Source organism: Arvicola amphibius, chromosome 1 (genome assembly GCF_903992535.2).
Source record: "Arvicola amphibius chromosome 1, mArvAmp1.2, whole genome shotgun sequence".
Taxonomy (NCBI): domain Eukaryota; kingdom Metazoa; phylum Chordata; class Mammalia; order Rodentia; family Cricetidae; genus Arvicola; species Arvicola amphibius.
This window is the reverse complement of record NC_052047.1, coordinates 13,658,434-13,730,522: the sequence shown is the minus strand read 5'-3', so window position 1 is coordinate 13,730,522 and position 72,089 is coordinate 13,658,434. Positions and strand designations below refer to the sequence as shown.

At 41.5% G+C, this 72,089-nt stretch overlaps 2 protein-coding genes across 5 annotated transcripts; one reads left to right on the top strand and one right to left on the bottom strand.

Moving 5' to 3' along the window:
• Positions 1 to 36,538: 36,538 nt before the first annotated feature.
• Positions 36,539 to 57,352, bottom strand: Rchy1 (ring finger and CHY zinc finger domain containing 1). Of its 2 annotated transcripts, XM_038327622.2 has the most exons (9): positions 56,919 to 57,352; positions 48,643 to 48,762; positions 47,750 to 47,865; positions 43,367 to 43,445; positions 40,954 to 40,998; positions 40,794 to 40,852; positions 40,680 to 40,706; positions 39,769 to 39,889; positions 36,539 to 37,701 (listed from the first exon to the last, which is right to left on the bottom strand). In XM_038327622.2, exons 1-9 carry the CDS (start codon positions 57,006 to 57,008, stop codon positions 37,573 to 37,575), a joined length of 786 nt encoding a protein of 261 aa, XP_038183550.1. In that variant the 5' UTR covers positions 57,009 to 57,352; the 3' UTR covers positions 36,539 to 37,572. The 2 variants fall into 2 exon arrangements, with proteins under 2 accessions (XP_038183550.1, XP_038183559.1); XM_038327631.2 differs by lacking the exons at positions 47,750 to 47,865; positions 48,643 to 48,762 and having other exon boundaries at positions 56,919 to 57,125.
• On the top strand, positions 57,146 to 66,272 carry Thap6 (THAP domain containing 6). 3 transcript variants are annotated; one of them, XM_038327592.1, is made up of 5 exons: positions 57,146 to 57,220; positions 57,932 to 58,034; positions 59,287 to 59,494; positions 60,538 to 60,660; positions 63,874 to 66,272. In XM_038327592.1, exons 2-5 carry the CDS (start codon positions 57,955 to 57,957, stop codon positions 64,108 to 64,110), a joined length of 648 nt encoding a protein of 215 aa, XP_038183520.1. In that variant the 5' UTR covers positions 57,146 to 57,220; positions 57,932 to 57,954; the 3' UTR covers positions 64,111 to 66,272. The 3 variants fall into 3 exon arrangements, with proteins under 3 accessions (XP_038183520.1, XP_038183537.1, XP_038183529.1); XM_038327609.1 differs by lacking the exon at positions 57,146 to 57,220 and adding an exon at positions 57,426 to 57,492; XM_038327601.1 differs by lacking the exon at positions 57,146 to 57,220 and adding an exon at positions 57,595 to 57,618.
• The last annotated feature ends 5,817 nt before the right edge of the window (positions 66,273 to 72,089 follow it).

Here is a 72,089-nt window from a genome sequence, read left to right as displayed (position 1 = left end):
TTTTGAGCCCCTCTATAGGGCTGAGCTCTGCCAAGAAGACCCCTTTCCAAAGAAAAGACACTTGACCATCTGTCAAGTCTCATGACTTACATGAGTGAGTTCTGAGTATAAAGACCATCCTAAAATTAGAAAATAACCCAAAGCATATGCTACTTAAAAAGAAATAATTAACATCTGAAGAAATAGCATAATGGGCATGAGCCGTGCTCTGCTCTTAGAGAGACCCCACGTTCAGTTCCCAGCATCCACATGGTGGCTCACAACCATCTGTAAATCCAGTTCCAAATGATCCAACATTCTCTTCTGGTCTCCTTCAGCACCAGGCACATATGTGATGTGCGTGCATGTGTGTGTGTGTGTGTGTGTGTGTGTGTGTGTGTATACCTGTGCAAACAAAGCACTATACACATAAAATAAAATAAGCAATTTCTTTTTGAGAAAAGGCAATGCTGGTGAACTGGGGAGGAAATGACAGGATGATTGTAAAATACGAGACCATTCCTTTTGCTCTTTCTTCAAACACATATATGGCAAGTGCGTCATACATGAACTTTAGGAATAAAAAGGAAGAGGGTCCTTACCCTCCAGGACCTCAGCGTCTATTGCTATCTAAATACGAACTGATTAAAAAAAAAACTACAAAACTATCTGCAAATGAGAGCAGAATTCAAGAATACTGCAGAGAGAACAAAACTACCCAGCAACCTTAAGTGATCGTTAGACCCAAAAATGTACGTTCCTGGCGTACAACATGATGTTTTGACATGTGCATATGACGGAAGCATCGAAAGCAGGCTAACTAGCATGTGCATTACTTCATATATGTGTGGTGAGCCATTTCCAAGTAAACAATGTGCTATTATTAACTATAGTCACCATGAAGTATGATAATCTATTGAATATATACCTCCTGTCTAGCTGAAACTCACATCCTTGGCCCACCATCTCCCCGTCTCCTTAATGCAGGAAAATCAGCATTTTATTGTTTCTGCAGTTCAGCTTTTGAAAGTTCCACACCTAAGTGAGATCACACAGCATTTGCCTTTCTGTATCAGGCGTGTTTCACCTCACACGATGTCCTCCAGGCCTCTGTTGCTGCATCCTGATTCATTTGACACATACAATGCTGAAATGACAAGAGGCACATGTAGCGGGGGAGACAGGCACAGGCCTACAGTCCCGGCTACAGGGAAGGCTGGGGAAAAAGGCTCACAAGCTGGATGTTAATCTCAAAATGAAAAGACAAAAACTCAATGATAAGGTGCTTGTCTACCATGCAGTAGGCTCTAGTGACCCAACCCCATGTTCTACGGAGGCAGAGAGGGGTGCTTACATAAGCAAAACCCAAGATGGCTTTCTTGGAACAACAGAATCTGGGGCAATGTTAAACAAAACCATCAATGTATTGCTTGATAGACTGTGGTGTGATTGTAGAGTCAGAATTTCTGTAATTACAAGAGAGGGAAAAAAGCCGAGCAAAGTATCCAGTTATTTCTATTGCGGTCATCTTACTCAATTTACATAAACCAACTTCTCAGTTGGGTGCAAGGAGAATATTTAAGCAGAACCTTGCTAATCATGTTTTACATCCACAGAACTCTGAATGGGAACCAGCCGCTACATCAGCCAACGGTCTGTTCTGTGGAGTCGTTTTCTTTGATGCTCTTGGAGAAGCACTTCAGGTAACCAGTTTGAAAAAAAGAAACTGGGTTTCTAGACTAGGAAGCCCCGGGAAAGTAGAAAGCGTGGCCTCCAGGTTTGGAAACCCTGGTCACCTCCCACCTGACTCCACCATACCCTCTCCCTGGCTAACAAGAGACAGCCTCACACCATCCATCCCCTTCCAGGGTGGATGGCTTGCAATTAATCATTCCTGACTATACCACAGCCACCTGGCAAGACTGCTCTGCTACTCACCCACAAATGCCACTGGCATTTCTAAGAAAGTCCAGAATGTTTTCAGAGCCCCAACCTTCACAGGCCACACCAGCCCCGACCCATCCTCCTTGCCCACAGCATCGTCTTTTTGAATTTTCTGAAGTCAACATCACTTGACAACATTAAGATGGAGACGGAGGCTGGAAAGGGTTTTAGAGTTATACCACAGAAGAACATCTCCCAGTGCACAGCACATGAAAACCCGGTGTGCATTTTATTCCCGCAGTCCACGGTAAATCAGACTGCTCATACTTCAAGTGCACGGTTACGACATTTGGCTAGAAGCGACTGAATTGGCCAGTCTGGCTCTGCTGCTGCACCCTATGTGACACTGGATAGATTAACCTCCCTTTGCTTCATAAAGTAGTATATGACACGTGATCCGCAAATCCTTTAATGTAGTACCTAGCACCTACAAATGCATCCGTAAACATCTACCATGGACTTCATCTCAAAACACAGGGGTAAACAGAAGAGAGCGCCAGGGAATGCTTGCCCACTGGTAGCCCTCGATAAAATACTTGCAGGAAACCCACAATATAAAAATAGTGAGAATAAAAATCTCACTACAACTGCTTAGGATTTCCAGGTTTTGTAGTCGTTAAGAGCTGGTATGGGACTCACCCTCGGTTCTGCTATGTACCAGCTGTATGATATTAGAACGTTGATTTCATCGCCGATGCATCAGTGCCGTCCCCTGGAAAGTAAGAGTGTACTGGTGCTGATCTTATGTGACGAGGATGAGGATCTGATGATTCCTGGATGACAAGCACTTACAAGAGGAACCGAGAGTGGGGACAAGCAGTGGTCACCATCCTTTGACATCATTGCTGCTGTCCCGGGAACTGCGATGGTTACTGTTCTTCCAGCTGTGTAGTTCACAGTACCCTCACCATGGCACTGAATACCTGCTGAGATTTAGTGGACCCAGATCCATCTGTGGGGCATCCAATTATAAATGTCTCTATTCAAATTATAAAGCGAGGGCAAAAACAATTACAACACACCGGTTAAAAACATCCAGTTGGCACACATCACAATCCGGGTCACAATTCTAAGTACTGAGAAGCCACACCAGGTGACTGGTGCGCCTGAACAATAAATAAACGAATAACCAGATATTACCTGTCAGTCCTGCACTCCCGCCTGCCCTCTTCTTTGTTCTCCTTGATAACTCAACAGCTAGAAGGCAGGAATTAAAAGCCACATACACATTGCTGGCATGCTACCGGACCTGGTTTGTAACCATGAGGTACTATCGCTGTTGTCAAGTCATTCAAGTCCTAGAAGGCAGAAAGGAGGTGGAATTAATCTTCCTCTGCTCGCCTAGCAAATACATGGGTTTCAGAAGTGGAGAACATTAATAAAAGCTTCCAGCTTCCCTTGACATATGCCCTCTGAAAGCCTCAAAAAAGTTAGGGGACCCGCAGTGGTGGCTTCTTACCCCAAAGTGGCATCAGCAGCTCTCTGGCTCCCTGGAAGACCACAGGTGTGATTATCCCTTTCATATTTGCTATTGGCCTCCTCAGCGACTGAGGAGACACCTAGAATAATTTCCATCTTCCTAACTCATCCACTGCTTTCCTCTGAAATTTGATCTTGACTCCTTAGCTCTCTGATGCTTCCAAGAGCTGTGGGGAGCTAAATGCCAGGGAAGACTTTAAAATTCTGTTTAATTTCAACATAGTAACAACTATGAAAGCTGTAAGTCATCACCCAGTCTCAGTGACAAACCAGGAACCTTTTTATATGACGACAACTTGTTTTCAATACCTAAAATACCTTAGAACAAAAGCCCAACCCCTTTTTAATAATAAAATTGCCTCTACCTAGTGTACCATAATCAAGAAACTGTGGGGGCTACTGGGGTATGGGGAGGCTGGGGCCACATCCACATTTACACTCAGTTCAACATCAGTGCCACCGCCAGCAAGACCTGTCACATCTTAGCTGTGGGTGTGCATGACCATTGTCCTTCACGGGAGCACAGGCTGGCTCTGAAAGAGTCTACAGGGTCAAGATAAGACCACGCCTGAGGCGGGTCCTTTTGATTTCAGAGTGAAATGAACATGTGACAGAGAAATTCCCAGCAGTGGCTTTGAAAATCCTGTGTCACAGGAAAAGAGTTTGTTTCTACCTAATTTAGCAAACCTCATTGACAAATCGCCCGGGATTCCCTCTCCCCTTGGAAAAAGCCTGGGATTGGGGCCCTTCTCTAGAGAGCTGGGTCGAATGCTGATCCCATGGATGTCTGCTCTCACACTGGGCCGCTTTTGCTAATGAGACATAAACAGGTGGCTAAAGTAGCTGAGATCAGAAACGGGTGTTTGTCGAGGCTTTGGGCTCTGTGTTTCCACAGCAACATCATACCTGGAGAAAAGCAGCATTGTGATAAAGCCCAGCATGTCTGTCTCCATAACAACAGGCTCATGGCAAGTTGGCTGAGATTTCTCCCCAATCTTCCTCAGCAGCAGTGACCATGGTAACAATGCCACACACCTTCACTTTCCAAATAGATAAATGTCCACCTTCTGGCTCCTATGATAAATGTCTTAGGGCAGGCTCCCAAGGGAAACCAGATAGGAGAAGGCAATAGGACACAAAATGAGAAAGCCATACAGTGGGGCCATCCTACACGGTCCTGCAAGGACAGCTTCAGCTTAGTGTAGTGGAAGAAATGACATGTCTAAGCTGCTGCTACCCAGCTGCAGCCCATCACGTCACAGAAGAACAAAGTTCCACATACTTTTACTTGGGTTGTTTTTTCTTTAACCTTTGGTGGTATTGAAATTCCAGGAGCCAGAAAAATTAGAGAAAGGCTGCAAAGTAAAAATTAAAATCAGAGAGTGCGCAGACACAGTGAGAGGGTGTCCAAGGCGGGATGGTAGTAAAAGGGTGGCACCACCATCCACTGTGTCAGAAGCTAGAGGGCTATGCAGAGACGGATGCTGTGGGCTTTAAATGCCAGGATCAGCTGATGGCTGCTGATCATCCACATTTGTTTAGCACATGAATGGGAGTCACAGAGGCATAAGGCAGCACAGCACATTAACTATGTACAGTGGGCTAAGACTTGGGTGACCCAGCAAGGGATGCATATCTGTGCAATAAAAAGGGAACTAGGAGCTATATGACATCCCTAAACAAACTCGTGAGGATCATGTGATATGACATTGTCTTGGCTACTTTTCTATTGCACAACATGTCTAAAGGGATTTTCTTCCAAATTCACAAGATAAATTTGACACTTCAAAGTCAATGCAATCTCCATATTAATGAACTAAAACAATGGAAAAATACATGATTATATCAATTAATGTATATGCTAGCTATTTTTGTCATTTCCGTGACAAACTAGTCAGCAAAAGCAGTTTAAGGGAGGAAGGACTTTTCTTGACCCATGGTTTGAGTTTACCATCTATGGTGGAGAAGGGAAGAAAGCAAAATCATGGTCATATTGTGTGCATAGTCAGGAAGCAGAGACACGAATGCTGGTGCCCGGCTAACATTCTCCTTTTTATCCAGTACAAGACTATAGCCCATAGAATGGTACCATTCAGGATAGGTTGTCCCATCTCAATCTAGAAACTATCTCACAGACATGCCAAAGTGTGTCTCCTAGGTGATTCCAAATCCTGCCAAGGTAGCAATCAAAATTAACCATCACAATGCACAAAAATCATTTGACAAAATTCAACATGTACTCATTATTTAAGAGAGAGAGAGAGAGAGAGAGAGAGAGAGAAACCCCTCTCTATTTAACAAAGATCATTTGTAAATGTCCCTACAGCTTACTTTGTACTTGATGGTGACAGGTGTAGCATGAATAATAAAAACAGAGACAGATATTGCAGTTCAAGCTGAAAATCAGAAAAGCTACTGGCTCTTACCACTACCTCAGACCGAAATGGATGCTATTTGCCTACACAAACCTCAAACTTAGACTGAGACTGAGCTGAGACCTGTCTGTCTCCTCCCATTTTATAATCCTCTCTAGTGCTGGGATTAAAGGTATATATCACCACCACCCAGCCTCTATGGCTAACTAGTGTGGCTGCTGGGATTAAAGGTGTTTGCCACCACTGCCTGGCCTATATGGCTGACTTGTGTGGTGGCTTTGCATTCTGATCTTTAGGCAAGCTTTATTTATTAAAACACAAATACTATTGATGTGGGGTTCCCCTCTGTATGCTGTGAATATGTTTTATTACCATTTTGTTAATAAGGAAGCTGTTTTCCCTACAGTGAGGAAGAATAGAACAAGGTGGGAATTCCAAGCAGAGATAGAGGAGAAGTAGGCAGAGTCAAGGAGATGCCATGTAGCCATGAAGGAGACAGATGCCCAGGTGTTGACAGAGGTTTCTGTCCCACCATGTCCCACCTCTATTTAGTCCCAAAAAAACACACAGAGACCTACATTAATTATAAACCAATTACCCTATTAGCTCAAGCTTATTAACTCTTATAACTTATATTAGCCCATAATTCTTGTCTGTATTAGCCATGAGGCTTGGTACCTTTTTCGGCAAGGCAGTCACATCTTGCTTCCTCTGTGTCTGGATGACTGCAGACTGACTCTTTTCTCTTCCTAGAATTCTCCTGTTATCATTGCCCCGCCTATGCTTCCTGCCTGATCTCCCTGCCTATACTTCCTGCCTGGCTACTGACCAATCAGCATTTTATTAAACAAGTACAAGAAACAAATCTTTACAGGGTAAAGCCATTATCCCACAGCACCTGGGAACCTTACCAGTAAACCATGAGCCTCATGGTAAAATATAAAATAGTAGAAATAGGTTCATTTAAGATGTAAGAGTTAGTTAATTAGAAGCCTGAGCTAATAGACCAAGCAGTGTTTTAATTAATATAGTTTTGTGTGATTATTTCGGGTTTGGGTGACCAGGAATGAACAAGCAGCCTCTACCTACATACTATAGATAGTCTGAATGCATTCATGAAAAGTCAAGAATAAGACTGGCATGTCCATTCATCATTTCATTCAACATGTTATTTACTTATGCAGAAATTTCAAGGAATCCAAAACAAATAAAAAGCAGAATTCAGTTACCATTAGTAGTTTGTCAAGGTCATAGAATACAAGATAAATACACAAAATAAATTGCATTTCTACAGATGATCAATGAACAATCACTCAAAAAATAAATATTTAGGTATAACTCAAACAAAAATGTTTATATATCCTTAAATTCACATATTAAATCCCTAACCCACAATGCTTTTGGGAGGCAATTAGGTTTTTATGAGATCATTATGGAGCATTAGTAATGCAATTAGTGTACTCATAAGGACTGAAGAAGATACCAGAGTTCTGTCCTTCCTGTGTCAGGATGTAAAAAGAAGACAGCTGTCAGCAAATCAGGTACCAAATTGTCTAGTACTTTCATCTTGGACATCACAGTCACCAAGCTATAGGATTAAATGTTTGTCACTTACACCAAATGATCTGTGTTATTTTGTTGTTATATGACAAAGATAGACTTAAATGTTAAAAACAGTGCAACAGAGAAAGAGAGAGTAAGTGTAGAGCTATATCATGTTACGGAGTTGGAAGAGCTCAAGACAAAAATGTGAACTCTTTCCAAATTAATACATAATTCCTGTTGAAATCCTTGCAAGATTTTTATAGGTGTAAACAAGATGACTGTTAATTTTATATGTGGACAGGGAAAGTGAGTGCAGCAATACAGCTTTGAAAAATAAGGAAGTGGGAAGAACCACCCTACAGAATTTTCGGAGTTAGTAGGTCATTACCATCACCAACACTGTGTTGTCCCGTCAAGGGGCAGAGTTAGTAGATCATTACCATCATCAACACTATGTTGTCCTGTCAAGGGGCAGACACACAAATGGACAGATTAGAGCACAGAGCCAGCAGACATTTCTAGATATTCTTATAAATGTCCAAAGCAGTTTTACAGAGGAAAGGCAGCCTTGCCACAAATGATACTGGAAGAATTGAACACTTAGAATCCAAGTCTTCTATTTTCTATTTAAAAAAAAAAGCCATAGCCTTAAGTGCAAACCATAAAACCTAAAAAGTTTTTAGGTAAAATGTAAGAGAAAAGCCTTGGAAATCTAGGGGAAAAGTTAATGCTTTCAGCCAAAAACACAACTCATAAAAAGAAGCCTTAAGACATAAATTGGGAGCTAGAGTGATGGCTCCTTGGTTAAGAGCACTGTTTGCTCTTCTAGAAGACCCAGGTTCATTTCCCAGTACCCACATGGTGGCTCACAACTGCCAGTAAGTATAGTCGCAAGGGATCGTACACCTTCTTTTACCCTCCACAGGCACTGCTCACACATGTGCACAGACAAAACCATACATATAAAATATGTATTTTTTTTCTTTTTCTTTCTTTATTTTTTTTGGTTTTTCAAGACAGGGTTTCTCTATATAACAGCCCTACCTGTCCTGGAACTAACTCTGTAGACCAGGCTGGCCTCGAACTTAAAGAGATCTGCCTCTCAAGTGCTGAAATTAAAGGCATGTGCCACTACCTCCGGGCTAAAATACATTTTCTTAAGAATTTTAGAGAAAATGACAAATTGAGAGAAATTATTTACAAATAACAGACCTGAAAAAGGACTATATACTTAGCACTCATAACTTATGAATAAACAGCTCAATTATGACATGGACAAAAGATGTAACCACATTTCAACAGATAATGTACAGACATAAATAAATAAATATAATGAAGTCTGAGATCTAGCCATAAGGAAAATACAAAGACCTATCAGAATGGCTAAAATAGCAAAGCCAAGTATGATGGTGTACACCTTCAACCCCAGCACTTAAGAGACGCCTTGATCTACATAGCCAAGTCCAGCATAGCCAGGACTATAGGAAGAGACCTTGTCAAAAAAAAAAGTTAAAACATGAAATAAACTGTCAAAAACAGTAATTACAACAAACTTTATTTAAACCCTTAGTTTGGAGATTACTAAGCTATGTTTAAAAGGAAGACTTCTAAAATGAAATACATGAGCTTTTCCTCACACCAACCAGTTCTCTCACCCTCTCTGTATGTCAGCTGGGAAACCCCACAAGCTATTTCCATTTTAAAGTCATTACCAGGTGTTAGCAATGAACCCACAGTTCGAAATGTGCACCCATCACTTCCTTCACTTCACGTGCTGGGAACAAGTATTGGGTCTCGGGTTATTCACACTTAGTTCAGCTTAGATGAGCATGGGGGTCCAGCTGGGTGTGGTAGCAAATGCCAGCACCTGGGAGGCTAAAGCAGGGGTGTCATAGGCCAGGCTGGAAATCAGGAAGATCCTGTTTCAAAAAGGAAACAAAAGAAGGGAGGGAAGGACATAGGGAGGGCAGGGAGGGAGAGATGGAGGTGCGGAGGAAGGAGAATCAGGAATTCCTGCACTCCCCTCCCTGCCATTTCATCCACTACCACCACCAGCAGCCTCCCCACAGTCCCAGTGGTATCAGAAATCTATAGACAGCTTACAGACAGCGAGAACAGAGAAGGACAGAGTTGACCTGCTACGTATTTGTTATAAAGGCCACAGAAAGAGCAGCCAAATGGAAGCCACACTGGGCAAACTGTGGGAAAGAGGTAGTGGAGCATCAATCTGTACAGTCCCCAGTATATCCCAACCCTCCCAACACCTTGACATTCAACCAGCATGCCCTCCTAGCATTGCCATTTGGAAGTTTTTATGGAAATTTCATTACTTAACTATGCTTGATTAAATCATCAGCATTGGTTATTAATTCAATATCCAGCTCATTTTCCTTTACAATTGTTTATAATCTTTTGTAAGAAACAAAGATAAGTAGAAGATAGAAAGATGATAGATAGATAGATAGATAGATAGATAGATAGATAGATAGATGATAGATAGATAGATAGATAGATGATAGATAGATAGATAGATAGATAGATAGATAGATAGATAGATAGATGATAGATATGATAGATAGATAGATAGATGATAGATAGATAGATGATAGATAGATAGATAGATGATAGATAGATAGATAGATAGATAGATAGATAGATAGATAGATAGATAGATGATAGATTGATGATAGAAAGTAGATGATAGTAGATATATAGATTGATAGATGATAGATAGATAGATAGATAGATAGATAGATGATAGATAGATAGATGAATAGACACACAGAGAATAAACGTTCAGCATTTACATAGAACGCACCTCCACAATCCCACTCCTAAGTACACACATTGACATCAAGCTGGCTCTGCTCTGGGTTATCCAGCTTTGTGTAGAACAGCAGCTTTCAAGCTGTGCCTAGCCTGAAGTTATTTCATTTTATAAAGCAACAGTTTTGACTTGAGTTACTCCATTCTGACTATAAGTGACAAGAACGAAGGACTCCTTAACTACCCCATCAGCACACCAGGAGACACAAACTCATGGTTTATTCATAAGCATAATTGATGACACCTGTGAATGCATCAAATCATAAAAAAAATCCACCAGACACAGAACTTATCAATCACACGGATACAACCCCCTCTCCTGGGAGATGTGACAAGCACAGCTACCTGACACCCAGCCACTCATCACGAGCCTTGGATGGGAACACCGCCAGTGAGGGACCGCTGCCTCTGTCCCCAAGCTTCAGGTCAAACACGGATCCTCCTGCCCTGACAGTCAGCTTCAAACTGACACCCGAAATGCCTGTCTGCCTGCCCTGCAGTGAACACCTTTGTGTTTGGGCAGTGCTGAGTCTCCGTGTAATACTTCTTAGCTGTCCTCCAGACTTTCCCTCGTGCCGTGATTCCACAACATACATACATGTGTATAATGAGTGATCTGAGAGCTACCATTAGCAATTAGAATAAAACATCCAAAGGCCAATTGTATTAGCAGAAATGGAGGCATTTGATAAACGACTACTAACTAAACTGACTTATGAATCTATTATGTTAATCAATAGATTCTGACATTATGGAAAGACAAAAACCTGCCATTTGTTTCTGACATTGCATCCACACATGTATGATAGAAACCCTTGCTGGGACCACTATCTTGACATGCACACATATTCATGACAGCCCTGTTTGGAAGAGCAAAAAATCCTAACAGTTGGGAAAGAATGATGTCTTCAGACTGCATAGCAGTTTGTCTCAGGGAAAAGAAATAGTTACCATGGCATGAATGACTCTGTCAAATGTTAGTAAGAAAAACAAGTCCTAGAATTTTATTCTTTGTAAAGTTTAAAAACAGATAATACTGTATTCTTCTGCCATATACGTACATAAATATGTATGTATATGTACATGCAGCATCCATATTTACCAAATGTTCTTACTGTGTGTTTATATGGATATAGTGTATGGATACATACACAATATCTATTTGATATATACATATGTCAGATATACTTAGTACAAAATATATAGATATATTCGGCAAAATCACTTTTAAAGCATGACAATGAAAAACACAAAAATTAGGCAAACGTTTTCCCAAGCAGGGAAGCAGGTGATGGGGGAGCCCACAGAGACACCGCTGTCACCATCTTAGTTCTCAAGCTGAGCCAGGAGTTAAAACGCAAAAGAAAACCTGTGGTGGTTGAGAAAGAGATAAACTTGCTAGAAATGAGCCAGAAGCAACCAAATATATCTAATTTGATACTCAAGTTTCTAAAAGATCGCATAAGTTGTTAAAAAAAATAGTGGTTCTGTATACTGACTGAGGGACAACAGGCCAAGAAGATTCACGATCATGAACGATGTGCATTTAATAACAGATTTAAAATACGTAAAATAACTGACAGAATAACAGAAGGAAATGCTCCTTGGAAATTGTCAAACTCATATTTTTATCCCTGTCCTTCCATGAGGCGCCATATACCAGGCATGAGTCCTGTTAGCAACAACAATTTATCTCTCACACGTCTGGAGCCCAGGGACCCAAGACCAAGGTGGTGGTCCATTTGGTGTCTGGTGAGACTCCACAGCTCCTCATAAACCGCACTGGCTCATGACCTCATTTCATAGAAGAGCCTCTTTTAAAAGAACACGAATGCCATTGATGGAGGCCCCACGCCATGATGTAATCACCCTGAAAAAGCCTCACACCTTACTACAGTCATATTGGGAATTAGATCTCAATATAAGAATTGGGGAGAAGGAGACACAAACACTCATACCAACTGATAGCCTAAGAAAGAAGGGAAAGAAACAGAATATTTAATCTCCAATCAAGAGGTACATAAACTCAACCCAATAATATACACACCCATCCTCTAAGGGGAAAGAGACAGGAAGGAGAGGGAAGAGGAAGGAAAAGAAGAGATAGAGAAAGAGAGAAGATCACTCATACTATGTGATATCCTTGATTCTACAAAGGTAGTAGCCAACATGCTATAAAGCCAGGAGAAACTAAGACTCACGCTATTAAACACAGAGGCACAAACTACATAACACAACCCGAACTGTGAGTTCGGGCTTTCTCGGGGATGATTTCTTCTTCTCAGATGTTTTATCTTCCAGCTTTGAGAAACAAGAGGTATTGGCGGGTTCTGGGAATAGACTCGGTAGTGTGAAAGGCAAATTCCCACTTCCTCTGAAGCTTCCAGAAAAGCACAACTTCTCTGTGGGATCAAACTGGCCTGACAGCATTAATCTGGTAAAGCTGTAAGACACTTAGACTTCAGAGACCTTGTTACATCCTAGGGCAATAGTTCCTCACCCCTAAGAAGCTTATAATGCTGATTGGTCTCCATTAATGTGTTACCCTGGAGATGTTTATATGCATCTTAAAAATACAAACATTTGTTGGCTTTGTCATGCCAGAAAAAAATTGTTGGCACTTAACAAGACTAGCAAAATCAAGTAAAATTGTGTTGGATAGAAAGCTTTGTCTTATTTAAATAAATGAATAACGCCTGGGCTAAGTAGACAATCCTGACAAAACACCTATCTCCTGGGCACTGAACAGTGGAAGCCCTCTATGTTAAAATTTGTTTTAATTAGCACTTAGAGGGAAAGCTCTATATCTGAATATACTGAAGCATGACAAAAAATAAATTATTTCTCCTCTTCATCATTCTTCCATTCTTTGTCCCTCCTCCTTCTTTCCCCAAACAAAACTCAGTCCTAAGTATATTGGATGAACTCAAGCAAAGCAGGCATCCTAGCCCCAGGAGAGACTAGGCCAGATGGTCCACAGTATATGTGGAGTCCATGAAAGCAAAGGAGGCAACCATGCAAGAGAGGAGCCCAGCTCAGCAAGCAGAACGACAGGAAGTCTGCCACCACCATCGTGTGGAAGGGAGTCAGGTGGGAGCAAGGGAGAAAGGCACCTCATGGACCAGGAGCCTGGCAGGGAGGTCAGAGCACAAGTACCAGAAGGCTATCCACCCCCTGAGAGGGCGTGGAGGCCAGGAATCAGAAATCACCTACACACGGGGGATGAAACAAAGAGCGCCCAGGAAGTCTTAAAATTTCTACCAACTCATAAAAGAGCAGAAATGTTTAAGGACTCGTTTATTTGTGTACTCACTCATTTATTTATTTTGTGTGCAGGGAAGCACACCCGGAGCCTTGCACATGAACAAACTTCTCGCTTGTAAATATTGCCTTTCTTGCCCTTTGTTCTGATCATCTTTTATGTCCCATAATAAAATTTTATTATTTTCTTCAAATAATTCTTGTGCTTTTCTTTCAAAACATATTTCTAAGTATTGTGTGCATGCTCCCATTGATATAAATGCTATGGTTTTTACTCATTACTTATTACTTATGTTTAAAAGTTACTCTTAGATAGGGACTCACACTGTAGCCCAGACTGGCCTTAAACTTACGGCAGTTCCCCTGCCTCAGCATCCTGAATCCTAGGACTTATATACATGTTAAACAAATCTTCTCATTAATTTTCATATTTTATTTACTAATGCCTATTCGTTCAGAGGCCAGAGGTGTCAGATTCTCCTGCACCTGGAAGTATGGGTGGTTGGGAGCCCCAAGACATGAGTGCTAAGAACTTAACTCAGGTCCTCTAGTGGAGAAGGAAGGCACTTAACCACTAAGCCATCTCTTCAGCCCCCAGTTATTATATTTATGGTCTCTGTACCGGGAATTTCCAAAAATTGATAAAATGATAACACAGCTTTGAATAGTTTTCCATTTTAATGGGAAAATATTTCCCAGCTTGATTTTAGGTAATGTTTGCTGTTGGGTGCTGGCGAATGGCTGCGGGATGCTTTAATTTGGCAATGGAAGGTGAAGCAGCAAGCTGTACGAGCTGACGACGACGTGGGTTGTCGGGAAATGTCAGTCATCAGGTGCTGAGTTAATGAACTTGCCCTTCGGTTTGGACATTACATAGTGCTCTGCCAGCTCAGCAACTAGAATCGTAAATCTTCCCATCACAAGATCTAGGGGGATCCTTGGAACACTTTGTACTGCACAAGAATTCACTTGTTTTAAAAAACTTGGGCTAGGCCTGGAGCAATGGCTCAGCTGCTAAAGGCTAGGCTCATAACGAAAAATAAAAAACTTGGGCTAGGTAGGCAGTTTGCTCTTCAAGCTGTGTAGAACATTGAGAGTATCGGTATCCACCACAGAGATGAGAGTCATAGACCCTTCCAACTGTGAGTACCGCGAGATGAGTCACTTACAAACAATGGGAATATATACTCCATACAACTTTAGATGGTTAGAAGGCCACATTAGGGTGCTGACCTTTGACCTAGAAAGGACCCACTTCCTGGTTCTCAGACAACTTAAAACCTTACTGTGTCTTCTCATCCAGAAGGAATATGGGAGCTCTTTAGGGTCTTTTTTATAAGGGCACTGATGCTGTTCATGAGTACTGCTCTCATGATTATCTAAGTCACCTCAAAAAGCTCTCCTGCTCCCTAATACCTTGGACATTAGGAGTGTAACATATGAACTCAGTAGGATATAAATATTCAATCTATAACAATAAAAAATGAAAATTTAATGTAACAGGACAAATAGTAGTTGTGAACAATGAACAATATAGAACTCTGTCCTGTTCCTAGCTTATTTATGCTTGAATTGGGCACCAGTACTGACTTTCATCAAATACTCTTCTATACCTATTAAAATGATATGATTTGCTAATACAATAAAGTATTTGTGGATTTCTTGCCACTAGTTCATTTTCATGTGTCTAAAATAAAAATATATTTGATAAAGTATGACTATTGATTTAGTGCAAAATTATTTTTTTACTAATACTTTTTAAGTTTTTTTTCTCCTATATTGACGAATAAGGCTTGTTTAAAATCCTTGTCTTCCTCAAATCTGGGTAACAGCAGAGGTGGCATTGCAGGCATGGACAAATCATCCAGGACATCCCTGAAACGCTAGGATTTTCTATAGATTCCCCCAAAGCCAGATCTCAAGGAGTCCTCCAGCACGGTGACAACTCTCCCCTCCGTGCATTTGTCTCCTCCCTCCTGGAGGAAGGGAGCTGCTGCCTTCACTGACCCTGCACTACTATAAATACTCTCACGTCTGTACCATTGTTGGAAGTATTTCTGTAAGTCACCAGCCCAGATATGGAACCGTGGCACTGAGGTGCGTCTCCCTCTGTAGGTGACACTCATGCACCCGACTCTTCCTCCTGTCATTGTGAGATGTTTTGCCTGTTTTGCTTCGTTTATGGCAGGGTTTCACTCGTTAGTCCAGGCTAGCCTAGAACTCCTGATTATCCTGCCTCAGCCTCCTGAGTGCTGATTACAAGCCTGTGCCACTAGCATTGTGAAACCTTTTTTAAAGATTTTTACTTTATGTGTGTGAGGTTTTTGACTATATGTTTAAATGTGCACCACATGTTTACAGTGCTCACAGAGGTCAGAAGAGGGCATTGGATCACTTAGAACTAGTGTCGCAGATGGCTGTGAACTGCTGTGTGGGTCCTCTTCACAGGCAGCCAGTACTTTTAACTTCTGAGCCATCTCACCAGCCACAGAGACATAAAACTGTTCATTATACGTTTCAACTTTATTATTTTTCTAGTGTTGCAATTGTTTTTTTTTTCCTAAAATGAGCTCTGAGTTCTTTCAGTAACCTGCCTTTCATAGTGCTAATAAAAATACTTAAGGCTATTGTCTTAGGGTTTCTACAGCTATGAAGAGACACTGTGGCCATGGCAACCCTTATAAAGAAAAATATTTATTTGAGGTGGCAGCTTATAGTTTCAGAGGTTTAGCCCATTATCATCATGGCAGGGAGCACCGTAGCTGGGAGTGTGACAGCATGCAGGCAGACATGGGGTTGGAAAAGGAGCTGAGAATTTAGCATCTTGATCCAAAGGCAACAGGAAGTGGTCTGAGATACTGGTCCTGGCTTGAGCATATATGAGACCTCAAAGCCCACCTCCACAGTGACATACTTCCTCCAACAAGGCCATACCTACTCCAAGAAAGCCATACCCCCACGAGTGCCATTCCCTATGAGTTTATGGAGGCCCATTACATTCACACTGCCACAGTTATACACTTTTATTTGGGCATGAATAGCTTTTGCAAAATACATTGATTTTTTGGCATAAATCATTCTTTTATTGCTTCCTAGAGATTATCCAGGCATATAGCATATATTATAAAGTGATAAAGAAATTTCAGGTCACTGTCCTATCTTTCTATTCTTATTAAATTTTAATCCTAGAATATGACCTGCAGTATCTCTAGCATTTAAATCTTAAGATTTTCTTTGAGATCAAGAACATCAGGTTTTACAAATTATCCAAGTATAAATGAAAAAGAATACTTCCAATTCAAAATGTGTATGTTTCTGCAAATGCCAATTACATTGACAGCATTTAAAGCAGCGTTTGGCTCTCCTGGTGCTCACTTAATTTGCTCACTACATCTGTTTAGTTAAATGAAACAGTGAAGTCTCCCACTGCTGTGTATCTTGATCAAGTTTCCCTTGGCTGGAAGAGGAATTACAGTTTTCAACAGTGGCTAAAGGGAGGTCAATTATGCAGTTATTTTGGAAAAGAGCAGGCATGCTGAGTAACTATAGACTATCCAGAATATTCCAGAAACCAGGAGGAGGCCAAGGTAGATGGGGGGCTAAGAGAGAAATGGGCCATTCGAGCAGGACCTCGTGGTGAGCCAGTGAGGAACCAGCTTAACTCTCAGATGTGGTCCCTCTGATAGCCAGCATCCTGGAGCCACATCAGCCTCTCGGGGAGGAGGGGAGGTCTCTGAAAGCTCATCAGACCTTTCGACTTGAGACAAAGATGCAAACGTTCCTGCCACTCACCTTTGAGTAACATTGGAATTCAAAATACGGCTCTCTCCTCAAAATGTCTCCACTCTGGACCCTCTCGATACTAATCGTAAATGAGTTATCAAGGCACTGAACCTGTAAGTCCTGATCTACACCTCACATGCTACGCCCACGGCTGTCACGCCTGTGTAGCAGAAAAATGCCGCTAAGGTGGAACGACGCTGAAGGGTTGGGGTCTGCGCTCCCAGGAGCTGAGCCCCAGGCGGTTCCCTGGCAATCAGCCACAGTCATGATTCTGGATCAGCAAACTCACCTTCGCTAGCCCTGGCGCTGTATCGAGCTTTCTGGTCTTTGTTTCTGTATTCTGTGTAGTTCTTTTATCTTGCCAGCAGATCAAGATGTTTTAAAACATTACCGATAATAACCAAACTACTGAGGACATACTGGACTGTGGCTCGCTCTCTGGGGGAACTTATGGATACCCTAGAACAGAAAGAGCTCATGATAGGAGGAGATGAGTAAATGATGAAGGAAAACGTGTGGAGTGACATGAGTTACCATCTATGGAGAGGCTAGCCAGAATGAGAAACCCCTGGTGCATTTTAGATAGGACACACAATTTCTTTCATAATAATAATAGTCTTTATATATACAAGACAAGGATTGTTCTCTTCAGGAACAGCTTTGAGACAGGGAAGCACAGTATGGGAACAGATGGATTAATGGACAAAGACTGTTGTGTTTTATTTGAACTCTATGAACAGGCTTGCTAGATCCCAACCCCCATGGTGTCTCCTGCATAAGGAGGTACTAAAAGGTACATCTCCACAGGTGCAGAGAGCTGATTAGGCATATTTGGTCACTAGATGATATGAAGAAAGGGTTAGAGAGAAAGAAGGCCATGATAGTGATAATGAGACAGAAACTCTCTGTTCATAAAATGTAACCACTTGTCTGAGGTTAAAGTTCCCAAGGACAAGATTTCCTCTTCTAAGGATGCTTTATGTCTAACACCTGTCCCTGATAATGTGACTAAGAGAAGCTTTCATACTGTGCCAACTGATGACACATGACCTTCTGGTTTGTTCTTTGTTTGAATACTATATAATGAAAGCATGAATTTAGTAAAATTGCAGCAGCATATTCAACCTTATTGAGTGTGTCTGTCTGTCATTTCCTCGCCGATTCCTGATTTCTCCTAGCCTTCACCCCGTTCTCCCGCGGTCGATGGTCTCCAAGAGAGGCGGTCCGTGGCACTCACAGAGTTTAGTACCTATCTTGTTTCATCCCAAACGTCCATTATAAAACCTGTAATGATCAATCTTGATTGCCAACTTAGACTTAGAAATGTCTACAGGATTCATCGCCCACCCTGTATGCTTATGGGGCCCACTTCAAATGACAACTAGCTCACAGGGATAGCACCTGACCCACTGTAAACACCAACAGTATTGTTCCCTAGCCTACGGACCCAGAAGGAATAAAAACAGAAGGGGAAACTTGCATGCCATCTCCATCCCAGATGTAAACACAACTCTCCTGAATCAGCCTACATCCTGGGCATCACGGCTGTGCACTGCTCAGGCAGATGTGAAACAAAGCGAATTTTTCTCTACTACCCACTGGCAGTGTGGGCCCCGGCAGTCACTCTCAGCCAGAATCATAGCGCCCTCTTAGTCGGTGCCTATATCTTGCTTCTCTGCAGTCCACCTTCCAGGCATCAGTAAATGAGATGACCTAGCTTGCTTGAAATCTTCCCAGGTTTCCCACTTGAACCAGGAAAACATCCTTCACTTCTCAGCACGACATCTAAAGACTGCATGAACCAATCGCCCTTTAAACTGCAACACATCTTACGTACAGGTACCCAGGCCCGGGTTCCCACGTTCTGCCTCTCCTTTGTCCCTCAAGATGCCAAGCCTGACTCAGGTCCCGCATCTGCTGCTAAGTGTGGCTGGATTCTCTGCCTCATCCAGCCTGCCCCGCTCCATCTCTGCATACTTCTCTCCCACTTCCCAGCCCTCACTCCAGTGCAGTCTCTGTGCAATCAACCCAGCTAAAGCAGCTGCCCACCCCAGACCCTTCCTCACCATACTTTAGGCCCTAGTAGTACTTTTTCCATAACCTCATTCCTGTTTTGATTGTCTTTCTTCGCCCCTAGACTAGAAGGCTCCGTCTTTCACTGACTCTATATCCTGCTGTATCGTGAGCGCTGCTGCCCAGTGGAAACACTCAGTAAGTACACAACGGCCATTACCTTCTGGATGAGATCCAGACTTCTCATTCCATCTGGTGTCGGCAATGTCTTCCAGCTCATCTCCTGTATCTGAACCTCTCCCAGCATGCAACTGGGAAGATGTGAGAGGTGATGCTGACCAGATACGTCTCAGAGTCAAAACCTCATCAACAATGAAAAAAGTGGCTTATGCCAAACACGGTCCAAGTACCAAGAAGGAAGGTAAGAGAAAAGGGAACAAGGAAGAGGGAAAGGAGGGAGGGAGATGCTCTCAGAGGTGCCGGCCATATGTCAGGTGGGTAAAGAGCATCAAAACCAAGAGTGTATTTCTCATGGTGGGGAATTCTACTTAGAGGAAAAATGAGACTTAAAATCGAGTTGGGGGGGGGGGACTTTTTCCTGCCCATGTGAAATTATGTGTTATAAGAAAAGCATTATAAGCCCCTCCTTCATTTGACTGCCCGGAGCAAGGTAGGCCTTTGTCCGAGAGCTGCTTGGCCTGCAAGGGGACCTGAAAATCTGCAGGAGGATCCATCGTTCTTTGGGGTGAGTGAGGAGTGAATGCCCGAACCGCGGCAGCTGCCCGGAGAGGGACCACCGACTCTCCACAACCCCCCCTGCCACCAGCACACTTCCTGCTCTTCCTGCAGGGGTTATTCTCCCCGGATACTGCCTCTCTCTCCCTGTCCCTGACCACCGACTCTCCACAACTCCCCCTGCCACCAGCACACTTCCTGCTCTTCCTGCAGGGGTTATTCTCCCCGGATACTGCCTCTCTCTTCCTGTCCCTTCCCAGCTTGCACCCAGAATCCTCCCCCCGTCCCCCTGCCTCATCCTCCCGTCTTTGGGGCCACAAAATCCCACAGCTCAGCCTGTTTGGGCTCTGGGGACCTGGAATTGAGTGCACCCAGGCCGGTGGGAGGTCCCCTCCTTCATTTGACTGCCCGGAGCAAGGTAGGCCTTTGTCTGAGAGCTGCTTGGCCTGCAAGGGGACCTGAAAATCTGCAGGAGGATCCATCGTTCTTTGGGGTGAGTGAGGAGTGAGTGCCCGAACCGCGGCAGCTGCCCGGAGAGGGACCACCGACTCTCCACAACCCCCCCTGCCACCAGCACACTTCCTGCTCTTCCTGCAGGGGTTATTCTCCCCGGATACCGCCTCTCTCTCCCTGTCCCTTCCCAGCTTGCACCCAGAATCCTCCCCCCCTCCCCCTGCCTCATCCTCCCGTCTTTGGGGCCACAAAATCCCACAGCTCAGCCTGTTTGGGCTCTGGGGACCTGGAATTGAGTGCACCCAGGCCGGTGGGAGGTCCCCTCCTTCATTTGACTGCCCGGAGCAAGGTAGGCCTTTGTCTGAGAGCTGCTTGGCCTGCAAGGGGACCTGAAAGTCTGCAGGAGGATCCATCGTTCTTTGGGGTGAGTGAGGAGTGAGTGCCCGAACCGCGGCAGCTGCCCGGTGAGGGACCACCGACTCTCCACAACTCCCCCTGCCACCAGCACACTTCCTGCTCTTCCTGCAGGGGCTATTCTCCCCGGATACTGCCTCTCTCTTCCTGTCCCTTCCCAGCTCGCACCCAGAATCCTCCCCCCCTCCCCCTGCCTCATCCTCCCGTCTTTGGGACCACAAAATCCCACAGCTCAGCCTGTTTGGGCTCTGGGGACCTGGAATTGAGTGCACCCAGGCCGGTGGGAGGTCCCCTCCTTCATTTGACTGCCCGGAGCAAGGTAGGCCTTTGTCCGAGAGCTGCTTGGCCTGCAAGGGGACCTGAAAATCTGCAGGAGGATCCATCGTTCTTTGGGGTGAGTGAGGAGTGAGTGCCCGAACCACGGCAGCTGCCCGGAGAGGGACCACCGACTCTCCACAACCCCCCCTGCCACCAGCACACTTCCTGCTCTTCCTGCAGGGGTTATTCTCCCCGGATACTGCCTCTCTCTCCCTGTCCCTTCCCAGCTCGCACCCAGAATCCTCCCCCCCTCCCCCTTCCTCATCCTCCCGTCTTTGGGGCCACAAAATCCCACAGCTCAGCCTGTTTGGGCTCTGGGGACCTGGAATTGAGTGCACCCAGGCCGGTGGGAGGTCCCCTCCTTCATTTGACTGCCCGGAGCAAGGTAGGCCTTTGTCTGAGAGCTGCTTGGCCTGCAAGGGGACCTGAAAGTCTGCAGGAGGATCCATCGTTCTTTGGGGAAGAGATGGGCAGGCGCCAATGCAGGAGCTCCTCCAACAACATGAAAGGCAACATGACATCACCACAAGCCAGACATCCCGAAACAACAAGAATTGAACACCCCTACCCCAGAAGATATAGAAGAAACCGACATTAAACAGTACTTTATAAAAATAATAGAGGACCTTAAACAGGAGGTAAAAAACTGCCATAAAGAAATGGAGATGACAAACAAAAAGGTAGACGAAATAAATAAATCTCTCAAAGATACCCAAGAAAAACAAGAAAAACAAGAAAAAGCAATCAAACAGGTAAGGGAAACAGTACAAGACCTGATAAATGAAATGGAGGTATTGAAGAAAACACAATCTGAGGGACGACTGGAAATGGAAACTCTGAGTAAACGAACAGAAACTTCAGAGACAAGTATTTCCAACCGAATACAAGAGATGGAAGAAAGAATCTCGGACTCTGAAGATACTATAGAAGAAATAAACTCACAGATTAAAGAACTAAACAAATCTAACAAATTCTTAACACAAAACATTCAGGAAATCTGGGACACCATGAAAAGACCAAACCTAAGAATAATTGGGGTAGAAGAAGGAGAAGAATTACAACTCAAAGGCCCAGAAAACATATTCAACAAAATTATAGAAGAAAACTTCCCCAACCTAAAGAAGGATGTTCCTATGAAGGTACAAGAAGCCTACAGAACACCAAATAGACTGGATCAAAAGAAAGCATCCCCACGCCATATAATAATCAAAACACAAAACATACAGAATAAAGAACAGATATTAAGAGCTGCAAAGGAAAAAGGTCAAGTAACATATAAAGGGAAACCTATCAGAATTACACCTGATTTCTCAATGGAAACCATGAAAGCCAGAAGAGCTTGGATAGATGTGCTACAGACACTTAGGGAACATGGATGCAAGCCTAGACTATTATACCCAGCAAAGCTTGCATTCACCATTGATGGAGAAAACAAGATATTCCAGGACAAAAACAGATTTAAACAATACGCAGCCACAAATCCAGCCTTGCAGAAAGTAATAGAAGGAAAATCACAAACCAAGGAGTCCAACAACGCCGACAATAACTCAGGCATCTAGCGACCCTTCACCAGCACAACTAGAAGAAGGGAAACACACAAACTCTACTACTAAAAATGACTGAAGTTAACAACCACTGGTCATTAATATCACTTAATATCAATGGACTCAATTCACCTATAAAAAGGCACAGGCTAAGAGACTGGATACGAAAACAGAATCCAACATTTTGCTGTTTACAAGAAACACACCTCAACCACAAAGACAGGCACCTACTCAGAGTAAAGGGTTGGGAAAAGGTTTATCAAGCAAATGGCCCTAAGAAACAAGCGGGTGTGGCCATACTAATTTCCAACAAAGTTGACTTCAAACTAAAATCAATCAGAAGAGATGGAAAGGGACACTTTATACTCATAACAGGAAAAATCCTTCAGAATGAAGTCTCAATCCTGAATATCTATGCCCCTAATATAAAAGCTCCCACTTATGTAAAAGAAACACTTCTAGAACTCAAGGCAGCCATCAAACCACACACACTAATAGTTGGAGACTTCAACACTCCTCTCTCACCAATGGACAGGTCAATCAGACAGAAACCTAACAGAGAATTGAAAGACTTAATGGAGGTAATGAACCAAATGGACTTAACAGACATCTATAGAACATTCCACCCAAATAGGAAAGAATATACCTTCTTCTCTGCGGCTCATGGAACCTTTTCGAAAATTGACCATATACTTGGTAACAAAGCAAACTTCCACAGTTACAAAAAAATATTAGTAACCACCTGTGTCTTATCGGATCACCATGGATTAAAATTAGAATTCAACAACAATGCTACCCCCAGAAGGCCCACAAACTCATGGAAACTGAACAGTCAACTACTGACCCACACCTGGGTCAAGGAAGAAATAAAGAAAGAAATTAAAGTCTTTCTTGAATTTAATGAAAACAAAGACACAACATACTCAAACCTATGGGACACAATGAAAGCAGTGCTAAGAGGAAAGTTCATAGCACTAAGTGCCCACTTAAAGAAAACGGAGAAAGCACTCATTGGTGACTTAACAGCACACCTGAAAGCTCTGGAAAAAAAAGAAGCAGACTCACCTAGGAGAAGTAGAAGACTGGAAATAATCAAACTGAGGGCAGAAATCAACAAAATAGAAACACAGAAAACAATCCAAAGAATCAATGAAACAAGAAGCTGGTTCTTGGAGAAAATCAACAAGATTGACAAACCCTTAGCCAATCTAATCAAACGGCAGAGGGAGAACACGCAAATTAACAAGATCAGAAATGAAAAGGGGGACATAACCACAGACACAGAGGAAATTCAGAAAATCATTAGATCTTACTACAAAAGCCTGTATGCCACAAAATTGGAAAATGTAAAAGAAATGGACAGTTTTTTAGATAAATACCATATACCAAAGTTAAACCAGGACCAGGTAAATGCTCTAAATCGTCCTGTTAGTCGCGAAGAATTAGAAACTGTTATCAGAAACCTCCCTACCAAAAAGAGCCCAGGACCAGATGGTTTCAATGCGGAATTCTACCAGAACTTCCAAGAAGACCTAATACCTATACTCCTTAAGGTATTTCATAATATAGAAACACAAGAGTCACTGCCAAATTCCTTCTATGAAGCTACAGTTACCCTGATACCTAAACCACACAAAGACTCAACCAAGAAAGAGAATTACAGGCCAATCTCACTCATGAACATGGACGCAAAAATTCTCAATAAAATACTGGCAAACCGAATCCAAGAACACATTAGAAAAATTATCCATTACGATCAAGTAGGCTTCATCCCAGAGATGCAGGGCTGGTTCAACATACGAAAATCTATTAATGTAATCCATCATATAAACAAACTGAAGGAAAAAAACCATATGGTCATCTCATTAGATGCTGAAAAAGCATTTGACAAAATTCAGCACCCTTTTATGATAAAGGTCTTGGAGAGATTAGGGATACAAGGGTCATTCCTAAATATAATAAAAGCTATTTACAGCAAACCGACAGCTAACATCAAATTAAACGGAGAGAAACTCAAGGCTATCCCACTAAATTCAGGAACACGACAAGGCTGTCCACTCTCTCCTTATCTCTTCAATATAGTGCTTGAAGTTCTAGCAATAGCAATAAGACAACATAAGGGAATCAAGGGGATCCAATTTGGAAAGGAAGAAGTTAAACTTTCATTATTTGCAGATGATATGATAGTATACATAAGCGACCCCAAAAACTCCACCAAAGAACTCCTACAGCTGATAAACTCCTTCAGTAACGTGGCAGGATACAAGATCAACTCCAAAAAATCAGTCGCCCTCCTATACACAAAGGATAAGGAAGCAGAGAGGGAAATCAGAGAAGTATCACCTTTCACAATAGCCACAAATAGCATAAGATATCTGGGAGTATCGCTAACCAAGGAAGTGAAGGATTTATATGACAAGAACTTTAAGTCTTTGAAGAAAGAAATTGAAGAGGATACCAGAAAATGGAAGGATCTCCCCTGCTCGTGGATTGGGAGGATCAACATAGTAAAAATGGCAATTCTACCAAAAGCAATCTATAGATTCAATGCAATCCCAATCAAGGTCCCATTAAAATTCTTCACAGAGATTGAGAAGACAATAATCAACTTTATATGGAAAAACAAGAAACCCAGGATAGCCAAAAAAATCTTATACAATAAAGGTACTTCTGGAGGCATTACCATCCCTGACTTCAAACTCTATTACAGAGCTACAGTATTGAAAACGGCTTGGTATTGGCATAAGAACAGAGAAGTTGACCAATGGAATCGTATAGAAGACCCGGATCTTAAACCACAAACCTATGAACACCTGATTTTTGATAAAGGAGCCAAAAGTACACAATGGAAAAAAGAGGGCATCTTCAACAAATGGTGCTGGCATAACTGGATGTCAACCTGTAGAAGAATGAAAGTAGATCCATATCTATCACCATGCACAAAACTCAAGTCCAAATGGATTAAAGACCTCAATATTAATTTGAACACATTGAGATTGATAGAGGAGAAAGTGGGAAGTACTCTACAACAAATGGGCACAGGGAACCGTTTCCTATGCATAACCCCAGCTGCACAGACTTTAAGGGCAACATTGAATAAATGGGACCTCCTGAAGTTGAGCAGCTTCTGTAAAGCAAAGGACATTGTCACTAAGACACAAAGGCAGCCTACTGACTGGGAAAAGATCTTCACCAACCCTGCAACTGACAAAGGTCTGATCTCTAAAATATATAAGGAACTCAAGAGACTAGACGGTAAAATGCCAATTAACCCAATTAAAAAATGGGGCGATGAACTGAACAGAGAATTCTCAACAGAAGAAGTTCGAATGGCCAAAAGACACTTAAGGTCATGCTCAACCTCCCTAGCTATCAGGGAAATGCAAATCAAAACAACTTTGAGATATCATCTCACACCTGTCAGATTGGCTAAAATCCAAAACACCAATAATAACCTTTGCTGGAGAGGTTGTGGGGTAAGGGGCACACTCATCCATTGCTGGTGGGAATGCAAACTTGTGCAACCACTTTGGAAAGCAGTGTGGCGGTTTCTCAGGAAATTCGGGATCAACCTACCCCAGGACCCAGCAATTCCACTATTGGGAATCTACCCAAGAGATGCCCAATCATACAACAAAAGCATATGCTCATCTATGTTCATAGCAGCATTATTTGTAATAGCCAGATCCTGGAGACAGCCTAGATGCCCTTCAGTGGAAGAATGGATGAAGAAACTGTGGAATATATACATGCTAGAATACTACTCAGCGGTAAAAAACAATGACATCTTGAATTTTGCAGGCAAATGGATGGAAATAGAAAACACTATTCTGAGTGAGGTAACCCAGACCCATAAAGATGAACATGGGATGTACTCACTCATATTCGGTTTCTAGCCATGATTATAGGACATCGAGCCTATAAGTTTGGGATCCTTGAGAAGATAATAAGAAGGTGAACTCCCAAAAAAGATATAGTAATCCTCCTGGATATTGGAAGTAGACACGATCGCCAGGCAAAATTGGGAACTTGAGGGTTGGGCAAGACTGGGCCAAGGGAAGATGGGGAGAGAAAAGTGTGAAGGGGAGAGCGGGGGGAGCTCGGAGGAATGGGGTGCTTGGGATATAGGAAGGGTGGATATGAGAGCAGTGAAGCATATATCTGAATTTAAGGAGCTACCTGAGGGTTGTCAAGAGACTTGACCCTAGAGGGGTTCCCAGGTTTACAGGGAGACGCCCCCAGTTGGTTCCTTGGGCAGCTGAGGAGAGGGAGCCTGAAAAGGCCAGTTCCTATAGCCATACTGATGAATTTCTTGCATATCACCATAGAACCTCCACCTGACGATAGATGAAGAAAATGACAGAGCCCCACCTTGGAGCACCGGACTGAGCTCCCAAGGTCCTGATGAGGAGCAGAAGGAGAGAGAACATGAGAAAGAAAGTCAGGACCGTGAGGGAACCTCCAGCTGGCGACAGATGGGGAAGGTGACTGAGCCCCACATTGGAGCACTGGACTGAGCTCCCAAGGTCCCGATGAGGAGCAGAAGGAGCGAGAACATGAGGGAGAAAGTCAGGAACGAGAGGGGTGCGTTCACTCATGGAGACGGTGGGACAGAACTAATGGGAGATCACCAACTCCAGTTGGAATGGGACTGATGGATCATGCGACCAAACCCGTCTCTCTGAGTGTGGCCAACAGCGGGGGCTGACTGAGAAGCAAAGGACAATGGCTCTGGGCTCTGATTCTTCTTCATGGACGGGCTCTGTGGGAGCCTTCTCAGCTTGGTCGATCACCTTCCTGGACCTGGGGGAGTTGGGAGGACCTTGGTCTTAGCATAGAGTGGGGAACCCTGATGGCTCCTTGGCCTTGAGAGGGAGGGAGGGGAGGTATGGGTGGAGGGGAGGGGAGGGAAGGGGGAGAAGGAGGGGAGAGAAAGGGGAGAAGGAGGGGAGGGAGGGGGGAGGAGGAGGGAAGGAGATGGAAATTTTTAAATATAAAAAAAAATAAACCATGAGAAAAAAAAAAAAAAAAGAAAAGCATTATAAGAAACTAAAATTCTTGAATAGTCATTTTAATTCTCCAACTGGTTTCCCCAAAGACAATAGCTAGCCTCCCCACCTGGCTTCTTTCTTTATTTTTTTTTTGTTTGTTTCGTTCAAACCTTAAGTATAATATTCTTTAAGTAGCAGGAAGTGCTTTCTGAGCCCATGCATGGATGATCTCAGGGTTTATTGGGGGGGAAGAAAGTGAGAGATGGGTAGAGCAGGCAAAACATCTGGAGTCTCCTGTGTGCAGTCAAGAATATCTCAGTGGAAGAAGTGAGAGGACCCATCTGTGCCAGGGCCAGAACCAGCATCAACAACCCAGCCCTCATGACAGGTTAAAGGAAGTGGGAAATCTTTCCTGCTGGTAGACATTAGCTTACATGTGCCTCTGTGCATAGACAAAGGGAGTCCCTTGCCTGGCTAACTGAAGCTGCTCCCTGACTTCAGGGCAGAGATCATTCTCAAGCACAGAACAGAAAACACTATGTGCTGACCAGGGGAGGAGCACAGTTATCCCTTCTGACCTCTGTCTCCTCCATTCGCAGAGACCTGGCTACTGCAGTCAGCTGTAAGGGTGAGACAGAACTGAAGAGGAGCGGAGGGAATGCCGATTCAGATGATGCTAAGGGCCTGGGTACCGCAGGCTTGCAGGGGCGGCCCGCCTGTCAGTTCCTGCCCTGCTGTGGTATCTAAGCAACACTTTCCTCTGAGTACATCAACAGCACTTATCTCCCTGTGGATGAGTACTGAGCAATAGCAAATTCTCAGTTCAAAGGGAAGGAGACAAGGGGCAAATCCTCTAAGATATGGCGAGTCTTTGGAACAACCCTGTAGCTGAATACTCTTAAGCTCTGTATTTTATGAATGAGGAAACCAAGGCATAAAGAAATTAAATGGCATGCTAGGGCCACACAGCAAAGCCAAGATTCAAAATACAGAGACCTGTCACTGAACCCTCAGCTATTACCCAGTAGCATTCCAGTTCAAGTGATGAACTATTGCTGGTTACTGTCTCAGAGTCCATCTCCAAATAAACTTTTCAATACATTCTTAATGTCCACTCTGGAAAATGTCAGACACATAGAAAACTAGATAAAGCTGTATAATAGACCATCTTATGCCCAGATCCATTTTTACAATTATCAAATCTCAGTCTTATTTTATCCAGAACCCAGCTCTCAACAATTATCTTCACACAAGCCCTGAGCATCATGTAATTCTAGAATCATTTAAGATTTATTTTTATTACACAGTATTTACCTGGAAGTATTAATATGTACCACATGCATGCCTAGTTCCCCCAGAGGCTAGAAGAGGGTATCAAATTCCCTTGGAACTGGAGTTAGAGATAACTGTGAACTGTCATGTGGGTATGAGAACCAAACCCAGGTCCTCTGCAGGAGCAGCCAGTGAACTTAACCTCTGTGCCATCTCTCCAGGCCTTGGAATCATTTCTTAACTGGAGGAAAGCAAACACTGTTTTTTTAGATAGATGATAGATAGATAGATAGATAGATAGATAGATAGATAGATAGATAGATAGATGATAGATAGATAGATGATAGATAATAGCTTTACTGAGCTGTGCATGCCATAAAATATGCCCATTTGTTTATAAATTCAATAGGATGTTTGTGTATTTAGTCATATAACCATTATTACACTCGATTTGAGAACAGTAACTATTGTCATCCTCACCCTCCATAACCAGCCCCAACCCTTGGCACTATTTTACTTTTGTTTGTATGGGTTTGCTCATTCTGAACACCTCATCTAACTGAAATCATGCAACGGTGTGTGTCCCTTTGGAACTGGCTTCTTTCATTTGCCATGATTTCAAGATGCATCCATCAATCAGTACCTCATTTATTTTTGTTGAATTTTTATTTATTTTGTGTATGGGTATTTTGTCTGCATCTATGTCTGTGCATCACATACATACTTGGTTCCCTCAGAAGGGATTGAGTCTCCTGAGACTTAAGTTACCAGTGGTTGTGAGCTGCCATGCAGGTCCTGGGAATCGAACCCACGTTCTCTGGAAGAGCAACCAGTTCTCTTAAGCAGTGTCATCTCCTCAGCCCCATCAGTACCTCATTTCTTTCATCTGTTTGTTGGTTAGGTTTTTTTTTTTGTTGTTGTTTTTCAAGACAGGGCTTCTCTGTGTAGCTTTTGGAGCCTGTCCTGAAACTCACTCTGTAGACCAGGCTGACCTCGAACTCAGAGATCTGCCTATCTCTGTCTGTCTCCTAAGTACTGGGATTAAAGGTATGCGCCACCACCGCCGGGACAGTACCTGATTCCTTATAGTTGTGTAGTATTCCACCTTGTTCATTATGTTTCCCACATATACCCTTAAATGTAAGCTCCATGGGAGGTGAAACCTTACACACTGGCTCCCCACTGTATGCTGGTGCCAGAAGAGTCATTTGAGGTGGATGATAAGTTCTCGTACTGTGGAGCTCTCCCTCAACTTTGTTAAAGTGCTGACGTTTTACCTCTTTACAGTAAGGCCCATTTACTAAGGACAGCACTGGAAACAGGCATGTCACTTCTCACTCTGCACTCTTAGGAATGAAAAATTATTACATAATGCACTCTGTCCACCCCAAAAAGGATGGGTAACCCAGTAAATGTCCAACTTCTACAAACTTTGTACACAGCACCTAACCAGCGCTTACAGGGAGACTATTCCTGGGATATGCTTGCTCTATCATATGGAATGAGGAAAACAAAAGCATGTATTATAATTACAAATCTGTTGGGTTTTTTAATACATGTGTAACTCAGTGGTTTTTTTTTTTTTTTTTAAAGCCGTATTTTCAGTAAGAATCGCCAGCATTCCACTGGAAGATAAGCCTATCTGCCATGTTTTGCATTCTCCTTGTTAGGCACATTTGATTACCTGGCTCTGACTAGTTTACAATTACTGGTAAGTCGAGCCGTGCTTTGCCTGCTGGGACTATGCTCTGTGGTCCAGTTGTGTAGCTTCCCCAGGGCACCGAGTTCCCAGCAAACCAGCACTCACACTGCAATCCACGTCAGTTCGGTACTGTTCTTCCCCATCCTCCTTTGTCCACCCCAAAAAGGATTTGGCAAACCCCTAGCCATTTTGTCATTCTTCTGATTGGGCTGTGTTAGTTATCTGCTCATCTGGTTGGTGTTTTGAGAAAGGATCTCACTGTGAGGCCCAAGGCTGTCCTCAATGGCTGGAATTCTAAGGACTGTGGTGGTTCGAATGAGAACGGTCCCCATAAGTTCATATATTTGAGTGTTTGGTTCCCAGTGGCCCACAATAGGAAGTGTGACATCGGTGGTGGTGAAGGTTTCCAAAGCCTGCCAAGCTCAGTGTCCTTTTCTGGCTGCAAGTTTCAGGCCAGATGTGACATGTCAGCCACCATCCCAGCACCATGACTGCCTACCTGCCTCCCACTTCCCACCCTGGGCTCACCACCGTAGTTTCTGGACCAACCCTGTGAGACTGTAAGCAAGCCTCTAATTGGATGCTTCCTTTTAGAAATTGTCTTGCTCATGGTGCTTCGTCACAGCAATAGGACAGTGACTAAGACAGTCATGTGGCTTCCTACTTGGCTCAGTCACAGCCTCCAGGAAATAGTCTATCTTTACAAACCTGACCCAAGAAACAGAAATACGAAATACAGTGGTAACAGCCTAATTAAAATTTAAAGTCACTCAGTAACTGTGCATTCCTGGTGCTGGTTTATGTCACTATTACATAATAGACAATAAAAAGTCCTCAATGTTGGTCCCCAGCCAGGAGACTCTTAAAGTGCCAGGTAGAGAAAAGGAAAGTAATCCTGTCTAGATTTCTATCATGAGCAACATTATGGCACCCTCTGCTGTCAGGAAGCAAAATCTGAGGTCCCCTTTTTCCTACAAGTTCCTCCAGCATCCTCGTTCTTACCTGATCTAAAGGTGTAATGTAGAGGGAGGAGAAAAGGCTTGGAGCAGGCTGCTGTAGCAAGATACAACAGCAAAAGAATGAAGATCCAGTTGGTGTGGGCAGTAGAGTAAGGTCGGAAGGGAGGGGGCTGTGCTGAGAATCTCTAGTCAGTGACCACAGGGCAGCCAGGCTGTCTGAGACACGAGGAACACTCGACAAACAGCCCATGACACAGGGAAAGATCAAGTATGATGTCCTAGGTCACAAAACAGAGCCAAGATACAAACTTGTATTTTTAGCCATTTTTTGCTCTACTTCCCAACAGCTGGGATTACTAGTTTGCAGGGGACAAACTTCCTTAAGTACATTTATGTTTATTGCTAGTTATTCTTACTCTCATCTAAAAGAAAACCGAGTGCCAGGAAAACTTCTCTCTTCATCCTAAGAAATAAAATAACTTCAATCTCTTGCCCACAAAGTTAAATCTGCCCAAAGTTGAAAAGGATTCTTTTCTAAACTTAGGGGAAAATTTATTCTATGGATAAATTTTATTGTAAAATCAAAATTACAGTAACCAAAACAATGCCCTCCACCACAGCCTCATTGAAATTGGCACTTGTTTTACAGGGCTGAACAGACTCTCAGAATGTTCCACACTCAAAGACTAGTCACTTGGTGAGTAACACCAGTAACAGAAGGGTGGCACTGGGGTGCGTGGAGTGGTGGCGCTTTCTTCATAAGAGACAACAGCCAGTTCCCCTCCTCCTCAGTGGAAAGGCCTGGGTTAGAGCAGGAGGGAGCTGGAGGACGCCAGGCTGCAGGCAGGCAATAGCTAGCCGGATGAAACTCCTCAGATGGCGCTACAACAGCTACGTTGAGCCCTGCCTGACAGCCAGGAGCAAGGTCCAATCATTTAAAGCTATTTTCCCTGCCCAAGTTCTCCTGGTTCAGACTCCAAGTGATAACAGCAGTGCCTAGGCCCTGTTGTGATTGGAGACTTGTATGGTTTGCTACAAGCACAGGCAGGAGACACCCCAGTGTTATGACAGCTAGAGGCATAAGCCTTAATACTTATGAGGAGCTAGGATGCTCCAGACAGTTCCTAGTGCCTCACACTTTAGCCAGTTCAGACTTCAGCAGACAAATCCTGGACCTCAGGTCCGTTTTAGTTTATCCTAAGGGGAGGCTAGTCTTTTCATCCTAAATTGCCTTCAGCCCATAGGATCTGAGCCCTAAATGTCAAGTCAATAGGTCTTTGGAATACAGTATTGTCCTCTGTTCTTGCTTTAGCTAACCAAACAGAAAATTCTGTCCCCATTTAATAGTACTGAGAATAAATTTTTCATTCTCCTTGGGTCTTCCATTCATCCCACTCTATCAGAGGAAGAAGTCATTTGATTGGGGAGATTTAAAAAAAGATCATTGCATGTATATGGTCTGGAACCTTCTGAGGACCAATGCTTTCCATAGGCAGCTGCAATACTTGGGACTCACGGCTTTCCTTCCCAAGAGGTGGGCCCTGTGACAGAGACCTGCTCAGTGATGCCTGGGGAAATTCAATGTAAATAAGTACATATGACCAGATGTCTGGCATGTATCTGGTCCAAAATACATTTTGTGAAATTGAATAACTAAAGGTCTCTTGGGCAGGTTCCTGCAGGATTTACTTAATCCTTGTATTTCTACCTTAAGAATATTATGGTAACATCAGATTTCACTCAGTTCCCAAAATAAACATATCTAGGGGAAGTTTTTTGAACAGATTTTTGTTCACATATGTACATGCACAAACGTGCATGTACACACACTTCACATACTTCTTTTCTTCTTTTTTTATATTTATTTATTTATTTATTTACTATGTATACAATATTCTGTCAGTGTGTGTGCCTGCATGCCAGAAGAGGGCACCAGGCCTCATTACAGATGGTTGTGAGCCACCATGTGATTGCTGGGAATTGAACTCAGGACCTTTGGAAGAGCAGGCAATGCTCTTAACCTCTGAGCCATCTCTCCAGCCCTTCTTTTCTCCTTTTTATATATTGTCTTTCACATCATGCATCTCCATTCCATTCATTTCCCTGTCCCTTCATATCCATCCTCTGCCCTTGCAACCTCCCCCCAAAAAAATAAAATTTCAGAAAAAAAGGAAAAAAAAAAGGAAAAACTCAGACTCATCATGGAAGCTGTAGTGTGACAGTGAGCCGTGTAGCAAACCCTTTGATCCAAATCTTCACCTGTAATTCACTCTTCTAACCACATCCTACATACAGTGAAAACTCGAGAACAAATTATTCTTTGTTCTCTCTGCAAATTCTGTCTATAAAGCAAGTAGGAAAGCTAAGAAAGAAAACTCAAATAAATAAAGCCATAAATGAAAGACAAATCCACTAGTACAAAATACAGTGAGAGGATATTATGGACAACTATATACCTACACTTTGAATAACCAAGAAGAAATAGATTCTTAAGAACTTACAACCTATCAAGATTGAATCAGAAAGAAACAGAAACCTGAACAGACCAAAAACAAGGAGACTGAACCCATAATGTAAAAACTTCCATCAGAGGAAGCTGAACCGGCTCATCAGGAAAGAGATACTACAGCACTTGCAGAAGGCTCACATCAGAGAGCTCACAATTGTCTGTAACTCCACCTCCAGGGGTGGGGCCAATGCCTCTGGCCTCAACAGGCACCTGCATTCACATGTGCATACCCACACGCAGATAAACACATAATTTTTAAAAAAAAAAAGCACCTCCCACGCAAAGGAAAAAAGAATAAGGCTTCCCAGCAGAATTCTAGCAAAGATTTAGGAACTAATACCAATCCTTTTCAAAGTCTTCTGAAGTAGAGAAAGAAGACGAAGATGATGATGGTACTCACTGACCCATTTTATAACCCATTACAGTGTCACTACCAATGCCAGGCAAGCCCAAAAGAAAAATTACAGGCCAATGTCACTGATGAGCACAAAACCTCTCAACAAAATACTAGCAAAACAAATTTTGGGGACTTACTTTGAATACTAGATTCAAGATGTAAAAGTGTGACATACAATGTTAAAAAAAACAGCCTAATAAATTAAGAAAATATATTTGACAAAATCTAAGATACTTCCACAACTTAAAAAAAAAAAAAACTATCAATAAGTTAGGTCTAGAAGTAATGAACTAAACAAAAAGCCCCCAGCTGGAAAGCTGGATGGCTGACCAACTGTGGCTTCCTATAAAATCAAAACACAAATACTTTCCTACTTCAAGAGGGAAGAACCAGGACACAGTCACCATCTGAACAAAGCAAAACCAAGTTCCAGCGGGTCCTGGTATCCTGTTCATAACGGCTGATTCTTCAGCCCCTGCTAACCAGAACCACAAGTTCTTAACTCAAAACAGCAAATGACCCTGAGAGTCACTAACTTCACAAGTCAGGCTCCCAAGGCCCCATAGTGGGCACTGCTCCCAACATTCTCATCCTCCAAGCTCCCACACAACAGTTCACCAAGGCTTTCTCACCCAAATTCCCTATGTCCTTCTACAATCCTCTCAAAAACAGGGTCAGGTCTGTCACAGCAACACCCACTATCCTGACACCAATTTCTGTCCTAGTTAGGGTTATAATTTCTGTGATAAATCACCACAACCAAAGCAACTTGGGGATGAAAGGGTTTATTGGCTTACCCTTCCACATCACGGTTCCATCATCAAAGGAAGTTGAAGCAGGAACTCAAACAGGACAGGACCTGAAGGCAGGAGACCATGGATGGGTACTGCTTATTGATATGCTCCTTATAGCTCTTCAGCCTGCTATTATAGAACTCAGGACCACGAGCCAGGGGTGGTCCTCCTCCATCCATCACTGATTAAGAAAATGCTCTACAGGCTTGCCTGAAGCCCAGTCTTATGAAGGCATTTTCTCAATTGAGGCTCCCGCTCTTGAGGATTCTAGTTTGTGTCAACGTGACATAAAAGTAGCTGGCACAGCCGGGCGGTGGTGGCGCACGCCTTTAATCCCAGCACTCGGGAGGCAGAGGCAGGCGGATCTCTGTGAGTTCGAGACCAGCCTGGTCTACAAGAGCTAGTTCCAGGACAGGCTCCAAAGCCACAGAGAAACCCTGTCTCGAAAAACCAAAAAAAAAAAAAAAGTAGCTGGCACAGTATCCAAGCATTAGATCAGAAGAGAGATTACCTGTCTTCAGATGACCTCTTAGATATAAAAAAGCCCTGTACACACTGTACTTGGGTCACATCCATTCCCACTACTTCCCACCAAGACTCCCTAGCAAATCACATCCCAACTTTTATTTATTTATTTTTTTTGAGACACGGTCTTTCTGTGTATCCCAGGATAGCCTTGAACTCAGATATCTTCCTGCCTTTACCTCCTCAGTGATAGGACTAAAAGCAGGCACCAACATGCCTGGCCCGTCCTTTTTAAAAATTTATTTGTATATAAAAATATAAATTTGTATTTAATTTATATGAATTTGTGTTGGAATTCTGAATTCCCCCTGAAATTCTGGGGGAACTGGGAATCAAACTCAGGTCCTTTGGAAGAGAAGCAAGTGCTCTTAACAACTGACCATCTCTCAATCTTACCCTATCTTTTTTTAATTAATAATCCACTGGGTGCAATTAGTGCTGTCCATAGACACACAGGTGACGCCATCCACTTGAGCATACATCACTACCAGAAATCCACACGCCCTAATACTGGGTAGTGTTTCCTCCATCGGGAGCCATTCCTAGGGACAGGGTTTCAGGAATCACTCCTCCACCCCTTGCAGGGTTTTGGCTGGCTCCTCCTCCTCCTCTTACATCCTTTCCATCCACCCCCCACTATGTTGTTCCTTGAACCTAGAGACCAGGGGTTCACACAGACGACCCATCCATGGCTGGCACATTATTAACTTTGGTCCTAAATTAAGAGGCATATTTAATTCTGTTATATAAATACAAAAAAGTATTATAAAATGAAAGCACTTGCCAGGAATAGCTCATCCCACTCATTCATCTCTTACTTCTGAGAATTTAGAAAATAATCCATTTGTTTACATTGAATACATACACTGCTTACATTAATTAAACAGAATATGTTGATCAAATACAAGGAATGGCAGAATGTACCACTACAAGAGCAGGAACTTTTGTATACACTATTCATTGTCATCTATAAAGCTTTGAGAATCATACCTGGATTACATTTGCTTGATAAATATCTGATGAATGAATTACAATGTGGAGAAGTAATTTTGGCAGAATGAAAGAAATTACAACAATAATAGTTGCCTTAAAATCTCGGAAGAGCTTCATTATTTCACAAGCCACGTTTTCCCAATCACTCATACTTATTATAGAAAAACACCTCAAAAAAAAAAAAAAGAAGAGAACTTCTTTTACAATATAAAATGACCTTATTGTCACAATAAAAACAAAAATAAACAGCCTTGGGGGAAAAAATCCTGTAAAACAATGTCTCAGTATAATTTTATTGGTAGTTTTTACATAAAATCTCACTTGTAGGATCCAAAGGACTGTCTTAGAAAATTCAAAACCATTAGATTTTAACAATAAGAACTTTAAAATTATATTACAGTCCTTAAAAATCAAAGACTAAAATTAAATGTAGTTCTATCAAGAACTAGAAATGAACTCTGCGTGCATAGTGTCACTTAAAGTTCCATGAAAATATAAAATATTTCTATGTGTGTGACTATATCTGAGGCAAACATCATTGACTTCAAAACTTGACTAAAAGAACTTCTGATCAACACACCAGCAGCGGCTTCATCCAGTACGAGTTACGATAATTCCATCCAGAGAGCTTGAATCCGTAGGTACATATAATATGACCTGCTGTTTTGCAATATCACAGTTAGGACACATTCTGACAACAAGGTCTTTTACACGGAGTTTATCTACATCACAGAGCTGTTCTCCAGCCAAGGACAGGCTGCTCATTGTTGGTCCATGGCAGCTCTGCGACCCCCAGCCTCAGCAGTATTGTAGGACTCACAGAGCTTACATTTCATGCCTAAGATATGGAATTGGACTGTGGATCGCCCATTACAGTCATTGCAGAGAATCTGAAAAATGAAGAATAAGGACTTAAGCCTTGTAACTACAAGTGGCACTGTCTCTATAAAACAATCATTTGAGGGTCATATAAAAGGTTTGAGATACAGGCATATATCTATATACATTTCTGCAGTGAAAATGTCTTTTCTCCATTGACTATTTTAAAGATTATTAAGGTAGCTTTGAATTCTGAAAGTATGAATCTGAGCATAGAAGATTCGTTTTAAAATACTTCCTAAAAGTATACATAATACAAGCAAGAAAATTAGCACAGACATATTCAAATCTAACACTAAATCATTAGGTAAACAATACTTAAAATATAAAATAACACATATAACAACTTCATTATTTTCACTGGTACTCAGAATTAATCTTAACTAATAAAATTGAAATTTCTACAAATTGGAATATTTTTGCTTAATTTTTAGGTTTACTATGCCTTAGGAATGAATCAAGAACAAGAGCACTTTCTAAGAGTTAAGCCAGAAAGCCTCTTGCTAGTCCCTAACATGATAAAGACTCAATGCCTTTTGGTGTTAAAACACTGAAAACTCAAAATGTCCATCTGAGAATACATCAACATATAACTACATAGTCTTAGCATACACACATCATAAACAAAAAAATTCTATTTGTTCTTCACATAATTTGGAAAACTACTTTTAAGAATTCTACTTAAAGGCAGAGATCTGAGGTTGTCTGAGACGTGACTACGGTGAGGTACAGCTGGTGGGGTGCAGCTGTTGAGGTGCTTGTTGTTTGGTTATGTTTTCTGGTGTGGCGTGTGTGCGTGTGTGGTATGTGTGTGTGTGGGTATACCCGAGGTTCATGCTGGGTGTCTTCTCCACCTTCAACCCCTTGAGACAGTTCCTCACGGAACATAAAGCTCAAGGACTCAGGCAGGCAGGCTGGTCAACAGCTCTCAAGGACTGACTCTACCTCCACCTCAAGGACAAAGCTATAGCATGCCGTAACCATGCCTAGCTTTTTCCGTGTTCTAGACATCCAAACTCAGGCCACTTTACCAAATGAGCCACCTCAGTCCTGGCCATAGGGTTTCTTCATAAGTGACAAAATATTTTAAAATATTAAAATAAAAATTGTGGTACTGTTTGCAAAATTACTTAAAAAGTACTAGGAGTCACTGAATTATATACATTTAAGGAATGGGCTCCAATGTATGTGACATGTACCTTCACAAAGCTATTTTAAAAAAAAGTGTCCATATGAACACAGTAAACTTCAGCTACTAATAAACATCTCAGTTACCAGATAATATCTAAAGGATCTTCCATTGTCCTCAGTAACAATTCAGTTACCAACATTAATTTTGGAACTTTACGATGTAAATAAACCAGAAGGGGTTTTGTTTTTTGTTTACAGTGCTAGGATCAAACCCATGACCTTGCGCATGCTAACTACTACTGAGATATGTGTCCCATATTAAAAATAATTATTTGGTTTTGTTTCCTCCTTGTGTTTGAAAGTATTTGTAGACAATGAGAATATTTATATGTCCAAAAGTTATGAAAGCATCAGAAAGCTTTTTAATTTTTCAACTCTGATTTAACTCAATACTATGCTGAGAATAAGCTACAACACAGCAACTCTCAATTCTCTGTAGGGCCAAAGGGAATAAGCTAATTGAGACCAAATAAAGTCTACGACAAAATAAAACGGGCAGTAAACATTAAAATCCAAAAGCTACCTTTCAAAAACGAGCTAATATATTCTCTTAAAACACAATTTTGAATAATTTAAGTGAAACACAGGTAAAATATCAGTGATTCGCCTCTGACTCTGGCAAGTGACTTGTCAAAAATTCATAAAAAGTTTTTGCCTGCCATCTAGTGTTGAGGAAAAACTATACAAAGGTATTCTTAGGATTTTTTTTTCTCACCCTAGTCTGACATCAACATAAAAAAATTTTTTAAAAAATAATTTATTTCCTTTGCTTTAATTAGTTGCAATGCCAAATAGTAATTTTGGGACAAATTCAAGCAAAGAAGCAAAAATAAGAAAGACTATATCAGCAAGAAATCTAAAAAGTCCTAAGCATGGATTCTACTCACATCCACAGTCATATTCTGGTACTCAGATGGCATAGGAGTTTGTGCGACCTCATTATCCAGCTGTCTCCAGTACCGCGTCATATCTAAGGCAGAATGCATACACAATGGACATCTGTAGCCTCTGCAAGAGACAATGAATAGGATCTATATACAAGAAGACACAAGCTCACTGGCACATAACCCGAACAGGGTAGTATTCTACATTTCAAGCTAACTTCTCAGGAACCTGAAAAATCTATGCAATAAAAAAGATAAATATTCAATTCTGTATTTTATGGTGCGTTTAAATCCTAAGTCTTTATCCTCAATTCTCTAAAACAGAGAACTAGTCAATACTCTTTGTAGAGCTGTCTTTACTTAGTAATACCAATTAAACTATTCATTAGCAAAACAACTTCAATTCTGATTGAAAGAATTTCTATTCCTTAAAAAGAATTCCAATCATATTACTACTTCCTGTCTAAAGTTTTCAATAGTTGCACCATTCTACTCTCTCCTATTTCTCATTTTAGTTCCAGTTTTAAAGAACATTTTCTTTGTAGTTCATTGCTGGACCAATATAGAGAGCCAATAAAATGTGAACACTGTTCTTCAATGTTTTTACAACACCATGATTAATTCCAGTGGCAACTATGTTTCCCAGAACATATGGTTAGAACACAAGAGGTTTTGCCCGCCTCAAGCTACGTAAAGAAATAGGCATGATAAGGACATGGGAACAGAGATACAGACCTGTTCCCCAAGATGCCATGGCCTGCTAAACACCAGTTATTTACTCTAGTCACCTCCGTATACATCTGCCATACCCCAAACAGTGTACCTAGCCACCATGGTTTGCCACCTCCCCACCACCCTCCTCACAAAAACAAACATCTTAAAACTGTACGTTTTAAAATCAAAAGAAAACTCACTTTTTTAACATTTCTTCATAACACGTTCTGAAAGAAAATAGAACAGTAATTCAGTAAAGAAAAACTACCTCCATTGCTTCCAAACACCTCGAAGCAGGAAGAAAGTTATCTTACCTATGTAAGAGATGCCCACACGGCAAGACATGGGCAACAACGCGGGACGTGTGAATGTCCTAAAAGGAAAGGAAGCTATTAGTGCCGTATAAAGACACTAGCAACACTCAAGCACTTTAAACCAAAGAGATTTCCAAAGTGAAAAATATTCCACACTCACCTCCAAACATATTGGACAATTCTGCCGAGAAACATTTTCAATACACTGTTAAAAGGAGAACCGTACATTAACAAAAGTGTGAAAAGATAAAAATGTCAGCTACAACAACATTAATAAAAAAAATAAACTGATTAAAAGAGCCAGTGAGATGACTCACTGGCCACCAAGCCTGAGGACCTGAGTTCAATCCCCGGAACCCACATGTTGGAAGGAGAGAACCCACTCCTGCAAGTTGCACTCTGGCCTCCATGTGTACACTACTAAGAGGTGGAGTTCAGCTGGAATCTCAGCAGTGTGAGGTTTTTGCATAGCAATACATGTCTAATTATATAGAAGGAGAGATCATTTTGTTTCTCAAGTACACTCCATATATATATATAAACCCACATACCTTAACATCTAAGTAATTAGGATGCTTCTGACAGTTAATGCCATCGCTGAGTGAATTAAATTCAAATGAAGTGAATATGCAATGGGCTGGCTGTGTGTATGCACACGTGTGCATGTGTGTACACAAATGTGTTCTATAAATGCCATGGAAACCAGAACAGAGCCAAAGAAATACAATCCATAAGGCTATTGTTTAGTCGAAAGTCATTCTCTATCCTGCCTGGTCCCACTGGACAGGTTTCTCTCCCACCCGCAAATCCCTGCAGCCGTTTAGAAAATAATCATTCAGAGGCTTAATATTAATTATAATTGCTTGGCCGATGGCTCAGGCTTATGATTAGCCTGCTCCTACATATAAATTAACCCATTTCTAATTATCTGTGCATCGCCACGTGGCTTTGTGTCATTACCTGTTCTCTAGCACATCTTGCTGTTCTGACTGCTCACTAGCATCTCACCAGATCGAGCTCCCACAACATCACTGACTCCAAGCTATCTTCATTAGCCTGTCCTTTTAATTTTTTTTAATTTAATGACTTTTGTTTGAGACAAGGCCCCTCTATGTAACTCAAGTGAGCCATGAACGTTCATGTGCCACAATCCCAGCCAGTTTATCTGACTATCAACCCCCAATTTTTTTATTTGTTTTTTTTGTTGTTGGTGGTGGTGCTGTTGTTTGTTTTTCAAGAGGGTTTCTCTGTAGCTTTGGAGCCTGTCATGGAACCAGCTCTTGTAGAACAGGCTCACAGAGATCCACCTGCCTCTGCCTCCCGAGTGCTGGGATCAAAGGTATGCATCACTACCGCCAAGCCACCTCAAAATTTTTAAGGTCAGACTCAAATCTTTAACAAATTCACATCCTAGCCGGGCGGTGGTGGCGCATGCCTTTAATCCCAGCACTCGGGAGGCAGAGGCAGGCGGATCTCTGTGAGTTCGAGACCAGCCTGGTCTACAAGAGCTAGTTCCAGGACAGGCTCTAAAGCTGCAAAGAAACCCTGTCTCGAAAAACCAAAAAAAAAAAAAAAAAAATTCACATGCTGCTCCTCCAATTCCTTTACGCTAAGACTGACCTTGGGAGTCATCTTTACTCAGCCTCACGCTACTCTCAGTGATCACTTCTCAATGTCTGTTATTCATCCTAACTTTCCTCACTACTCTGCGTCTGTCTATTCTCTGTGTGTGCGTCTGTCTGCCTGTCTCTCTGTCTCATCTTCAGACAGAAGGCTATTATTAGTCTCTTACTGGACTGCCCTCTATTTTATACTTTGCTTTGCTGATCCTCCATTCTTTATATTCTTAACAGTAGATAGAATCAGTACTATAAATACAGTATTTCATTAGATTGTTTTTAAATAAGAGAGGGTCTGAGATTACAATAAAATTCCTATATTCATATTTATAAGCCTTAATTATTAAAGAAATACAAAGAATACTTTCTAATTACTCTTAGAACACTGTAAATAGTTGTATCACTTAGCATTTCCCTTACAGTTAATTTAGAAGCACTATCTATGGTAAGAATCTGTACTCACTACAAGTGGCTTTTAGACATAAAGCAAAGAAAAATCAGCCTACAGTCCACAACCCCAGAGAACCTGGACAACAAAGAGGACCCTAAGAGAGACATACATGGATCTATATAAAAAGGAGAAGACAAGATTTCTTGAGTAAACTGGGAGCATGAAGATCAAAGGAGAGAGTAGAAAGGGAGAAGGGAGGAAGGGAAGGGAGCAGAGAAAAATGTATAGCTCAATAAAAAAAAAATCCATGAACCAACTGAGAAGCTGCGAGCATTATGCTAATAACTTCTATAGGCGTTTTTACATTACGAAAAGCAAACTGTAGATCAAATATTCTGAGGCTTATGTTTTAAATTATCTACTTAATTCTACTTTTTAGAAAACCAAAGAACATAGTTGTAGTTGGTAATATATGAAAATCAGTATGTTTCCAAACATACTAGAATTTAAGCTTGTTTTCAAAAACACTAATAGGTTTGAAATTATGCAGCTGAATTATATACCTTATGTTTTCCTCGAAGATTCATGGCTAGGCATAAGTTACATTTCAAGCAGTGGAAAAAATCTTCTTTTGGACCAATCCTAACAAAGCACAATATGAAAGCCAAAAGATTATTTTTATTACACGATAATTTGTTCACAACATAATTCCCAAACTCAGTCTCACTGTAGAAATATTCAAACACACTGAAGAATGCGGAGAAATGCCATCTTTCCAGTGTCCACGGTAACCAGCACAAGCAGAGTGACACTTCTGTAAAACTGGATATGGATGCACAGAACAGATGCACACAAGTTGAGCTTACTTTCTTATACAATTCTACAGATGCCGTTCTGCAATTATTTACACTTAATAGTATATCCTGATGATTGTGTCTGTCCATAGAAAACTACTTCATTCTTAATAGCCACACAGCAGTCATATGGTATAAATGTATCATAATTTTCAAAAATATTTCTTTATTGATAAAATTTACAATCTGTTTGTTTTTTTCAGTATTTTGAAGCTTTAAAAAATTTGCAATCTTTACTTGCTACAAATGACATAATTTTAAAAACTGTCCAGCTAGGATTTAATCTGTATTTGGCCTATTTTTTTCACTATCCCTAAAAGTGACACTATTGAGTCTGAGTACTGGGTCATCAACTCTGATATTGACAACCTGACCCCTCCAAAGACTGCTAGTTTACATGTCCACATGCATGTTCCTCACAACCTGGACTATATGGGCACATGCATGATAGATAACAGATGCTATTCTAACTTTCATTTCTCAAATTACAAAGGACTAATTTTTAATGTTAAAGAACCATTCAGATTTCTGTGAATTTTCTGTTGATGTGTTCTGCTCTTTTCTCTACCTCAGTATTTGCCCTTTGTCAATTAATTTAAAAGAAGCCTTATACAGCCTGGATATTCACTTTTCACTATGTATGTTATGATTACTGGTCTGTTGTCTAGCTCTTCATAAAGATCCACCATTACTTTATATTATTAAAATGAGTCAGTAGTTAAAAGCAATACTGCTCTTGCAGACAACCCACATTCAGCTCCCAACACCCATGGCAGACAGCTCACAACTACCCACAATTCCAGCTCCAGGGGATCTGACCTCTAGCCTCCATGGTCACCTATGCTCAAGTACACACACAATTTAAAATAAAAACAAAAAGTAAAACTTAAAGACCATCAATATTTTCCTTTATAGTTTATGCTTTTTGCCCACTATTTGGGAAAAACTTCTGTAAACTATAGACCAAAAACATTCTCCTGTGTATACACTAACAGTTAAAATAACTCATTTTATATTTTCTTCAAGTTGAAGCTCATTATAAAATTTATAATATAAATGGTAAAAATAAGACTGCTAGCTGGGAGCCGGGCGGTGGTGGTGCACACCTTTAATCCCAGCACTCAAGAAGCAGAGGCAGGTGGATCTCTGTGAGTTTGAGGCCAGCCTGATCTACAAGAGCTAAACAGGTTCCAAAGCTACAGAGAAACCCGCTCTGTATCAAGAAACTTAAAAAAAAATTGCAAGCTGATCCCTACATTTCTATTCTCTGCTTCTTTCACAATAAAACATTTATTTAAAAGGCAGTTATTCAGACCTATCCTGAAAACAGACAAGTTCCCAGCTTCTTTGGAGGCTGTGAAAAGATTCAATTTTCTTGTGTGAGATGTGCTTTACAAGATAATTCAGAAAGCGAAGGCACGGCCAGCAGGCCGGAGAGCCTGACTGCATTCCCTGAAACTCACACATCATGGAAGGAGGGAACAGACTCCTTCCAGCAATCCCCTGACTTCCACATGCACACACGGCACACAAATTAAAGGAAGGAACGAAAAATGAATGACAATTATTTTCTAGTAAAGAGAAAGAGAACGCCTCTCTCACAGATCTAGTCATTTTCCCTGCCCAGAATGTGAGCCCACAGAATCAAAGAAGAAAACACCTAGGGTCAGAACGTGGAGGGTGCTAAGTTGTTTAAGTACCTGAATCAGACTTTTCCATGAGAACTAAAATTCAGACTTTCATGAACTACTGTTGAGTTTCTGTCACAAAATGCTAAAACAGTTTTATAATGAATATGCACATTTCAGAATCAAATTTTTTCCAAATAGGTATCAATTATCTTTGCTTGTTTTGTTGGGTTTTATTTGCTTTGCTTTTTGAGACAGGGTTTGTTTGTATAGCCTTGTCTTTCCTGGAACTAGCTCTGTAAATCAGCCTGGCTTTAAACTCAAAAAGATCAACCTGCCTCTGCCTCCTGAATGCTGGGATTAAAGACATGGTATCAGTTATCTCAATATCCTTTCTAAATTTAGAATATCAGTTTTGCTCCTGACTCATATTAATAGATTATCTAATCTTTACATGACAACAGAAGGCTACATTTAAAAGTAACATGACTTTTTAAAAAGTTATAGTGAGAGGATAATTTCAACTCTGCTGCAAATGCACACACAGATTTTAGATTCCCTTTTGATATTTCAATCATTTCAAAACAACAGTGGCTGAAATGGCGGCATGCGCCTGTAATCACAGCCTTTAGATGCTGGAAAAGAAGAGTATTAAGTCTGAGGTCAGCCTATGCTGTACCAGGACTGTCTCAAACAAATGAAAAGGAATCCTTAATGTCACATATCATTCACCTCAAACATGAGTCACATCATTTGATGCTCAGTAAGATAAAATGAAATGTTTTTCATTTAAGAATTTTTAAATATTCACTACTTCAGATTTTTCATAACTTAGTTCTCATATGATAAGGACTGTAATCAAACTTAAAGCACAACATTCTTAGAGATCTCTAAGTATGGTAGAAATACAGAAAAGTCACCACTATTTGCAAAATCATTTGGGTTCCTTTCTGTACTGCTCAAAGCATTACATCATCTATTACAAAGGTGTTAAGTATGAAGACACCCTGCTAGGCTTTGTCAGCTCTTCTTAATCACATTGAAAAGGCTGAAATTTTCCTTTTTCATTCAAAATGGCAAAAAGTAAAACAAGAAGATAAATGAAGAGGCACATAGCATGCTACATTCCAGACTGTGGTTTTTTCCTACCTAGCTTCTAACATTTGGACCAAACTGTTCTAATGACAGGGGACTATTAGCACCGTGTAGGAATTCTAACAGCATTCTTGGCTTGTACCCAGTAAATGTTATGACAACACAAAATGTCTTCACAACCAAATACTCTCTCAAGGCAAAAATCATCCTTACTAAATTAAATAAATAAATAGATAATAAGAATCCATAAAATCTCACCAGCATGACCACCCAAACATGAACTCAACAAAGACTCAACAAACATGCCAAACTTTGCAGGGGAAAGCCCATGAAGCCTCAACCTTACACAGAGAACTACAGGCAACTGAAGCTGGAAGGAGAGGTAGCCCTCCCCAGGGAAGAACACACCAATAGTTGTTCAGTGCAAAACAGCCCTGAACATGCATACAAGTAACATTATATCAACTCAACAGGTTATATTTAAGAACGCTTATATACAGAAATACACATATATATGTAGGCTCATAACAATTGGTGACAAAATAGACCACAAATTTGAAGGAGTGTGGGGAGGAGTATATAAGAGGGCTTGAAGGGAGGAAAAAGAAAAATGTTGTGATTAAATTACAATCTCAAAAATAAGCAAATACAAGAAGAACCACAGCACTTAACTCTAACAATGAGACCTATAGGCATAAATCAGATTACTACTTTCAGATGACCATACCTTAGATGATGGTCTCACTTTAAAAAAAATAAGTCAGGCAGTGGTGGCGTAAGTTTTTAACACCAGCACTCAGGAGGCAGAGGGAGGCAGATCCCTGAGTTTGAGGCCAGCATGAAAGATACAGCAAGCAGTGAGATCCTATCTCAAAACAAAACTAGCTAATTTTTAAACTATTTTACTGGTTTAAATGAGAATGTCCCCCACAAGCTCCAGTATTTACCTTCTTGGTCCCCTGCTGGTGGTGACCTCTGAGGAAGTTTAAGAGGTGTGGCCTTGCTAGAGGAAATGTGTCCCTGAAGGAGAGCTTTGAGACACAGGTTAGCTAGTTCTCTCTCTCTGCTTCCTGCTTACAGAGCAAGATGTGAGCTCTAGGCTGTCGAATCTGCCACCTACTGCCGAACTGTTCCCCGTGCAGTGTGTGTGTGTGTGTGTGTGTGTGTGCAGTGTGTGTGCGTGCGTGTGCATGTGTGTGTGCGTGCGTGTGCATGTGTGTGTGCGTGCGTGTCACCACCAACTCTAACCCTCTGGAAGCACAGCTCAAACTCTCCTCTCCTCCACATTTCACCATAGCAACAGAAAAGTGACTAAGACACCATAATTGGCCAAATGCACAGGAAATATTAGGACATTTATATACCGTACCTACAAATTCCACAGTTCTCGCAATGATACTGTTTCTTATCTTTGTCAAACAGATGGCATATACTGCAGTAATATTCTCCAAACAGTGTGCTACAATGTTCACAATTCTGCTGGGCCTGAAAAGGACACCGTAGTTAAAAACTCAAGTAACTTTACCAAAACGATTTAAATATTCAGAATTTATATGAAAGCATGTTTATTTATAAGCTTATTTTTATGTTTTTTTTTTTTTTGTGACAGCCCTGACATGGGAATTCTAACCCATCCTGTCACACACATGAAAAACTGGAGGCTGAGAGATTTGAAATAAACTTCCCAAGGCCACAGATCCTGTGTATCAGATTAGAGTTTCAACCTAGAGTCTCTCACTTTGTTCTCTTCAGATATTATCTGCTCCACAGAGTGTTCTCCTTTGTGTTCATGTGAACAACACAAAGCCTACATGCCAACACCACTATGTGGTGTAATCACTCACTCCATTCCCTGTTTCTAATTAGTGCTTTGTCCTTGTATTCTTAGACCTAAGCACAGCGTCTGGAATATAGGAGTCAATTGCTGATTGATAACTACCAAGGTTTGAAGGTTTTTGTCCCTGAAATAATCATGTACTGGAATTTTAACCCTGACGATGGTGTTACCATGAGTTGAGTTTGGGGGAAGGGATTATTTCACCAGGACAAATTGTTAAGGTTTGTTTATAAGAGACCTGAGAGAGGCAATCATGGATCAGAAAGTGTGACTTCATCAGATAGCAACTTATTTTTATGTTTTTAAACATCTAACTCAACAATGTTACTAACTCAGAGAGTTAGAGTTAAGTCTCATTTCCAACTTTTGATTAAAGTTTTTAATCCATCACTTTAAAAAGTAAGGCAGGTGCCATAAAATCTTACATGCTGGAGTTTTTCACAGTTGATGCACTGCACTTCCTTTACTTTGAAACGATCCAGCTGGTGATCTTCATTGTTGTCATGACACAGCCGACATGTATAGAGCTTGTCACAACAAGGTGCCTAACACCCAGGGGAACAAAGGGAGCATAAGAAGACAAGTTAATTATAAAGAAAGAAAATTCCTACCTCCTTCTCTGGATCAAGGTCAAAGATTACAACCAATGGATCCATGGCTAGCTTTCATTTCTTGGCATATTTGATGTTAATAATCTTCCCCTTCAATATCTGCCTGAAAGACTCTAAATACAACTTTAAAACACAAACATTATAAAGGCAGAAATCTCTAGACAGAAAAAATCAATCCCACAACAACCGCATCTCATTCTCAACCTAAATAGTAGATAACACCTTCTCAGACATTGCCAGAAAAAAAAAATCAACATCTAAACACAAACTGTTTTAACTTCACTAATATTTACTAATCATAATGCATATACCTAATATTGCACGGAATACAATAAATTTGTTTGTTTTTAGAGAGGGTCTCTCAATGTAGCCCTGGCTGTCCTAAAACTAACTACAGGCCAGCTATGATCAGATTACCCCACCTCCTAAGTGCAAGGGTTAAAAACATACATCTCCATGCCCAGACTCACTGATTTTGAGTGTTAAAAACTGCCAATTGTCCACTGAAATCTGTTCCCTCATTAGAGCAGATTATTGAACTATTCTACAGCTGGATCCCACATAAAGATGATCAAATGCCTTACAATATGTTAAAATACAACAGAAAAAATTTGACTCTAAAATGACCAAGTGGAACAGTGGTCTTTACCCATCTGGATCACACTTGGAATTGTTACATGGAAAGAAATGTACAGAAATGTATTCTTGATTATTTAAACCTCATTATTGTTAGGTCATTTCATAAGTGTTTAACTTTTACCCCGTTATATCAAGAAATGCCAGGTTTGGGATGTAGATTATTGGTATAGTACTTTCCTGGCATTATGCAAGGTATTCATTTCAATACCTAATCCCCAGAATTCAAAAAAGAACATCTCTTTTATTTTTTTTTGGGGGGGGGGGGAGCTGAAATGACCAAAATGTATGACATTGTAGGGGGAAAAAAATGTAGCTATAAGGAAGGAAGGAAGGAAGGAAGGAAGGAAGGAAGGAAGGAGAAAAAAAAAGGAAATTCCCAGGCCAAATGTTTTTCCAGTATACTATCACTGTGCAGATGTGCACATCCTGACCATTTCCTAAGGCTGTTACTGAACACACTCCATCCTTTAAGTGCTGTAACATGTTACTGACTTCTTTTTCTCCAACATTATTCTCGACTAAATTTTAGTGATGAATATATCCACAATAATCCCTTCAAAAACCTAAATTTTCTCACTTTAGATGGCCTTGTATCCCAATCCTCCTCTGCCACGCAGTCCCATCCCTAAGTGTGAACACAACGATATCCACAAGCATTTCAGTCTCAGGCCCCTGTTAAGCTCTAAGACTCTTAAGGGTATCAAAGAACTTCTGTTTACCTGGACTATAGCTATCAATATCTCACATAAGAATTACTTGTGTTTTTAAAGTATTATAAATTGTTTCTTCTTCATGAGTCCTGACTCCTTCCACACTTTTGAGAAAATGTCTCCCATATACTCAAGCTTGAATAACCAATTATTTTCAAACAAAAAAAAAAGTTCCATGAACAAAGCAACTAATTTACTTCACAAATGCCTAAGAATCTTTACTCAAGAAAACCAAATGCTTGCTGAAAGTCTTCTATTTGTCAAATAAGTTACTAAAAGATACGGATGAGAATGAGCTAAGATTTGATAATTATTAATTTTAGCACTTCATTAATGACATTTTTAAGTGACACTGGCTCTAACTGTAGGTATACTACAGTGTACCTGATTGCAATACAAAATCCCTGCTTGATTCATACGGAGACTAGTTTTAATCATTGCTTTCCGCCATCAGTATAAATGCCAACACACTGGATACAGAATACCTACTATCCCACAAAGTAGTTTTTAGAGATTCCTGAGGACCCAGTCATCATACTCTGCAACTGCTGCTCCTGAGAAAGGACTGTACTAGCCCTGTATTTCAATTCCAAGAACAAATTCTAGCCACTAACTCTCTGCTCTTCTCAACTAACTCCATGTGTTCCCTTGCACATAGCCTAGCTGCCTCCTCCTTTCTCCAAATACCAGACAGCTAAACCCTAACACTAGTTGAACCCCACTCCTATCCACTGACATGCATCGGAAGCAGCTAACCACAGCTGAAGTAAATACCACCACACTGTCTGGTCTCCTTCTTTGTTTTTATTGTGTGACAGAGAAGAACACACTTTTGCATGCCTGCCCCCAAGCTTTTAAATTTTATTACTCTGAGATTCCTGACAATACCTTTCATGAGCTCTGTGTGAACTTTTGTTTTCTTCCCTTAAACACAGACACCATTATTAACAGAATTCATTTTTACATTAGTAGTGAAAATTGTACTAGAATTTATCACTAAACTAACGTTTTTATTTATTTTTTAAAATGTCTTCATATCTTCACTGTCAGGTGACTTCTTGTTCTTAACTTCTTGGCGTAATGATAAATAAAAATAAACTTCTTTGAATTTTCTTGGCATCTCAAATTATTCTTGCTTCACTAGACACTCAGAAAAAAAAATATTTTATTACCATCATTTCATAGTTAATGCTCTCATTCTTCTAGAGTCTAAGCCTCAAGGTCTAGCACAGTGGTTCTCAATCTTCCTAATGCTGCAACCCTTTAAAACAGTTCCTCAGGCTGTGGTGACTGACCCTGTGGCTAACATAGATAAGAATAATGGGTTAATATAAGTTAAAAGAGCTAATACGAAGCTTGAGCTAATGGGCCAATCAGTTTATAACTTATGGAGACCTCTGTGTAATTTTCTTTGGGACTTGTCTGTGGGAACTGGGCAAGACAGAAACCTCTACAAGCAGGCCCTCATTTTACAGATGGCGCCAACGTGTGGACAACTGCATCCACATAAAACCTGAGAGAGCTTGGGAAGTAATTCTAGACAGAAAAGAATAAAGAATGGTTTTTTGGTAGCAGCAATTTCTCAGGTCTGCTCTGCTTGCTAAAGGCAAGCAAGCGCTCTCATCTAAGAGAGTCTTCCTGACTCAGCTTTAGCTGTAAAGCCTTGCAGCTCTTTTAAGAAGTCCTGCCAAGAAACACTTACATAGTGGTGATGAAAAGCTGACCACATGCTTTTCAGTTTTCAGCCATAGCAGGAAAAAAGCTGTGCCCTTTTAAAATGCCAGCTTTCTGGGCCGTGCCAGGGCAAACTCTGACTCTTTCAGGCAGGCGGACTACAGAGCATTTCTGTGTGGTTTGTGAGCACACTGCTGCAGCTTGCTTGCTGGCAGGGACCTTGAAACACTCTAGAGTTGCAATAAACGTGGCTACAGATTACCTCCACCATGAAGCTAAAATCTCAGAAAGCTAAGAAATGGGCTGGATCCAGTCGTCAAAGACACGGCTTTAATCCTACTCATATTGCTTAATATATTAAAGACACATGTGGTCAGAAAAAAAGAGCTATATACAGTAAAGATAGATTCAAAGAGTTAAAAATCTAAACAGTAAACAGGTTTACTGTGTGTTAAAAATATATGATGGCTTGGGAGAGAAAAGGAAAAGGTTAAAGTCCTTAAAATAAGAAGGAAGGAAGGAAGGAAGGAAGGAAGGAAGGAAGGAAGGAAGGAAGGAAGGAAGGAAGGAAGGAAGGAAGAGAAAGAAAGAAAGAAAGAAAGAAAGAAAGAAAGAAAGAAAGAAAGAAAGAAAGAAAGAAAGAAAGGGAAGAGAGAAAGAAAGAGTAGTTGGGTGTGGTGGCACATGCCTTTAATCCCAAAGACTGGGAGGCAGAGGCAGGCAGGGCTCTGTGAGTTCAAGGTGTGATAGCACACACCTTTAATCCCCGAAGCTAGGGAGGCAGAGGCAGACAGACCTCTGTGAATTCAAGGTGTGGTGGTGGACGCCTTTAATCCCAGCACTTGGGAGGCAGAAACAAGTGGATCTCTATGAGTTCAAGGACAGCCTGGTCTACAGAGGGAGTTCCAGGACAAAGGTACACAGAGAACCTGTCTCAAAAAGTCAAAAGTAAAAATAAAAGAAATAGAGGTTAAAAATAAAGCCATGTAAAGATGAAAAGTACAGAGAGAATCTTGATACTTTATGTTATTATGCTCTCTTTGAATTGTTTGAATGCTGAGGAAGGAGCAACAGCTGCTAAAAGATATTTGCTTATAAATGCTGCTGAATTAATCCAAGATAGGCATTTTGAAATACCTTGACTTCAAAATTGAAGTCAAAAGGTATGTTACTTTGGAGAAGAGATTTTGCTTTTGTTTCCACAGGAAATGAGAGTCTGTGGATTCATTCTGAGTTAAGAAAAATCAGGTTTGATCAAGGAAGATCACCTGAGAAATCTCCTGTAGGAATAGATGGCCCAGATGTCTGAGTTCTACATCCAGAACAGATTCAAGACTGCTGCCTGAGATGATCAAGACTCACAGGATACTCTAGTCAGGACTTGATCATAATTCTAAATTTTATTTAGGTCCCCATAAGATTATCAGCGCCCCCAACCAGCAGGAAGTAGCCTGGAATACTCTGCCCACATTCCCAAAAAATGGACTATGGATATTTTCCTTTGTTTAAAAACAAAAAGAGGGGGAAGTAGTGTAGGACAATTCTATATTCTGTCAATTACGTTTTAAATAAACTCCAATTGGCCAGTAGCCAGGAAGAAAGTATAGGCAGGACAACCATACAGGATGAATGGGGGGGGGGGGGACGACAATCAGACAGGAAGTAGAGGTGGGGCAATGAGAACAGAAGGAAGCTCTTTCGGCAGTCCTCCCCAGATCACGGAAGAAGCAAGATATGACCTACCCCACTGAAAAAGGTACCGAGCCATGTGGCTAACATAGATAAAAATAATAGGTTAATATAAGTTATAAGAGCGAATACAAAGCCTGAGATATACAACCCTTGTGAGGGGGTCACTCCACTCCCCACATCTAACCCCCATGTTGAGAACTAGTGATCTAGATGCTCCTTTTACAGTTTCCCCTTTAAAACTCTGAACACCTCTTTCTTCCTCGCAACAGTCTGTCAATGACCTTGCTACTAATTTCACTATCAAAATAGTAGTAATCAAGATAAACTCACCCACAAGATCTATCAACCTTCCTGAGAATAAATATGCTTTATCTTCTAGGTAGAAACTAAGTAGAATCACTTGGGAAGTGGGAACCTCAACTGAGGATTTGCCTCCATCAGATTACCCAGTTCCAGCACCTGTGGGGCATTTTCTGGATTTATGACTGATGTATGAAGGCCCAGACCACTGCCATCACTGCCATCCCTGGGCAGGTGATCCTGTGCTATATAAGGAAGGATGCTGAGTGAGCCATGGAGTGCAAGCCAGTAGTAAGCAGCATTCCATAGCCTCAGCTTCAGCTCCTACCTCCAGGTTCCCCTAATGAACTGTCACAAGAAGTGTAAGTAATAAACCCTCTGTTCCTCTAGTAGTTTTGGGTTATGGTGCTTATTACAGAACCAAACTTCTGCACTCTACCTTGTCTTCATCTACAAAGACTCTAGTTAGTCCAGGCTTGCAGCCAAGATCGGCTTCACATTGACTACTCAAGCAAGAACAGTAGTCCTCGAATGCTCCCTTTCCCTGCTGCATTACCAAACAACCTCTTAGATCATTGCCCCAGTGTACAAAAACGTACTGTAACACATCTTCAGCAAAACAACCATGTTTGCTCTCCTTTGCAATAAAAATCCAAAACTTCTGTTATTTCCAGTATCTACTCCAATAAATCTTTATTCTGGATCATTTCATTGACATTTCTCTTGTCAAGATCAACGTTGACCTTCCCCTTGACAAACCAAAGGTCAGTTGCCACTCCTTCTCTGATTGAACAGCTGCACTCGAGCTTGCTCCTTGAAAGACCTCAGTCGGCCTCTCCTACTTAAGGAAGAGGGAGAGTGGAAAAAAGAGCAATGCATGACACTCAGGGAAAAGCAGTTAAAGTGCTTTGAAACACAACTGTGGCTGTGAAATTAGTTACTTTGCCAGGCCAGGGAAGGGCAAGATGTGAAATTCAGTCCCATATCTGACTTTGAACCTATGAAAATATTGCAGTAGAAATGCAATCAGAAGAACAGTATTCAACTGTTTACACAACATTTGGTAACTGATCAGTCTGAAAGGACTCCATCCAGTGCAATGAAACAATACTCACCAAACCGTGGCCTACAGGAAAGGGTTTAAGTTGTGCTACAGATCTAAGTGTATCATTTAATTCTAGCTTTCAAGGTCAGTGACCAGCAGGGCTGACTGGTAAATGGGGAAAAAAAACTAATGACTTACATTGGTAATTAATATTTACTACTCATTTCTGGGGATGCACCTCCTAAACACATGTACACTCTAGTATGCAATCATCATATTATTAATAAAAGAGGGGCTTTCCCCACGGCAGTGGAGATTGAACCTATAGACTCTCTGGTGAGGTTAGTAGTATACACACACACACACACACACACACACTCACCTCCCCCAACCTTTTTTCTCTTCCTTCCTGGCAGTAGCACCCCCAGGCTGGCATTCCCACTGCCTCCGCTTCACACATAGCTGGAAGTGCACCTCTGATAGAACTACAGGCCTTCACCTCTAACACCAGCCATGGAAAAAAGGAACTTCTGGCCAGGCGGTGGTGGCGCACTCCTTTAATCCCAGCACTCAGGAGGCAGAGGCAGGCGGATCTCTCTGAGTTCAGCCTGGTCTACGGCGCTAATTCCTCCAGGACAGCTAGGACTGTTACACAGAGAAACCCTGTCTCATAAAACCAAAAAAGAAAAAAAGAGGGGGGTTTCAGAAATTGCCATTTTATATGCGAGCCATTTAAAAAGCAGCTTGCTCAAAATTACAGAGTAAATCTGGGGCAGAACAAAGGTGGGGCGAAGCTATAGAATTCCAGCAATCAAGCTTTTTCTCGGTGGGAGATTTCTGAAGCCCTAACTGAACCAAGGCCTCCAGCATTTTAAGCACAAGGTCTACCGTTGAGCTACTCCCCCAGCTCAAATACCAGGCTTTCTCAACAAAATAGTCCCACTGCTTCCTTAAAAATAAAAAAACAAAAAAGTCAGGAAACTTAACTGTGTGAGGGCCATTTTTAAAAACTCTAAATGGCTAGGTTTCTTCTTCTTCTTTTTTTTTTTTTTTTTTTTTTTTTTTTTTTTGTTTTTTGGTTTTTCAAGGCAGGGTTTCTCTGCAGCTTTTTTTTAGAGCCTGTCCTGGAACTAGCTCTTGTAGACCAGGATGGCCTCGAACTCACAGAGATCCGCCTGCCTCTGCCTCCCGAGTGCTGGGATTAAAGGCGTGCGCCACCACCGCCCGGCTATGGCTAGGTTTCTTAAGCAGCAAAAATAATCGCATAAACGTCCTAGGCACTTCCCTGAAAGCCAATGTAATGGCAATCTCACACTGTTTCTCATGTCACACGTCTCTATTTGCTCCTTGACAGGTCTGGGCAGCCTCCTAGACAACAAAGCGAAGCTGACAGGCCAGCCCCTGAGCTTGCTGCACGAACAGAAGTTATGTTCTGATTTTCCCTTTGCTTCGCCTCCATCGGTCACAGTCCTCCACAGCCGACGGAGGTCCTGGAGCAACGCTCAGGACAGGCCTGCCGCTACCTCCTCCTGCTGTCAACCGCAAATGACGACTCAAGCCGTCGCGTAAGGGACTCCGTGCGAGGCCCGGCTCTCTACAAACAAGAACTCGGCTTGCAAAGTCCAAACTCTGAGATCGAGTCCAGGGCTCGTGCTCACCCTGCCCAAAAAGCCTTCCCTGCAAGGGGAACCCATCCCAGATACAGAAGGCATCTCAACAAGCCGATCAGTCTGAAACTTACGGCCAAGCCTAACCGCCCGGCCCAACCCGCCCCCGCCTAACCCGGCACCCCCTCAGGAAGCGCCCTTTAAAGTCGTCACCTCGGGCGGCGGTGGCGCACGCCTTTAATCCCAGCACTCGGGAGGCAGAGGCAGGCGGATCTCTGTGAGTTCGAGACCAGCCTGGTCTACAAGAGCTAGTTCCAGGACAGGCTCCAAAGCTACAAAGAAACCCTGTCTCGAAAAACAAAAAAAAAAAACAAAAAATAATAATAATAATAATAATAATAATAATAAAAATAAAGGCGTCACCTTAAGGAGACAGCCCCGGTCGTAGTGCTCGCAGCCCCGCCGCCCTCGCTCCAGGCTGCGGACGCCATCTTCCCGCGCCGTCGCCGCCATCTCCTCCACCTCCCCTTCTCGATCCACAGCACCTCGGAGCAGCAGAGCCGGCCTGACACGCCTCCTCCTCGCAGCGGCGGCCACCGCAGGCGAGATAGCGGCTGCTCGCGTGATCCGGGGCAGCCGGATTTCCGGTTTCTGCTCGAGGGGGCGGAAGCGAAGGGAGGCGCTAGCTCCGTCGCCGACGTTAGTCGCTGTCTTCGCTGCTAACGGTAATAACGCATAGGTTGGCTCTCCTTTCGCCCTCGCATCGCTGCCGGCCCGGAGCTCCGGGCGAAGGGGGCCGCCGCGACGCCGGGTGGGGCCCCGCTTGCAGGCCGCCCTCGGCCGCCCGGCGCCTTCGAGGAGAGGCCCCTCCCTCGGCCGGGCTCGCGGCCGCCTCCAGCAGGGGGCGGAGCTCGGTGGCTGCGCGACGGGCACCCCCTCGTGCTGGCGGCTGCCGACGTTCCCTTCCCGTTTCCCTGTGCTGATCGCCCCCTAAGACGTGAGGAGAAAAAGTGGGCAAACGGAGGCACGCCGTGAGCTGCCCCAGTGGAACTCACAGATGGATGGGGGAAGAACCACTGTGTTAAATGAGATCACAGTTTGGAGGGACCCTTGAAGGATAACCGTGTGTAGTTTCCCTGGGGAAGGGGACCCTCGAGCCGAAAGGGGAATTGCAAACAGTGTCCCACGAGTTAGGGTGCACAGAGCCGTGGCAGGGAAAATCGGGTCCGTAAGAACACAGGACAAATAACGAAATCTACAAAGTTGAAATCTTAGACCTCAAGGTGCATAACTAAATGACCATCCTTATTTTAAAAAAAAAAAAAAAGTACCGACACTTTAGAAAAGTTTACCAGCGAAACTTCTTTTTTGGGGGGGTGGGGAGTTACCTTTGGCTTTCAACCTAAAGTCACTAACTCATTTTAATTCTCTTACAGTTTCGTTATGAGTTGCTAAAATCATGGTGAAATGTTGCTCGGCCATTGGATGTGCTTCTCGCTGTTTGCCACATTCCAAGTTAAAAGGACTGACGTTTCATGTGTAAGACTTGGCTGTTACTGAAATGAGCGATTCTACCTGAGTCTGCAGTCTCAAGCTCAGTTCCCCAGACCTTCCAAAGTAGCCTGGTTAAACGTGAAGTGGCGGTGGCTCCTTCACACCTTTATAATGTGCAGGTTATAATGTGCCAAGGAATCAAAGACGAGAGTAACACCACCACCAAGAATAAAATCCCCCCACACAAATCGTCAGACTCACCTTTGCTAATGTTGTTTGCATTTTAACTGTTAGGCTCCCTGTTCTTTACATGTCCTTTACAGTCTAAATGGGGGGCCTTTGTTAAAATACACCTCCCTTCTATTTAGAAACAGACGAGGCTTAAGTTGTTCACTATAAATTACAAGTTCAGACTAAAGATGGTTTAGCCTCATTGCAGATAAAGCATGGGGATTCTAATTTAGTGTTCTGGCCATTTTTGTGACACCCATGGGAATATCTAATATAAACGTGCTAAGGATTTTGCAGCTTTTGTGTGAAGCGCTTGACTATTAGGAAAGATCCAGTTATTTTACTCGACATGGAAATAAAAAGTGAATATGTCTACACTACCTTATCCAAGAAATTGTACTGGTTTGGAAATATTGAGAATTATGATTACTGACGCCCATATCTCCCAAGACAGTTCTGTCTTGAGAATTCTAGACCCCGCAGCTATTCTCCGCCCATTTCATAAAGCATTTGTAGACCTGCTATGTATTAGCTGCTATTCCGAGTAATTTTTGGATAATGTCAGAAGTGAAAGTGCAGGGTAAATTCTGGATGTCACCTCAGGGAGGGAGAGGCCAATGGTATACATCTGTAGATAAGGGAAAACCGTGGATTGCAGATCTTGCCACAAGGTGCTGAAGGTCCATCGAAAAGTCCATATGGTGTGATAAAACGTTAAATAGAAGTCATATGTCTGAAGAAGAGTCGGCAGAAAAGTCTGGATATTAAAACTGAGTTGTGAGACCAGCAGGACACCTTAGTGGATAAAGGCAGTTGTCACCAACCTAGTGACCTAAGTTCAACACCCAGGACCAACATTATAGGAAGAGAGAAGAAACTCCCACAAATTGCTCTCTAATCTATACTGTGCATACCTTGGGATGCGTGTGCACACACGTGCATGTAAATAAAATTGTAATTTTTAAAAATTAATTTGTTACATAAGCAAGAATCATGATTTCCTAAATGTTTCAGTTCAAATATATATCAATAGTGTTTCATTTTAATTTTTTTATTTTTTTTCTAGATTCCCCACAGATGAAAACATCAAGCGAAAATGGGTGTTGGCAATGAAAAGACTAGATGTGAATGCTGCAGGCATCTGGGAGCCAAAGAAAGGAGCCGTGCTGTGCTCCAGGCACTTCAAGAAGACAGACTTTGACAGAAGCACGCCCAGCACTAGACTGAAGCCGGGAGTCGTCCCTTCTGTCTTCGAATCCCCAGATCACTTGCAGGTTTGTTTGCAAACTACTGCTCGCTCTGAGTGCTCACTTCCTGTGACGGTTCTCAAGACACTTCAGCACTCGTGGTCTGTCGGTGTGGCTTTGTTCATCTGTAGTGCATTCTGGGAGTTCCAGGGACTGTAGCTTCAGCTTTTCGTGATGCTTGGCAGATGATATAGCCGGCAGCCACCCATAAACACTGGTACATGGCTAGGGTTCAGATAAGTGGACTGATGGAAAGAATTGTCTTAACTCAGTACCAGCTTCTTAAAAACAGAGAAGGTTGAACTGAGGTTTCAGATTGACTGTACTTAAGAACTCGGAGCATTGGGGGGGAGGGGGGACATGTGCTTTAGTCCCAGCCCTCATGAGGCAGAGGCAGAAGCATCTCTGTGAGTCCGAGGCCCTCTTGGGCTACAGAGTAAGTTCCAGAACAGCCAGGGCTACACAGAGAAACCCTGCCTCAAAAAACCAAAACAAAAAAAGAAAAAGAAAACTCAAGAGCAAACTGCAAATTAGACCAAAGGGTGGTTCCAAGGAAGTCACAGATACAAAATTTAAAACTTAAATATGAACAAAAGTCAAAACAGCAGAAAAAAGGATAAGTGAAAAAGACAGAGATGAGGTTACGGGAGAAAAGCAGAGGGCTGAGTAGCGAACCTAGTTGAATTCTATATTCCACTAACAGTGCTGTGAGTTGCTCACTTTGCCTTGATGGCTGTCTTTTCTTCAAGAAGAGACAGGGACCGTGATTATGTCTGTACCTCACTTCCTCGGGTCCTGTCTTCTTTTCCTCAGCTGGTGGGGAGTGTCCTCTTTCATTCTCACTCTTCGTTTTTAGGGAAATTTTATGTTAACAGATGAACCCTAGAGGTGCCTTAGGGATGCTCTTTAAAAGTAAACAGAATTAAACACACTGACTTCCTTCCAGAATAGTCTCTGTGAGCAGTACAGTGTTTCACTACGTACTTCTTTTCACTTTGAAAGTCAGGAAGGAATCAAACTGTAAGAACAGATAGAGTATCACAATGGTTTTCATTAACTGTTCCTAACAGGAGAAGAGAGGAAGACTTCATTGTAGGAAAAACTTCATTCTCAAAACCCTTCCAGTCACTAACCACGGTCACCAGCTTGTCGGTGCTTCATGCACTGAAGAATTCCAATCCCAGTTCATTTTTGTAAGTAAAATTTTTTGCTGAACTAATTGCTGAGTTAATTGTTTTAAGGTGAATATGGTCTCTCTACTCGGATCAAATATGTCAGAGTCATTGCAAAACACAGATTGTAGACTTGTTGGGGAGGGGTCTTTAATATGTGATGTTTCCAAACACGCTTGCTTCCCAGGATCATTGTGGTCAGAATGTATGCAGAAGCAGTACAGAAGCAGTTACTCTGCTGGGTACTGATTTTGAAGAATGCCTTTACAAGGATGAGTCTGCGATAAAATAACTCCTCCCTTTAAGTAGTCTGTTTTCTTCATGGAAATTTGTAATTAATAATAGCTCTATCTTTAGGTCTCGTGGAAAAAGTCACAGAACACAGAGTATTCAGGCTCGTATGTACTTATTCACATTTTATGTACTTACTCACAGACTGCTTGTTCATATAAATGCTGGGCATTAAATACATACTGTCTTGTACAGCTTTACAATTTTACAATCAGATACTGTCAGTCTGCTTTCTTTGTTATTTATCAAAGTTGTTTTGGCTATTATCGATTCTTTAACATTTTTATATGAATTTAAAATCAACTTGGTAAAATTTTACCAAAACCATGCTGGAATTTTCACTGCTCTGCTGCCGCCTCTGTAGATCCCGTGGAGAGAAGCAAGAGATGGGGATCTTAAGAGTCTTTCGGCACTGGAACCTCAGTGCCCCCTTTGTTCGGCCTTTACCTTCTCAGCATTGCTTCAGAGCGCTCAGCACACAGGTGTTTTGCTTTGGCAGATCTGATCCTTGGTATTTTCTGTTTGCTTGCTGCTCTAAATGCCACTGTTGTGTTTGCTCCTAAAAGATGGAAATATAGTTTATGTTGATCTTATATTTGACAAATGTGCTGAACTCAAATATTAAGTACAATACAGTTTAATAGTTTAAGGCCATCAGATGTTCTGCATAGATCATCATGTTTTCTATAATTAAGGCAGTTTTAATTCTTCCTTCGTCCTATAAATGTGCTTGTTGCTTTTCCTTGCTTTGCTGAATTGCTTGAGACTCCAAGACTGTGATGAGAAATGTTGAGAGCCAGTTTTCAGGCAATCCCATCTCCTAACATGATTTTTCTTGTTTAAGTTAATTTGGTAAGTTATGTCAGCTGACTTCTCAAGAGCTTAACTAACCTTTTACCCCAGGATGACCCTTACTCCATAATGTATCATTGTTTTTATGTATTTTGTGTACAACTTGGGAGTTTTTTAGTATAATCTTTCCTTGAGTGTTTAAGAGGGATATTTAGTGCATAGGGCTCCCCCCCTCCTCTTCTCTAATGTTTCGTCTGAATTCAAGATCAAATTAATACTGACCTTTCAAAACAGTAAGAAAACTGGAAAAAGTGTTTTGTAGAATGATAATTTTTTTTATAAATATTTGATAGATTTGTCTAGTGAAGCACTGTGGACTTAGGGGTTGTTGTTGTTGTTTGCTTGTTGAAGGAAACACTAGCTTCTGTCTTCCAAGGTTTTGTCATTTCATCAGAGCTGCAGCACTTACTAGGGTAAGGTATTTACTAATGCAGCTGCAGCACTTACTAGGGTAAGGTATTTACTAATGCAGCTGCAGCACTTACTAGGGTAAGGTATTTACTAATGCAGCTGCAGCACTTACTAGGGTAAGGTATTTACTAATGCAGCTGCAGCACTTTCTAGGGTAAGGTATTTACTAATGCCTCCTTATTGGTCCTTTTGTTGACTCTAGGAGACTCCAGAGTTCTCTCACTCCTGATATTCTGTCTTCTACATTTCTGATTAACCTGCCTGAAGGTTTAACTATTTTCATCTTCTTGTCATAGAACTCAACTTTTGTTCATTTTTTTATACTTCCCTAATTTCTGTTCGTCTGTTATTATATTTTTTCTACTTATTTCAAAATGTAAAATGTGTTGCCTTTTTCTAGTAAGGTGAAAGCTGCTGTCATCGTTAAGATTTGTGTCTTTCTAATCTAGGCAATCAATGCTAATGTTTTCGTTACCTTTCATGTGTTCAGTTTCCGTTTCAGTTGACTGTTAGACCATGGGTGATTTAGAAGTTTACTATCTGGGGCAGGGGAGACAGCCCAGTGATTATAAATGCCAACTTCAAGGCAGACACAGGATTCCCAAAGCCAGCTGGCTAGCAAGATCAGTTTGCTCGGGATTTGATTCAGATTCCTTACATCAGTGAATAGAGACTAGCAAAGAGGATGTCTGGACATCAACCTCAGGCTTCCACATGCACACACATAAAAATAGAAGGAAAAAAATAGCTTCCTTGGTTTCCCTGATGTTTGCTTAATCTTCTCACTCATATGCCAAGCTCTGCGTGAGTTTCTCATCTTTGCACTGGGGCATACAAATTCTTCCAAGGCTAAGCTGGAGCGACTGCAGCCCTCACCTCTGTTTTTCATCTTAGTGGAGTACCTGTTATCCTCAAATATGTTTTATGTCTTTGTACCACACATTGGTTCGTGTGCTATCAGTCTAGTCTTTTACTTTATCTTGGCTAGACACAAAACTCCTCTTGAGTAATTTTAATATTAAATAACTTTACAAAATTAGTTTATAGTATCTTTCTACGTCAGTGTTATTTTCCTTGTTTACAAATGAACATGTAAAAGTGTGTTGCCATATATTTAAGCATAGCCAAAATAAATATTGATGGAATTGATCCCCAGCACTGCAAAAAATGGGCATTGGGGAATGCATGCAATCCTTAGATGGAGGTAAGAGAATCAGAAGTTCAAAGTAATCCTCCACTATATGGCAAGTTCAAATTCAAGGCCAGCCTTGGATACATGAAACCCTGTGTAAAAAGATAAATAAGCAAAAATTACTCATTCATTTGATAAATACAAGCTGTTTATCATTGCCGTGCTTAAGGAATGAAAGCGGTATAGATTTTGCAAGTGCTATGGCAGCCAGTGCAGTTTCATCCAGTGCTCATCTTAGCAGGCAGGAAGCCCCAAATGAGGAGTGATTGTCATCGTCAGTGATCCATGTTCCTCGTATATGCTGAGCCTCAGAAGGAAGAGAGGCTAGGCACCCTAATACTGCTTCCACTCCCCGTCCACTTCCTGTCTTCTTTAAACCTAATAGTCTCCTCTAAGTTTCATAAATGAAGAACTAGCTAAAACTTAGTGCTAAACTTATGTCTAACCACTTGTCTTTCCTATTTAAAAACCTGGTGTTTATATTTTAGGAACATAGCTACAGTGTAATGGACAGTCCAAAGAAGCTTAAGCATAAATTAGATCATGTGATCATCGAGCTAGAGAATACCAAGGAAAGTCTGCAGAATGTTTTGAACCGAGAAAAACACTTTCAAAAATCACTGAGAAAGACAATCAGAGAACTTAAGGACGAATGTCTGATCAGCCAAGAAACAGCCAACAGACTGGATGCTTTCTGTTGGGAGTGTTGTGAAAGTACGGAATGAGATTGGATTTGTGAAGCAATTTTTTATATGTTCCATCTACATTTGACATTGATGATGCTTCTTAGAAGACCTCACACACCATCTCTAAATCCTATCTGTAGTCACTGACAGCACTTTGGATACCAGGCAGCATTATGCATTATTCCTGCTAACCAAAAACTTAACGAAGATGTACAGAAATGTGTTGTAGTTAGGCTTTTGTGTGACTTGTGACAATTACGTTTTTACAGACATAAAATAGTGCTGGGTCACTATTGTAAGATGGCTAAATCTCAAAAAAGTAAGGAAGTACATCAAGTTGGCCACGTTAGTTATAGCAGTTGGAACATCCAAATTTTAGCTTTGACTACATATGTGTATATCCTTTATAGTAAATTGTGATTTTAATTTTAAATATTTTACTATAAAGCAGACATTGTTTACAACACACATTTATCTTGCATCCAACCCAAGGTGCTTTAGTAATTAATCATAGATTATTTTTTTAATAAGGCACTCCATAGCACTGACCCTGAGAATAGCCCATGGAAAAGATTTATTGGCTTTTAAGAGTCAATTAGCTGAGACTCCTGACAGGATGTCAGTACAGTGCATCATTCCTCCTCACAAGGACTAGTAAGACTAGCTTCAGACACCAAAGAATGAAAGCACACGTTTGACTTCGGGTGAGCGGGTGTTGCTTCACGAGAACATGACTCCCGGCTCTTCGGTCACCTCTTCCATACACAGTGCGGCCACCAGCTGAAGATTTGCAAGGCTGTCTTGTGGTTTTAAGAAGTGAGAGTGCTGACACTTTTAAAACTGTAGCGCGTAAGGAAAGCTATTGCAAATGTGCGGATCTTGCAGTGGAAATAGAAACGGAACTGATGACTGTCCGGTGGCAGTAATTACTCAGAAATGACATGCCGAAGCGCTGTTTGGAGACTCCTTACCAAGTATATAGAAGAGTCCTGGCTGTTTACTGATTGAGCCCAATGTTAAGAATATTGCTTCTCCCCTGATTTCTTACTAAAAAACCTAAAATTAAGAATCTTACATACTGTACATTAAAATAAAAAGTATTAGCCAAAGTCCCACCCTGTATTAAGCACAAGTCTGAATCTTATCCGGAGATCTGTGCATAGTCAGAGTGTGCAACAGTTGCGTCATTGTGTTAGCAAATCATGTCCAGTTTTTGTATATTTGTTCTCTGTAACTTTGTTTCATAGTAGTACCATAAGGATATGGTCAGATAAAGATTTTTGTATTTAAGATATTGTATTTTCATGTAGGACTTTAGCTCTAAAGAGATTTTTTTCCCCACACTTGAGAGATAATTATTGTGCTAAGATTGAAATTACTGAGGTTCTTATGTTACCCTCATTTTTTATTGTCTTCCTGTTATTTATTTTTCCTGTTTAATTTTTTAAGTCACATCAGGTACTCTAACGAGAAATATGGGTAGAATCTAAATCCTCAGCCTGTTTGTGAGCATGTATGTGTAAGTTGGTGACTGGGGGCTGGCGAAGGGAAAAGCGCAGTGGTGTTGCAGACTTCCCCTCCCCAGGCTGCCGGCCGGCCGGCCATACAGCAAGCCCAGAAGACTGAAGAGGGAAGCTCCAGGCTCGGCCCTATTTCATTGCACAGTCACTTTGCCTGCTTGTGCTGCGGTGAAGTCAATCTCTGTCCTCTCTTTCACTAGGCCTAGATCACTGAGACTTCGGTGAGTGGGGGAAATACCGCAGAGCTTCCCATTTGCTCTTTACTCGTGGACAAATAGTTACCAGTGGAAACCAGACTTGAAATAACGGATCCCTACCAGCTGGCACTTTAACCTCCATCCCTACCTCAGTCCTCCGCCCAGAGATTGCAGCCTAGGTCTTCCAGGGAAGAACTGCCGAGTATAAAGAAAAGGCGAATCACAACCTACCCGGAAGTTCCCAGGCAGCCAAAGCTGACCTAAGGGCTCTAGTTTCTAAACATGGATTGGCCTCTAGACCCTGAAATACACTTGGTTTCCAAAGAAGGTATGAAGGATTGATGGTGGCATTTTCTCCATATCAAGTTTGGATTTCTGAAAATAGACCGTTTGCTAAAGGTACCTGTATATATCTTTAATTTGAAAAAGGGTGAAACTGTATTAATTATATACTTAGTTTTTAAAATAAAATTCGGACAGATAATTGATGAATGAAAGCTATTTATTTGAAAAATAAAAATTTTGTCTAGTAATGTGTTGTGTGTTTCATACCTTGATTCAAAAAATTGGTCAGAGAAAGATAAGCACATACATACGCAGAGGGCTTGCTTTCATCCATGCCTCCCATCAGCCCACCTTCTAACAGTATGAACTGGCCTGCTTTCAGATAGAACTGGCCGCTCTTCATGTTCCCAGTATGTGGGAAGAGTGGTGTTGCAGGGTGTGAAATATGCTGCCTCTGAACCCAGAAGACTAGCAAGCATGCAAGACACAATGGTTTGTCTTACTTCAGGGAGATGTACTGGCATGCCCCAAATCACTGTGTCTCCTGACTGTTACAGATTCTTGCCCCACCCGTTACAGCACATGTAATTCGTGGATGCCCTGATGAGAGTTTACTAGACAGTTATAAAAGATACGTTTTTAATTATGTTTATGAAAAGGGTGTGCACGTGAGTACAGGTTATCTGTAGAATCCAGAGGAGGGTTTTGCCTGTAACTCCCCAAAACTGGAGTCACAGGCAGTTAGAATCTGCCAGCTATAGGTGCTGGGAAGCAAAGCCAGGTCCTCTACAAGAGTAGTATAAGCTCTTATCCACCCTTCTTTTAAAGACATTTTAGAAGCATGTCTCGGGGCTGGAGCGATGATTCAGAAGTTAAGAGCACTAGTTGCTCTTCCAGAGGTCCTGAGTTCAATTCCCAGCAACTACATGGTGGCTCACAGCCATCTATAATGAGATCTGGTACCCTCTTCTGCTATAAACAGAGACCCTAATAGTCACACAAAAACTATATTAACTACAGCACTGTTTGACTGATGGTCCAGGTGTATATCTAGCTAGCTCTTACATCTTAAATTTACCCATTTTTATATTTTACCGTGAGACTCGTGGTTTGCTACCTCTTGCTTCTTGGGCAGCTACATGGCACTTTCTTGACTCTGCCTACTCTCTCTATATCTGTTTGGATTTTCCACCTGGCTTTATTCTGCCCTGCCATAGGCTGAAGCAGCTTCTTTATATTCAAATGGTAATAAAACATACAGCATACAAAGGGGAATCCCACATCATTCTAGCCTGCAGGCAAACATGCAGGCAGAACACTCTACACATAATAAGTTTAAAAAAGAAGAAGAAGGAGAAGGAGGCATGTCTCACTATGTAGCCCATTCTGGCCGAGAACATGCTTGACCCTGCTGTCTCAGACTTCTTAGTACTAGGGTCACAGGCATTCGCTAGCATGTTAAGTTTATAAATGTTTATCTTATTGGATTAAACTCATCCATATTTTCAATTATGTAATTTTGTTTAGGATGTCTGTGTAATATAAATCTCTTCATTATAACAGAAGCAACAGTATCAATAGCCTCGGGTCAAGACTGTATATTACTGTTTATTGCATATGAATATTTCTGATCCTTTATGAGGTTGGAAAAGCATGCATCAATCAAATAGTTGCATAGCACATAGCTGTATAACTACCTCTAACAAGGATAAAATAGTCAGTACTCCAGCTCCTCACAGGGTTACTTCTTGATTTAATTTGCCTTAATCTGGTCTTATTCTGCAGAACAGATCAAAAATTTCCAGGGGCCAGAGTGATGGATTAAATGGAGATATGATGAGAGTCAGAGAGATTTATACTGAATACCTCCCTGTTTCTGGGCATCTGAAGTGTGGGATTGTGGTGGGCAAATAGTGCCTGTGTGACTAGTCCGCAATAAAACCTTGGCTATTTGAATGCACTTCACTGCTATGCAGTATTTCCTCCATTATCATCACAGTTTGATTCCGCTGGAATTGTGGGTCATGCATTACTACACTGAGGAAGGACTCTTGTAAGTGTCTGATTTCTCCCAAGTTCATGTCATGTGCATTTTCTTCTTGCTGATCTTCGGTTTGTTTCTTTTCCTGTAATAACCACAAAGGCAACTATATGCTGAGTTCTGTGAATCTTTCTAGCGGATCATCAAACCTCGGGTTACCCTGGGAGACTTCAACCCAGCTGTCCCTTCAGAATCGTCTGTCATAGTCTGGATAAAGAAAGCTGGAGGTGAAGTGGTAGAATAGACAATCCATAGAACTATGCATGGTCCTAAAAGAATATGTTCTCTACCTCTGGCATTACTATTCAGCTGTCTCTTATTTTTTTCTAAATGTCTTTCATCCTAAATGTCTTTTAGATGTTCTCCTCTCTATAAGTAAGAGTGTGTGTAATCTTCCATGCCTTGAAATTCAACCAGGTACCTAGAAATCTGTCCAAACACCATTTCTTTTGATTGTCTAGCTCCTTTCACAATCCCTCTCGAAGACAATTTCATTGGTCTAAGCCATTATCTTTTTTTGCGTTTATTTATTTACATAAATAATGGAGGGGGTGTGTGTGTGTGTGTGTGTGTGTGTGTGTGTGTGTGTACAAATGCCACAGAATGCATGTAGTGACTTTCTAGAGTTAGAGTTGTTTTTCCTTCCACATAGGTTTTAGAGATCAAACTCAGACGGTCATGCATGGTCACAGGCATTCTTACCGTCTGAGCTAAAAGCCCTTATTTCTTAACAAAAATATTCCTTAATTTTCCTGTGTCCAGAGGAGTCCTATCTAAATGTCATACGTCAATTACAATAAATGCAAGTGACCTAAGACGGAGTGCCATGGTGTGAGATGTCTATTTTACCTCACCTGCGTAAGGCACCTTCTGATTAGCTTAATAAAGAGTCAAATGGCCAACTGCTAGACAGGAGAGGATAGGTACAGCTTCCAGGGAAAGAGAGGACTAGGGGAAAGGAATCAGAGAGGTGGAGATTTGTCAACCCTGGACAAGCAGGATACAAAACAAGTTAACTATCAAACTTTGCCAAGACAAGTTAGGTAGTCCTTCAAAAGTTCTGCTTCACAGAAAAGTCTGTCAGATATTCTAGGCCTGTAGGCTGAAGATGAATGTCCCAACATTGCAGGGGAAACTTGCGTGACTGTCCAGGAAGCCAGCTGTCTCTGTCATTTCTATAGTTTTGGAAGTTGCTTGTTCTGCACTTCCTGCGCCACCATCAACACACATGTGCCGTGCCAAACCAAAAGTGACCACCAAACTACTTCCTGTCTGTTCCTCAAACCATCTTCCTGGCTCCCTCTTCGCTGTCTATGACTACTTCCTGTCAACCTGTTGTTGGCCCCGCCCCCTTGACATCAGGTTTTTATTTAATGCCATCTCAGGGTTCACAGTGTGATCAGGTATCCTGCAGCTGGCTCTGATACTGCTTCTGTCTAGGTATTAGCTGCCTGTTTCTGTTTTAACATTGCCCCACTGTCTTAGTGGTTAAAAACATGACACAGATTTACAGGGGAAACGAGAATGAAGTGACAGGGCTCTCCCTGGGGAGCTCCAGGGTTGAATTGATGGCCCTTTCTTCCCCAACTTGGAGAGGCTGTCAGCATTGCTTGGCCCATGTGTATCTCTCTAGACTTCTACTGTCATGCTTCTCTGAAGTACTCACATGAAGACTCCAGGATAACCCCCCTTGTAGCAAGATTTTTAAAGGTTTATCTTGCCATGAAAAGAACACATGGTATTTACAAATTCTGACAATTAGAATATTATTTTGTTTCCCAGGGTTCCCATTGATTTTGTGAACCCCTGGACTTTGAGATCATGGTCCTTCCTCCCTCCAGGACTTTTCACTGCTGCTTTTGCACATATGTTGACAGTTCTTGAATATATTTATTCATTTCTCTGTGAAGTTCTCAGTTATTGCTTTATGAGTTTTTAAGCCATGTTAAGTACATAAATATTAGGATTGTTATGTTTTCCTAATTGACTTATTATGAACTTCATTATTCCTATTTATGTGCTTTGCTCTTTTATTAATGTAGTAATTCCAACTTGATTTTATTGGTGTTAATATAGTGTATCTTTTTTAATTAAAAAAATGTATTTTGATCCTCTCTATGTTGTATCTTTTTATATTGTGTTCCTTAATCTATTTATATTTGTGTAAAGTAGTTGCTATATTCAGTATATTTGGGTTTTTAAGCTTATCTGACAACCTCTGCCTCTTAATTTAAATGGGAAGTTTAAACCATTTATGAGATTTACTTTTTTTTGAGATAGTTCTGTCTTACAACGTTGCCCAAGTTGGCCTTTCAACTTTAGAGTACAAATGAATGCCTGTCTCAACCACCTGAGTAGCTGGGACCACAGATGTGTCTTAGTTTGGGTTACTATTGCTGTAATAAAACATTGTGACCAAAGCAACTTAAAGAGGAAAAAGTTTATTTGGCTTACATATCCAGAAGCACAGTCCACTGGGGGAACTCAAACCAGGGAACCTGGAAGCTGACGCTGATAAGAGGCCATGGAGGGGTGCTACTTAGGCGTGTTCCTCATGGCTTGCTCAATTTGCTTTCTTATAGAACTCAAGACCACCATCTCAGGGATACTCCCTTCCACAATGAACTGGGCCTCCCCACATCAATCACTAATTAAGAAAATGCCCTACAAGCTTGCCGGCCTACCATTCAATATTATAAAGGCATTTCTCAGATGGGGTTCCTTCCTCTCACATGACTCTACCCTGTACCAAGTTGACACAAGACTTGGCAACATAAAATGTATTGCACTGTGTAGTCAGACTTTCTTTGTACCACCAGCTCCTGAATAATGACATGGAGACTTTTTATTAATTATGAAAGCTTGGCTTTAGCGTGGGCTTGTTCCAAACTAGCTCTTAAAACTTAAATTAACTTATATTAATTATATTCTGCCTCATAGCTCATTACCTCTCCTCCATAGTGTATGTCCAGCTTGCTCCCTGTCTCACTGGTGAATCTGCTTTTCTGATTCCCTGGTGAATCTCTGCCTCTCTGATTCCCTCATGCTAAACCCTCTCTTTCTCTGGAAGTCCCACCTGTCCTCTCCTACCTAGATATTGGCCATTCAGCTCTTTATTAAACCAATCAGAGGTGCCTTAGGCAAGTGAAGTAAAACAGAGACATCTTCACACAGTGTGATCAAACATCCCCTAACAGTTCCCCCTTTCTATCTAAAAAAGGAAAAGTTTTAATTATAAAATTGTAAAACTATGCAATAAGAACAATTATCAGGTAATAATTATATTCACAATGTCCATTTGTATTTGGCAATTTTGGAAAAGTACTCTAATGTATCCTATCTTGGTGAGTCCAAAGTTTTATATCTAAACCACTTTCTATCATAATTTGAATTATCAACCTAAAAATGTCGTTACAGATCTTAAAACATTTTCTTAGATCAACAGCCTAAGCTTTTATGTCTCTCAACCTTTATAAACTTTGTGTTTTTTGTGATTATCTTTTTGAATTTTGTAACAAAGAAAATGGTAACACTATAACTATCTAGTCTTCAATCTCATCAGAAACCTGAGGAGGATAAGATATTATCTGAGTAAACTCAGGAGCAGATGACAGTTTGTTACCTGAGAAACACACTGGTGTTGATGATGGAACTAGTAGCAACAGAAGAGGAGATACTGAAAAACACATTCAGAAGTTCCACACCTTTTTCAATTATAGGAATTATATGCAGAGACTATGTTAGGCATTGGACAAACAACAAAGACAAGACCTGTTTCTGGTTCTGAAGATAACTGATCAGTGAGAAATTCTAACTCTAAAACTCATGATTCATGGATATCAAGAATGCTATCTCTCAAGAAGATGGCTTAACTAATAATTTCTCCTCACTGTGCATTGCTTTAATGGATACCATCAAATTCAATAGGGTCACACTATAACATTAAGTCACTCATTTGATATAGTTTAAGAAACA

What these genes read in the sequence shown, in the direction of transcription:
- Rchy1 (XM_038327622.2), bottom strand. Translation starts at nt 57,008, where the DNA reads ATGGCGGCGACGGCGCGGGAAGATGGCGTCCGCAGCCTGGAGCGAGGG. An exon ending in ACCGGGGCTGTCTCCTTAAG is followed by an intron (nt 48,763 to 56,918) that starts GTGACGCCTTTA and finishes CCTGGGTGTTAG; the next exon opens with GCACCTTGTTGTGACAAGCT. An exon ending in ATTGTCCAATATGTTTGGAG is followed by an intron (nt 40,853 to 40,953) that starts GTGAGTGTGGAA and finishes CTTTCCTTTTAG; the next exon opens with GACATTCACACGTCCCGCGT.
- Thap6 (XM_038327592.1), top strand. Translation starts at nt 57,955, where the DNA reads ATGGTGAAATGTTGCTCGGCCATTGGATGTGCTTCTCGCTGTTTGCCA. An exon ending in AAAGGACTGACGTTTCATGT is followed by an intron (nt 58,035 to 59,286) that starts GTAAGACTTGGC and finishes TTTTTTTTCTAG; the next exon opens with ATTCCCCACAGATGAAAACA. An exon ending in TCCAATCCCAGTTCATTTTT is followed by an intron (nt 60,661 to 63,873) that starts GTAAGTAAAATT and finishes TTTATATTTTAG; the next exon opens with GAACATAGCTACAGTGTAAT.